This window comes from Notolabrus celidotus, chromosome 16 (assembly GCF_009762535.1).
Source record: "Notolabrus celidotus isolate fNotCel1 chromosome 16, fNotCel1.pri, whole genome shotgun sequence".
Taxonomy (NCBI): domain Eukaryota; kingdom Metazoa; phylum Chordata; class Actinopteri; order Labriformes; family Labridae; genus Notolabrus; species Notolabrus celidotus.
In genome coordinates, this window is record NC_048287.1 from 9,727,793 (window position 1) to 9,799,428 (window position 71,636).

Genomic DNA, 71,636 nt, shown 5'->3' on the forward strand with positions numbered 1-71,636 from the left:
ATGGGACTGGATCTTGTCCTGTCTTGATGTTGGGACTTTGTTAATAACATAACATAGAGTACGGTCTAGACCTGCTCTGTTTGTGAAAGCATTTGGCGTGATTTGGCACTATATAAATAAAGATTGATTAATTGACATATCAGATTCTGTATCATGTTTATTAGGTCTCAGGTGGAAATAATCCACCCAAAGGCCACATTAATCAACACTAAAAACCAACCAGCTTGGTTGCCACTCAAAGAAAAGTCACAACTTGAGATTTAGAAACTCTTTCTGCTCTCTAGAAACATAGAACATTTTTAACTTTCATCACTTGTTATGAGTTTTTGGACCTTAAAGGTAATTTACAGAGATTCTGTTTTTGGATGCTTATTCAGATTTGATGGTAAATGTTGAAGCAATGAACTCCTCAGTGCATGCTTTACAGATATATCAAGAAATCGGACTTCTCCGTAGTTAGGGAGCAGTGCCTATATGTTACCCGGATACATTGCACATGAGGAGTCTCAGCTCAGACTTCACTCCACTGCATTTCTTCAAATGTTTACTCTGACTTGGATGGTAAATATCAATATCTGAGACAGCCACATTTTTTGCTTGTGTTTTACTGCATGGAAATGTGTATTAAATCAAAGATCATGCATTTATTGCTTCAACTAACAACATTACAGGACTTTTTAGAAGGTAGGAAGAGATTATTCAATACTCTAAAACCACAAAGCTTGTAGCATGCACAGTGTAGTAGAAAACAGCTTCCACGACTGAAGTAAATAAATGAAAACATGACAAGAGCTCACTCAGGAGACTTGTATCCACGTCTATTGAGTTACATCTCCATTCATAACATTTGTCATTACTATAATTGTCCTTGTCCTAGTGTTTCTCCTCTGTGGTAAGCTACTCTCAGATGTTGCTCACAGACTATTCTACCTGATAGGCTTTGTATCCTGTTTGCACTCTGACAATCACATCAGCCAAGTTCTGATTTATTTTCTTGGTACTCGCCTTGAACCTTTCAGCTGCAATCTCGCTCTCTTTACATCTCTCCATCTCAAGTGTTGCCTCCCTGCTTGTCTCAATGGCTAATGGACTCCATATAGCACAGTGTGCCTTACATTGTGAGGGCTTTTTGATCAAGTGCATGTTTCAATGCACTATATACAACATAGAGAAAAACATAAAGGATGAATTATACTTCAATGGTAGAATTCTGTGGGTTCAACCCATCAACCATCAATGTGCAGCACTTGGAGAGCGGGCACATGCACATACCCATTTCCAACAGCTTTTATATAGAGATCCTTCCCAATGGCAGGGAGTTAAAAGGGTTACTTGTCAACATCTGCAATTCTTTAAATTCTAAACCTTCTTGTTGAACAAATTTATACATCTAGCTAGTATGTTCTCAATGAAAATTATATCTATTTATCACAGCTGTAATGTCAATGGGAAGGAAAAAGCAGCATGAAGCTCTATGAAAGCAGCATTGCCTTTGGTGTTGGCTTATTAGCAGATTTTTATTTTTTTTTAACAGCAGAATTGCTGTGATTGAAACTGGTGTTTGTGGTGGGGGGTCTTCAGACGCTGCCTTGACCTTTACACCCAATGAGTAGTGACAGTCAAATGAGCTTGCACCTAAATGTTTACTGCTTTAAAAACATATACAGTACACTATCGACAAAAGCAGAGAGACAGAGGTTTTGAAAACAGATAAGAAGGTCTGGCCTCCAACAAAACAGCAGAAGACTTGATCTATGTCTGTCAGTCAGACTGAGTTAAAAACCAGAATGCTTTGAATTGTAGAACAAATTTAGACCAAACCATGATCCTTGCAAGGATTTCCTGCCAAACAGCTCTGGGGACTCCCCTGTGAACTCCATACCATCCTATTGACTATATGAGGAAGGAGCTAATAATGATAACTTTCCTAAAAAATGTGTCTTATCTAATACAATCACTGTGGTTGTAGTACCATGCAACATAGGAGAAAGGAACATGGTCCTCAATCTAGACTTTGATTATCGCATAACTTTGCCTCTGCTACCATTGTGAGGTGAAAGTTTTCACTTATTAAGTCAAGTATCATAAAGGGATTTTTCAGTATTTTTGAAGTGAGGTTGTTTGAGTTACATGTCACTAGTCATTGTACTAGCCACAATGGCTGCCGGTGAGCATGACCTCTTCAATGAGGAACTCCACAGAGAAACAACACGCAAGCTAGGCCAGTGATTCCCAGAGTGGGGGGTCGCAAGATGCCTTCCAAAGAACAATACACATTTAGAATTATATAAATTTGCTTATTACCCAGCTTTCTTAATGATCTTTTGGTTGTGTAAGCTGCTTGATTCTGATTGGTCAAAACCCACTGACAACCCCTTGACAACGGTGATTAACTTTCACCGACATGAGGAACGCCAGAGGCAAACTGATCACAGGGGCATACTGATCACAGGGTCATACTGATCACAGGGTCATACTGATCACAGGGGTATAGTCAAGATGGACAGGCTTTGCATCAGGGTCTTGTCTCTGTATTCTATTTCCCATAACATCCTGCTAAACATACATTATGGTTATTATTATATACAATATATACAACAAATACATTTTAGATATAATCATGCAAATAAAAAACATAATAATTTTCATTCTCCTGTTAGTTCTTGCATGTGGCTGTCAGCAACAATAACCACTTGAGGACAGGAGGATCTCTTTTCTCTGGCACTGTTATATTAGGGTTGCAGACTATAAAATTATCTGCAGGCAAGGCCAAGTCTGCCTTGAAATGTAACATATTTAAAGAGACCATGAGCACTCATCGCAGTTTAGGTGTATGCTCTACTGAGACATTTTTCCGCACTTCATTTTGCCACCAGAAGTCAAATTTGTTTTTGTACTATTTGCAGGCGCAACACAGACGTGGTCTTCCGCCTGCAGCACTCTGATCAGCTGTTCTGGTCTACTGGCACCAGAGAGACAAAAATACAAACAAACTAAATAATGAATGATTCTGAGGGCGCTGATGACATGCCGTTTACTGCAGACACATGCAGACACCTTCATGAGCTGGGGTTTACAGAGGTAAAGGTGATTCAATGCAGGGGAAGAAAAAGCAGAGAAACTGCTAACAGTAGAGTAGTAGAGATCCCAAGTTACCTAGTAGTGCAGGTGTGTAAAACTGCAAGCTCATGCCCACAAACTCAGACAACTACTTGCTTTCATGAGTAAAACAGCAGTTTGAATAGGGACAGTCTGGGACACTCACCAACCAGTCCACTGACGTACTGAACGCCAAAGTTTGTTACTGACTTTCTTTAATATTCAGGAATTATTCTATGATGATACAACGCATTGTCAACACAACATATTTACATTGTCAAAATACACTGTGTTAGCTGCTGTAGTGGCAGACTGAATAAAAGTAATACAGTTTTCAAACTTCTGGTATATTTTGGGTCGGAGTCTTTAGAAAATTGAAGAAAACTGTAGCCTTACCTGCGTGTTGTTTCTCTCAATAGTTTCTCATTAAAGTGGCCGAGCAGACTGGCATCCATTGTGGCTAGCACAATAACTAGTGACATGTAATTCATACAAGCCCACTTCAAAAAATATTGAACTATCCCTTTAATGTTTTGCTCATTAGGTGGATTGGCACACAATTTCGTACATGCCTCAGTAACAAATGTAGGTTGATGACTTCATGACCCCTGACCATTACCATGAAAAAGGACATTCTTAGTTTTGAAGGAAATTTCTTAGCATGTCTTAAATTGAGCACCAATATTTACACTGTTCATTGGATGAATAAAACAACCTTGCTGATCCTCAGACATATCATCTGTACCATCAAATGTGGTTACCCTCCTTTAATTTGTATGTAGTTTATAATGTGGTCAGTTGTTGTCTTTTTGTTTGGGGAGAAAAGGAGTTAAACTGCAAACACCACAGACTAGAGGATAAATGTGCAAGCACTGTACCAGGCAAAAATCAATGTTTGCATTGATAGTAGTGATAATATGCAGATGTTTAGTTTACTTCAGTCGAACTCCAGCCTCACCTGTACCCCACCAGTACAGTGCCAGCTACATCCAGCTGCCTATTCAAAGGAAATAAAATAATTAGTAAATATTTCACAGTTGTGTAAAACATTGTGCCATGTTTCTCAACTAATCCCTTATTACTTTCTTAACAGGCAGCCTGGGTGTGAAGTAGAGCTGTCAGTGTTAAAACATGTTTCTGGATTTCATGTTCTATATTTGTCAATGAACCCAGTTGGCTGATGAATGTGATGAAACACAAAAAGCTGAGGGGCAGGAGACAAGTTTGCTTTGATGTGTCATCAATCACTCCCCCAGAAATATGTGTCACACTTGCAGTGAATTGTCAAGCATAATCAGGTCACAGCTAAAACCCACTGAGATAGTGTATAGCTCCACTGAATAATGTCAGCTCAACAAGAAATAAAGAGTGAAAGCAAAGCAAAGTAGCTTGAAGGGAGATTAACCTAATTTGAGATCAGGATACCCGCAACTTTTCAAGGTTCCTTTGACCTATGGTCATAGTTTTTACACTAACTATTGATTAGAATCAATTAGTGCACTGTCATCTGTTTATCTATCACATGCAAATGCCTCAGTGATTTATTCAGGACATTTAGTTAACTATATCAACAAGTAATCTATTACTCTTATTTTTCAGCATTTATCTGTTACTTCTACCTTACAACTTGATAATTTTGCCTGAAGACATATTTCTCAACCTCAAACCAACTAGTTTAAATTAATATTGACATTAGCATTAGCATTAACAAACTTTTAGTAACTAGCGTTTGCCTCATAACCTTTAAATTAGAGTCAAAAGTGTATTTATTCCTTCAAGATTACAATCCCAACACTAGAAATAACTTTGTCTTCATTTTTACAATTTAATTCTAACTATTTATACTTCTCTGTTCATTTCAAACAAACAACATTTATATTTAGATTAATTGTATACATTGCTTGTATATATCTTGGAGTAATTCAACAATCTCTTTTCCCTTGGCTTGAAAGCATTGCTGTGGAGGTTTCCCCTCTCTCTGCCTGTCACTTACTTTAACTATTCCTGTCCCATTAAAGTTACTATCCACAGACCTTTTTGGAGTCCCTGAGCTCCCTTGTCTCATAGGTTCTTCTGAGTTTCTGATGTAGATGGCCTGCTGCTGTAGACGTGCCAGACTCCAGCTCCTACAGCAACCTCTATCTGTCTCACTACTATCATCTCTTTCTCTCTTCATCTCACTCTATCCCTCTATCCAACCACAACATGGTCTCAGCAGATGTGTGTCTAACATGAGTCTGGTCCTGCTGGAGGTTTCTGCCTGTTAAAGGAAGTTTGTCCTTGCCACTGTAACTTGCTAAATGCTGCAAAGTGCTCTGCACATGGTGGATTAAGATGAGATTAGACTGAGTCCTGTCTGTAAAATGAGACTGGATCTTTTCCTGTTTTGATGTTGGGTCTTTATTAATAATATGACATTGAGTACAGTCTAGACCTGCTCTGTGCAAACCTAGGACCCTTGCATTGAAAGGCAGCAGCCCTGTCCACCACACCACAGGGCAACTTTGCAGTGCTTGCCTCTTTAGGTTTTTTCATTTCACAATTTTTTGTAGTAGTTTAAAAGCACAGCTCATGCACATGTGAGGAAAGTGTTTCAATTCCATCTCACATTTGAAGCCCTGAGTGGGATTTGAACCCATAACTATCAGATTGAAATGTTGCAGGCCTACCCTCAACACCACAGGGCTGCTTGGATGAACCCAATTTTGTAGGCCTTTCATTCCATCATTTGGATATTGTACTTCAAAAGCACAGTATGAGTATTATAAGCATCTCTGTGTTCAAGTTCATACTGAATTAATATTAATATTGTACTAAACTACTTACACCACAACCTTACACCACCGGCCCGTTTTTCCGTCAGCCGTTTTCTTCATCTGCTTTTTCTCCTTTTTGTGGTAATTTTCCTGGACTTCATGGCTTTTGTCCTGCTCCTCCCTGCCTCATCCTTCTTCCGTCCCTTCCACACTCTCTGCCTCAACCTTGTACGGCCCCTGCCTCAATCATGTTTGATCCCTGCCTCAAACTTCTACGTTCCCTACACTGGACATATCAGACTGTAAGACAGCAGTAATAACCATCGCTCCACCACATTGGCTACACTTACATGAGACTTTTAATTCCTCTTTAATTCAGAATTAAAATTAAATCCTCTTTAAAAAGATTAAAAATGACAATGTAAACACCTAATTCCGAATTAAAATTACCATTCCGAAATTAAACTTAAATCCGAAGTAAGTGGCTGGTTTATTCTAATTTTAAATCCGAATTTAGTAATTCCTCGATCATGTATACGTTCATTCCGCTTTAAATTAATGGCAGGCACATATTTCAGGCTAAGGTAGAGCAGCTGTTGCACTAACCGGCTTTGATTCGCCAAAGTACGGTCTTCCACCTCACTTCTCCGGTCCTCTATCTCTCGTCTCCTCCTCAGCTGACGAAAGTGAAGCAGTACGTTTGTGTCCAGCTGCTTAATCAAAACTATAATCAAAATCAAAGCGAAAGTTGTACTTATTGTGTGGTCTTCCATGTTGTATGAAATGAAAGAAGCAGGAACTGGAGTCTGTTTTTTTTCAGTAAACGGAAATACGTCACGCCTGCCCCTGTCCAATCAGAACCCCTCCCAACCCCCAGACCTTAAGCGGAATTGAATAAAGATGATTAAAAGTGTTTTCCATGTAAACCTCAATTCAGAATTCTATTTCCATGTAAAGACGAAGGAGAATACTTTAATTCCGAATTATTTCATTCTGAATAATTAATTCTGAATTAAAAAACATCATGTAACTGTGGCCATTGTGAGGGAAGTGTTTCTTTTCCATCTCACATTTGAAGCCATTAGTTGGATTTGAACCCTGAATCGTCAGACTGTAAGGCATCAGACATTTTCTGAAATGTTGTGTTTTTGAAATGTTGTTTTCTGAAATGCTGTAGTGTTTTCTGAAATGTCATCATGATTTCTCAAATGTTTTTGTGTTTTCTGAAATGTTGTGTTTTCTGAAATATGGTCGAGATTTCTGAAATGGATTTTCTGAAATGTTGCTTTCTGAAATGCCGTCATGATTTCTGAAATGTGTGTTTCCTGAATTGTTGTTGTGTTTCTGAATTGTTCTTGTGTTGTCTGAATTGTTGTGTTTTCTGAAATGCTGTTGAGTTTTTCCCTTCAGGGCCACCATCTCTCTTTATCTTGCGTTTAAAACATAATGGGTTGAAGATTGGACCTCCACAACTTGGCTCAAAGAAAGTCAAGCAGGCTAAAACTCTAAGTTAGTAACATCTATGAAAATATGTATGCACCAGGCCTGTACAAAGTAAACTGAGATTGATCTGTAATCCTGAGATGTACAGTAACCACATGGGACCTACAGTTGATGTATGATGTTTCCTCCACAGTCTGGGATTAGCTTCTGGTTTGTGATTACAGTAGGGGGGACTTTGCTAGGCCAGGATGACTGCTGGAGATGAGTCCCTAAATACTGTGAACAGATTCCAGTCCTCTTTTGTGGCAGGTTGCGGGCTGTAGCTGCTATCTTTATGGCAGATTCCTTTGAGGCAGCGGTATCTGAGAGAGACTCCAGAAAGCCAGTGCTCAATGAGCAATTTATATGTTCTCAACAAAGCTTCTTCTTTAGACCCGGAAGGCAGGTCTTAATTGTTAGACATGATATCTCCACTCCCCCTCTTCTCTTTCTTTGACTGTTTTCTACTCCCTCCTCCTACCCACCTTCCCTCCAGCTATTAGGAATTGGATTTGGAGCAGAACGATCCATTTAGTCTCTCTCCTCCTCTATCCCTCTCTCCCTACTTCCACACCTCCTCTGTAGGTTTTTCTCATCAAAGCCCAGTCTTAATCGGTCTATTTTTACCTGAAGGAATGAAAGGAAAGGATGAGGTAATGCTTTTCCTGTCCATCAGGTGGGCAGCAGTGCATGGCTTCTCTGGTGTGTATAGCTTGAGGAGCTAGCACCACCATGTGGAGTCTGTTAAGATGAAAGCAATCCAAAGGAGGAGCAGTCTGCACTGATGCTCTTACCTCTCACATGATCAAAGGGAGACACTGAATAAGTAAATAACGCTTAAAAAACAGGGCTTTTATTTTGAAAACCTTTGACTTGATTCATACAAGTACTGAAAGTGATAATGAGGCACTCACAAAGTCATGTCTAGAAAATAGAATAGAATATGTAAAAGCAGAGCTCCACCTAGTGGACAAAGACAGCAGGTGACAGCACAAGGAAAAAAAATGTCACAAGCAAGGACCTTTCAACTCTGCATTTTGTTAAGAAATAAAACATTACATGAACTTTATAGCCATACAAAATATGTAAGTTCAGTGTAAATCACCTGATATCAATGTTTTCACCTGCATGAAAAAGTCACAGACATAGAAACCTGAAGATGTGGAATATCTAAAAGTAGGATTTATGCCAAAGGCTAAAAAATCTTCATTGATTTCCTTTTACTTATAATTCATTTCTCAAAGTCAGAATATTTTATGACTTTCCCTAAAGATGACCGAAAAATAGTTTTGGAAAAGAACTAAAACATTACATTTTATCATATTAAAAATAACAAGGAAAAACATTGTATTTTGTTTAGTCTTTAGTCCACAATCAAAACAGAACTCTTCACCGGTCCAAGAGTTGGTGGTTTAGATATTCATGGCTGCTTGAAGAAATAATTTCTTTGGATGCAATGGCTTTTTGGTGCTTTACCTAGTATTTGTTTCACAGTTTAGTTTGATCATATCCAGCATCTTCATCCTTCTTAATATATATATATATAAAGTTTTATGTATCTAAGTATATTATTTGAACAGAGCAGCAGGATAGGGCAATGTGCTATAAAGTCTTTGTGCGACAAACAACACTACTTACTTTAGACACAAACTCAATAAAAACGCTAACTGCTTCCTTTTAATAGATTATCTCTTAAATATCTTGTCTTAATAGGTGGAATAAAACATAAATAAATAAGGCAAAATAGAGTTTTTTATAGATGGGTAAGAATAGAAGAAGGTAGGAAATACTCAAAAGAAGTCGGGGCTACACTTATCCCATCCCTATCCTTAGAGGTTTTTCATCGCTGTTTCCTCCTTCCTCTCCACTTGCAGTTGAAGGCAACAGAGGTAGTAGGCAACGTGCATTGGAGGATCTGTTGGGCTGAGAAAGTCACTGGATTGTCTGTGTGCATTCTTCAGACGTCTTTGTTGTGGTTCTCGCCGTTGCAGCTCTCAGGTCTACCGAAGCAAAGATGGCGTGGATGGTTTTTAAAATCAAGGAAATCCTGGACAAAGTACCGATGCTGCTCTATAAAATGACGAAGTTCACCTTGACATGGGGGAAAAAAGAGGAAGGTTACATACCAATAGATATATCAAATTTTTTTACGCACACACATACAAAATTCATAATCACATTTGCATAGTTTACAAAAAAGAAAATCAGATGGATTGTTATACATTTAAAAGAGAAATTACTATTTTGGAAAATGGAGTGGTGGGGAGAAACACATTAACAGTCTCTGAAAAAGGCAGATGGTGGATGAAAAGGATCCTGGAAAGTCGATAACAGACCGTGCTTATGCTTTTCAAAGAAGCCAAACAGAATCTCACATGTGAGAGGGAGCACAGAGGGAGCAGGGAGACACTGATAGATGCTGTCTATCATCTACAGAGAGGTACATTTCATTTTGTATATCAGAGTGTTGAAAGATTTCTAACACTTGGTCTTACCATATGTGATCTTTCCTGTATCCGTTCCATCAAGTGATAAAAAGAAACCTGAAAGCTCCACATCTTCAACTCCTAACATTATTTCCAAGATGGAGGCCAAATCTTCTTCTAGCACTTCCCCGTTCTCTTCGCTCTCATACATCTGCACAAAAACGTGTTCTTAGTTAAATGACTTCAAACTTATGTCAGACAAGATTCAGCGGTAAATGTTCTCACCCTGAAGGCTAATTTCAGCGTCTCCATCGACTTTGATGGTTGATATATGGTTGACAGAGCAATAATGTAGTGTCTCATGTCAATCAGTCCATCTCCATGCTGTGAACAAAATGATCTTAGTCAGCAGATGTAGCAATAAAACTAATGGGATTTAGCATGATAATGTAATTTGCTTGGAATTTGATTGTAATTGTTTTAGTACCCTAAAAAAAGATTTAATAGGGTCATGAATCTCAGTGCTCACCTTGTCGAAGAGGCTGTGGACTTGTGTGAGCGATTCTGTAACTGTCAGATTGACAAATTGGGCAAAGTCCTCCAAACCCAGCCTGTCTCCCTGCAGCTTTCTGGCTCTACTGGCCTGCTCCTCCAGTGATTTATAACTAGCTTTGGCTCTCAGGCTGGTGATGTAAAGTGAAACAAAGATTAGTTTACCATACAAGTGACATGGATGAAAATACAGTTTGCCACATTTCATAACATAAAACTGAAAATCTAACACATCTATCCAAAACATTTAAGATTAAAGCAGGCAAATGATATTCATACATGGACTTATTCAGGGCTTAGAGTTCTCACAGCCCGGATAACCCTGAGGCCAAAACTATGAAGGGAGTTCAACATATCCAAGATATCTTTTCCTGATCCGGCTTCACTGAACCTGAAAAAGGAGATCACGCTAAACTGTCAAACAAATCTGGTTATCAACATGATGAGTCAATCTGCCGTCAGCACATCGACATATGTTTCAAACTCAGAGCTCTGATATTAAAAAAATACCAAGAAGTTAAACACATAATCCAGACTAACATCAACACAACTGTGTTTCAAACATGAAGGAAGAACTGAGAGACAACAAACACTGAAAGTGGATGCACAAATTATGCTCATTTCTCATCATTAAGTTTGGTTAGATCTGATTATAATAACTCTGTTTATTCCCTAACAGTGATCTCTCTCTGATTGAATCTTGTGTCGTGTGTGTCAGTTTTAGACTTAATATTTCAGCTGCAGCCCTGACGGTATCAAACTGAGTGCTGTGAAGAAATAAAAATGAGAACATGATTCAAAGTGATAAGCATGCACAGTTTTATATTTAATGCAGTAAAACAACTTCTCCTGACTAACCTGTTTTAGACTCTGTTTAAGTATGATGTTAGGAAAGATAATCAATAACTGTCATCAGTATTTGTCATGTAAAATCATACAGGTAGACAAAGTGTCCTGCCCGTCTCTCCCCTCTCACGTCAGCTCACAGAGCTCCATGATTGAGCGAGCTGATTGGTCAGTGGGCGGAGTTTTCAAAATATGGCTTCACTTTTAGGAGAAGGCCATATTTACAGCCTGGTTAAAAAAAACAAAAGCCAATTTCTCTATCGAGGCGCACACTGTACAAGGGGTGATTTTCTTTTTATATAATGCTGCTGTTCAGAAGATATTAAGATTTTTGCCCATTTAAGGACATGGCTGGCTCGACTGACAGGTGGGCACCTTGTAGCTGTTAGCTCTTTAGTGAAAAAGGTAGGAATGACTATTCTTTCTAACTAACAAGATTCTCATTATTAAGAACTTTTCTATTTTCATTTACTTAAACCAGGAGTTAATGTTTTGAACCATATTTCCTTGACCCCGCGACCCCGAACGGGATAAGCAGTCAAGATGATGGATGGATGGATGGATGGAAGGATTTCTATTGATCCCTTTTGTGAATGTTTCTGCAACAGCACCTAATATGTGTCAGTGTTTTTCAATCTTCAGTGCCTCAGTATGTAAGTGTCTAAGTATGGGGGAACACCCTTCCTCCACCTAGTGGTCATTCTACTCATCTCTTACTCACCCCAAACGACACACCAGCAGATTGAACTCAAGCAGGCTGCAGAGGTTATATATTTGCAGGGGGCCCTGTGATAGGCTGATGTCCCGGTCATCAAAGGACAGGCCTGTAAGTGGCAGCCCCAGCGCTCTGTTAGGACATAGAGGACCTTAATGAGGCTCCGTGTTACAGACATTCAAATGTGCAGACAATCCAGTATTATACTAACACACACTTACTCGGCCATGACCTTTCTGACATTGTTGGCGAACAGGGAAGTGTTTTCCTTCTCTTCCTCTGATGGCGTGTAAATAGGCAGGTACTGAGGAGAGAGTCATTTGGAGGAGAATATCTTTTTAAATACAGGCTAACACTGCTCTCACATAGGAAAGGGGACTGAGGAAATTGTGACTAAAAGGAAATGAAGTTTAACTGAGACAGAGAAACTTAACAACTCACTTCTATTTCCATGGGATTATGAGGTTGGCACAAAGTGAGCCAGAGGATCTTGAACCTGGAGGATACAAGATTTAGCTTTTAAGAGACAGTAAAAAAAGACACATAACATTCATGGACTGAACATGGTAGTGGTGGATAAATTTAAAATTTCCTGCCTGCATCTTACCATATTCATTCTTAGTAGAAAAGAAGCATTTTATATACATCTTAAGCAGAGGGCAAAAGGAGATGTGTAAGTAAGGAGTGAGTATTTCATGGCCTGTAGGCATTTAAGAATGTGGGTGTATCATGAATAAAAACAAACACTCACGCTCCAGGGCCTCGCCATGTCCATGAAACAGTGTCCTGGGAAAAAAAGAAGAAAAAAACAGGAAATGGCTGGGGTTCATAAAACACCAACACAAAAGCATCTTAACAATGCTTTACCTACAATTTCTCCACCTTTCCTTGAACTGTTTTTTATTGAGTTCTCTCTTTGTGTCAGTGTGTTGTTTACAATGATTCTTACTAGTGCATTTATACTGTGTAATGACACTGTTAGGTATCTCATAGTACTGTAAGCCTCCATATTAAGCGTTTCAGCTCTGTAACATGACAACATTACTTTTAATGGTATAAAGGGGGGTCCAATGACTCAACGCAAGAGAGATCTTAGATAGGGAAATGTTGTTTGGAAACTTCGCAGTTTACAAGATCAGTGTTTCAGGATGTAACTCTAGCCAGAACAAGAGGTATATTTTTATAATTAAATAGTAAAAAGATAGTAGATTATCCTTAAAGTATGAATTAATGAATGACTTAAAGTTAAATAAAATAGCTCAAGTCACCCAGCATTACACAGAAAGGGAGGCACCAGTTATTCAAAGAAAACATCTAATAATAACAAACAGCATACAAGAATTAAAAACTGCTTCTGTCACGAGAGGGACTTGGTAACAACAGTATTCCAGGACCTTTCTGAGTCAGAGGATACCAGCGACTCACTTACAACTGCACTCCGCATTGCTTGCCATCCAGAGTCCCCTGACTCACTGAATCTGCTGTTTTACCAACTTTATTCAATTTTTAAGAAGTTACATCAGGAAATCAGAAGAGCCAAATAGAGATCTGTCTTCAAAGTAAGTGAACAGCTCACTGGTTTTTGTTGCATAATGAATTGCCTAAACTATGTCAAACAATTCATAAAATGTTAGTGCACCAGCAAAAGTCAAGTTTATTCATACAACACAGAGCCAATGAGCTGATCAGTGCACTGCAGACAGGAAAACCTGTATGTGTCAATGGGCTTTCTAATGGCAAAGTGCTGAAAAATGTCTAAGCAGAGCGTACACTCACTATGAGATTAATGTTTGGGTTAGAGTCTCTTCAAATTACCTAAATGACTTGGTCGAGTTGACTCTGTATACAGTGGTTGGCAGCCTAGCTTGCCTTCAAGTTCTCCACCTAGTATCTCAACAAAGGAGCCCAGCTGACCGGCATCCCCTGTTGTTAATACACTGACTATTGTACTTACAGAGTACCTCATACAACCCCACTTCAAAAAAACTGAACTATCCCTTTAACTTCAATCAGCTTTTTGTCAAGCATAAGTCACCCATGTTTTAGAATTCAAAAGCTTTGTATATTTGGGGCGGCTGTGGCTCCGTTGTAGAGCAGGTCGTCTGTAGATCCAGAAGTTGGGGGTTCTATCCCAGGTCCCACTGTTCATATGACAAAGTCTCCTGAACCCCAAAATTGCCACCAGTTTGTGAATGGGATCAGTTGATAGAGACGGGTGCGTATAGCAGCCTCTGTTATCAGTGTATGAATGTGAGGTGAATGGGTGATGGTCACATGTCATGTAAAAGTGCTTTGAGTGCTCAGTAGACTAGAGAAATGTGTTATGTGAACACAGCCCGTTTATATTTTTATTTGCTGCATTAAAAAATATATTTCTGGTGGGATATTTTCTGAAAACTTTCCCAACATCTGGATAAAACTGATGGAAACAGATGGGATGGAAACAGTTGTGTAGTCATAAGGAGCATGGCTGTTTAAACAGACAGCCTGCCATGTTGTCACAGCACTTTGACTAAACTCGGCACAAAGGGAAACTGGGTCACAAAAATTCAAGGTAAACCAGAAAAACGAGGTAATTAGAGTTGTTTCATGATTTCACTAATTCATGAGAGCGAGGATAAGTGCAGAAAGAAAGACATGACACCTGTGTGTGCGAGAGGAAGAGAGGCAGAGATATAAAAGAGGGGGATGAAATATCATCCTAGTAGAACATGAGGTCATTCAACACAAGAGAAACCATTACATCACAGGTGTGTGCTAGTATGTGAACATGGTGTCTTAATGGAGGCAGGTTGAGCTTCATATGTTCAAGGTTACGGCTGGTGGAGAGATTGACTTGGAAAGATTTGAAGAATGTGTTTTTACCAGTTTGTTAGGGTATCGTAGAACTACAGGCTGCACTGGGAGTCCTGGTATGAAAGCACCTAATGAAAACAAACGAGAGTCAGTAATCATTGATGCACGCAAAGAAAATTAACTGTTTTAACTAGCCTGTTTTTTTAACTACTGCATGATCATATTATTAGCAAACATAGTACTATAATGTCCTGAAAGCAGGCTTTAGTTGAAATGTCAAATGACTCCGATACAGCAGAGAGTTCAGGTGAATGACAAGCTCACAACCTCGCAGTAGCATCAAGCCCCGGCATGAAAGCTTTTCAAAGAATTTCTACAATGTGCTGCTGATAACAGACAGAGTGGCAGAAGCTACAGACAGCAATGTCCAACAGTAACCTATTTAAGCCACTCTGAGTGAAAATGGGACACAACTGAAAATCCGGTTTCAAAATGATGTTTCTTTGTAACATTTGAGCACCCTATCCACTCAACCAGGTCACAACAAGTCACGTTATTATGCATTTGAACTGTCTTGTCAACCTGACACGTGAATTCAATTTCAACAATGATTCTGTTTCTGTTCTCCACTAGCTGCTTTCATAAATAAAGACTTGTTTTAAAACTAAATACTTCACTGCATATACTAGCTGGTGCAGACTAAAACAAAAAACATTAAGAATGTTCAAGTGTAACTAACATTAAGGGCTAACCAAAGAGATACAGGAAATGCAGGCCCACAGTTTCAGATTGTTTCACAGTAAGCCTCTGCCTCTCTACAATTGCTATCTGTTTTAGAGAAACAGTCAGCGGTAAAAGAAGACGAACGACAAACCATCATTAAATATAAATAAGTGACTGACTCTTTTTTTTTTACATGGATCAATACTGGCCTCACATACTGGTCTGGCGGCTCATGACAGATAATAAAGTGATCACTGTCCCCAACCACTGAATAATAATGTGACATTGGTGAGGGGACAGACAGAGAGAGAAGTGTGATGGCTCTATTATAGCCCTTTATAAAGATGTAACAAGGGAAGTATCTGCAGAGCACATCATGCACAGGTGGCATTATGCATACAAAACACACACACACACACACACACACACAAACACACAAACACACACACACACACACACACACACACACACACACACACACTTGTTGCTTTGTTTTTGGGAGTCAATGAAGAGCTCTAACAAGAGGAGACAAAACCGGAGAGGACTGGTTACACACAACGGACAGATCAAGCTGGACAAACACACGCTTACATGTGCACATGCAAACATGCTCACAAACACAACCAAGGGAGAATGTGGCTAACTAGGAATGACAGAATTATAAACAGGAAGAAAGGGGATTAGACCGAACAGGCAGGGAACAATGGCTGAGAGGATATTCTCTCTCACACACAGTCACACACTAACACACACTAACATGCACTAACGCACATGTAAGCACAGAAAAAGTCCAACAAATGTTTGGCCCAGCAGTTATGTGTCCTGTTCAGATGATGTTGGGCCTGCAGAAAATGTATTCACATCAACATCTACACCTGGATTTTAGTTCCTGGTTTGATACTTGATTAAATAAATACAGAACACAGTGATCACACACAGCCCCTCTACTAACACACGACCAACCCATGGCTGGAAATGACCAGGAACCACAACTTTGTTAACCGCCTTAACTTAAAACTAGTGATTACAGGCTGACATAGTGATCCTATACGTTTAATTTGAAGATTAGGTTTCAAATTACATCATAATTCTGATATTCTTAGAAAAAAACTATATTGCTTGTAGATTTGAACATGTTGAGAGACAAACACAAACATACATACACATTCTGTACTTACACCTAAACAGACACAAACACACAAACAAGGCAATAGTCCACCTGTTTTTTCATGCCTAGAAGAAGTGGACTGAATACATACCAGCTTTGAACAAGATGAGACCCGACCTGTTGGTGCAGGTCCCCTCTGGGAAGATCATGATCTGAAACAAACAAGCACTTTAAGGCACAGAGTCACAAACACAAACAGACATACAGTATATTGCTCATTGTTGCCAATTTTGCCAATTTTCCTAATGAATGTAAACTTTGTTTGATGCATTGTTCTCTACAATACTGTTTGAGCTGACATTAGAGCAGCATTGGCTTTATGACTACTATGTGAATGTTACCTGAGGCCACTCGCCTCCAGATTGGGCTCTCCTCTTAATTTCTTCAACAGTTTTTCTTCTTGAGTCCTGGTCAGACCGAAACACAAAGACTGGCCTGATGTAGCTGATCAAAGCTGGGAGGACATAAAAAGGAATAGATTATTGATGCATTTCAAAACAACAAGAAAAAAACAAACATGTGTAACACTAAAACTATTGGAAAACATATGTGATCGTTTTAGGAAAATAAAGTAGCTCTGTGACATTAGGATATTTTTATAGTCAGATCTAAAGAATTGGGATGGAATACAAGTGTACAAAGGGACAGAGGTGCATGTTGAGAAGTCACAGACAAGAAGGGATCACTTTCAAATAACACTTTACTATATATTTTCACCAAAGTACACACTTGTTCTTATGACTTAAATGTCTGTTTTCATCAGGATAAAATCAGTGGTCACTGTAGTTTACATTCCACAAGGTTATCATGAGCCTTTATTCTTATAAGCCCAATTAATATTATTCAGATGATCAACCTTTAATCTGTGTCAAATGTGTTTTATGCTAAAGGAACATACTATGATTGTAATTTAAAGCATCAATGAGTTCTGAGCTAAACTTGTGTTTTACAGAGGCTAGGAAAGGTGTATTACTCACTGCCCCAGACGGGGATGCTCCTGCTCTCCAGCTTTGTGACTATGGAGCACATGGTCATGGTGACAGGGATGGCATCAAAGTAAGAGGAGTGAGGTGCCACAGTGAGAATGGGAGCTTCAGAGGGCGTCGCCTGTTGCCCTTTTACTTTGATCCAATGAAACCCCCCGCAAAACCACATAGCTCTCATGATGACACGCAGGCACACATCTATACACCTGAGAGAGGAAACAAAGACAGTTCATGTGAAATGGTACTTTAATTATGTGCCTGGCTAAATATTTTGCTGTATAGCTAGAGCTCCCTTAGTTTTCAGTCTTAGACACTCTTTCCCCCCTTTATCACTGCGACCACTCTTCAGCTAAAACGTCCCTTCCAGACTTCACACTCTTATTTACATCTTTCTGATTTATGTACAATAACCCCTCAAAAGGGGCGTTTGTTACTGTGGATAGGTTTATAAAACATTATACTCATTACATAAAATAAATATACATGGAAATCCACTATTTACAACAATAAACAGTAAACAGATAGACTGTAGCTGATAAAGAGCTTGTTAATTTAGCTCCGTTTATAATATCATTTTAACATACTTCTGTGTGATCCCATACATCTTAGTAGCCAAACAAATACTAAGCCCACACTCACCTCCTCCACCATGACTGCGGTTCAATGACAAATTCAGAGCGTCCCAGTGAAGCTGCGAAGGCGAAGGGCCATGCAAGCAGCATGAGGAAGGACACCAGCAGCAAACGCACGGGGAACACTGTAACAGACATGAGCCCAATCTGAGGATTGAAAAAGAGCAGAGAGGGAAAGATTAAATAATTAACTTTAAAGCAATAATAACAAACCAATCAGTAAAGGTATAACGAGAGCAAAACAATATATAATAGTACAACAATCAAAATAACAAGAAAAATATGATTTACAAGCACGGATTTAGTCTAATGGTTAAGTTGCGCACCCATATAGCTGGTGGCCTGGGTTCGATTCGTTTCCTGACCTATCCACTATCCCCTCCTCTATAAATAAAGGTGTAAAAGCCCAAAAAATATGATTTATGAAACAGAAAAAATAAAAACAGAAAAACAAACTTAACAATGACAACACACAAACCAAAAGGGTTGGCATGCAACAAACTTAAACAACCAGCCTATGCAAGTTGGTAATCATACGTTTATTTAAATTAAGTTAGTGTAGGCTGTCTGACCTGACAGTAAGGGCATTTCTATAGGTTGGAGCTTAACAGTGAAAGCATTGTCCTCCTTTGTTTTCAGTCTGGACCATTGGATATTTAAGAGCAACTGCCAAGAATATCTAGGTATTCACTCAAGGAAGAAGAAACGGTGTGCTCAAGGAGGTTTAAGTGGTAAACTCCAGGTAGAAGCCAGGTGTTCTTGAAGAAAGAAGTGAAAAAGGGGTAAGCCATGAGGGCTGTCTTCAGGCACACTAGCTTGAGTCAAGGAATGGTTTAAAAAGTCGTTAATGGTTAAGGGCATACAGTTTGAAATAGTAATCAGGAAAAAGAAAGTGATTACTATTTTTTCTTGTTAACCGTTTTGAAACTTTATGCTTTGAAATATTAAAGGCTTTTGAAATCATGCCTTGACTCAAGCTAGTGTGCTTGAAGATAGCCCTCATGGCTTCCCCCTTTTAAGTACCCAAGTACTCCTGATGCAAATCAATGGGTTTCAAGCTCAGGAATATAAGGACTTTGATTGTGATCAGGAAACCTTGAAGTCAATTCTGAAGTGTACAGAGTCTAGGTGAATGTACCAGAAAGGGTTTAACATAGGGCTGAGTTTAAGGCCCTGTTCGCACCTTTTATTTACACACATTCTAAGTTACAGTGTCCATCTTCCATGCTCCATTCCTTACTAAATAAGGGGCTCAATCTTGTTTTACTGTGCACAACCCACTATAAAGTATAAAACACGTGTCCATATCCTTCACACAAGTGAAAGATGTGACCCAAAAGCTGTGTGTCATATTTTGTCAAAAAGCAGTGCTTTGGCCATAAAAGTCAATTGAGTCGAGTAAATCATGTGGATCTTGTTGATTTTGCTTTTATCTGTGAACAGAGACTCAAGTCTGCTGAGGAGTTCTTACACTTCACTGACAGACTAAAGAACAGTAGAGGACCATCAGGCTTCATGGCAAAACAAACTTGTTATATAATCTCATCTCTTCAGTCTGTGGTGGTAAAGGTGGTAACCTTGACATAGTAACAGTTCACCATATTCTCCACATTTGGAGGGGTGCATGCTGAGCGTTTTCCATAAAAACCAGTACAGGTCTGAGGGATGACTCTGGCGATTGTTGCTTCTGTGATGTGTGGAGGTTATGGTTGCATGGCTAACTCGTCTTGCAGGGAAGGGTCACTGCTAATCATTATGAAGATGAGTCAAGTGATAACCTTTATCTTACAATGAAACATTTCTGTATTGATGGTAGTTGTCCTTTACAGTTTGATCATGCTTCCATCTAAAGAAGGTCACCGTAGAAGTCTGAGTTTTTAAAGTTATGTAAATCACGCTATGGCATGTAGCTTGCTGATCGTAAACCAATTTGACATTTTAGACAAACATAATGCAGTTAGTTACTATTTTGCATTCACCCTCTCACGCCACATTCGTACACTGATGGCAGAGGCTGCCATGGAAAGCTACCAATTAGTTTCTTTTTGCTAATCCCATTCACACACCAATGGCACATCACCAGTGGCAGTTTTTGGGGTTAGGACCCCCCATCTCTGACCTTCTGATTGAGAGATGACCAACACTACCACTCAGCCACAGCCGCCCCAGAAGCCACACCATCATTATTTTAAAGAGTTCCAGGGTCTCGCAGCATCAAAGAGGGAGATTGAAGTTGTTGTGGTCGCACATGGAGGTGAGGAGAAACTTGATGTTAGTTTTTCTTTCATTTTGTGTCCCCTGTAATTTTATAGAAGGATGTGGATAACTAATGTAGCAAAACAGCCACAACAGTAGGAGGATTAATTAATTAGTTATCTGTAGATTATTACATTAAGAAGATTGCTTGTGTCCTGTTTGTGGCCTACCCTTCCTCCTGATAAGCGGGCTTGTTAACTGTGAGTGATGCTTGTGTACAGTCTTTTTCCTATACAGTTAAAGTGGAAATAATCTCACTTGTAGATATCTATCCTGGGAGAAATAAGAAGCAACCAATAAACTAAGAAACTCCTGATTTCCTTGTCAACAGTGTCCAGGATTTTTTGCCCCAAGAAGGCTATAGGTAATTACATTTGGGACTTCAACCAATCTAATTAGGGAATTTAGCAACCAGGAAGACCTCAAGGGCTCCATCTACAGAGCCAGACTGGAAGAGAGTGGCAGAGTATCCTCATCCATGTTTCAGTGGAACAATGCTTTTCTTGTACTACTGAGGCCAGAGATAAGGCATTGCTGTGAGTTGAGACTGGGCTAGCCCAAAAACAGCTCGCTGCTCTTGGGTCTGAGTCACTGAAAAAGGTAACTGATCAATACCAGAGGTCTCTGGAAAGCAAATACTTTAGTGCCTCAAGGAAAGAACAAGCAGCCATCAGTCAAAAACACAAAAGTCATGCTTGGATCGTTCTTTCCTGGTCAGAAATACCTGGAACTCTTAAACATATTTCAAGTATCCACAGTGCATTCAACCATGTGCCCCCAAAGGCAGTGCCTGTTAATGTGTACAACACTTAAAACCTGGTGAATTTTCACCATCAGAGTATACATGTGCAAATGGGTGAACTGCATTGAGCTTTAAGTGTTTTACTGGTCATTTGAATGAAAGGAGCTTTAAGTGCAGACCATTTACGGTCCTTTAAGACAAAGGGTTGTCTTGCTAACATCCTGGAAAGCGGGGCACAGCACAGTAGAACAATCATTTCAAACATATGTCATTTTCAAGCTCAGCATTTTCTGGTGTAAGAATGTACCTCTATCTCTGTGCATAGCTGGTATTTTCTTGAGACATTAGAGGGTAACATTGCACTTAAAAAATAACAAGAGAGAGAGAGATCCCTGGTCCAAAGTCAATACACACGATGCTTGCTGCTTTTTAAAAGGACACCTGATTACTCTAATTGTAAAATAAGCTCACACAGGCTGGCTTGTGTTTTAATAATAATAATAATAATAATAATAATTCATAGGATTTATCACACTTTTCTGAATACTCAAAGTCGCTTGTAATGACATACAATTATACCACCTTCTGTGACATTCAACTGCTCAGGTGTTTTCAAGAAGACGAGGACACACTCGCTGCTTCCTCCTTGTTGCCTCCCTCAGGCTAGCTCAGGGAGCTCTGTTTGGCTTATGATATGCCAACATCACACCATAAGGCACCAAAAACAAAAGAGTTGGACGTGCCCTGAATGGACTTCTGACCAAATGTTTTTAAAAGGTCTGACGACTTTACATCAGCAAGACACTCTTTCAGGCTGTTGGTAAACAAAATGTGTACAAGTCCAGTAAAACCAATAGACTGTTTAAATAATGGATGCAGTATCGTTGACGTCACCCATCTGTTTCTAAAGCACTGTTTTGAAAAATATCGTCGGCGGGAGCCATATTGGAAATGCTAAACTCAAAAGAACTTCTGTCGAGCTAGTGTGAGGTAAAGAGGCGGGCTTTGAGCCTCCTATCCAACAGCTACAGTGTTCCTGTTTGTCAGTTAAGTCAGCTGTGCCTCTCATAATGGAAAACTAGTAATCTTAATATCTTTAAAATTGCCACGTTATGAAAAAAATCTACCCCCTACAGTGTGTGCCGACCAAGAAATGAGCTATCCAGACTCCACTCGTCTTTTGTACCAGGCTGTAAACATGTTTATTTCTGCTGTAAAGATCGGCTTTTTTGAATTTGTGTGTATGTAGTTTCCGGTACTTCCAGAGCCAGCCTCAACCGGATTCTCGATCAACTGCAGTTTTTAACACTTCAGCATTGGCTTCAATTCTCGCAGCCGGAGGTTGCCACCTGGTAAAAACGTACCCATGAACTCAAGTGTTTTGTCTTAAAATAAAATAATAAGGACCAATCCTTAATATAATTTGCTGTTTATCTCTTGATAATTGCCATTTTTGTTTAAATGTGTTTTGCCAGCACCCTCACCCACAAGGGCCGTGAAGCATCTCAAGAGGCTTACTCTCGAAAACTTATTGGTACAAAAATTCCTAGGTATGCTTGACAGTTTGTCATATCAGACAGAATAATTTGCATATAACTCCAGTGAGGTATGACGAAATATTGAGATGAGAAATAAGGCAAGCACCTCTGTTAACAATGTACTCGGCTTGCCTCAGGACATACTGTGTAAGTGTTGGCAGTGATCTAAAATCTATGCATGCTGGAATGCGACAACACAGAAGGTATGAGGAGTCAGCTGATTGTCCTGTCATACCTCCTCTCTTAAGGTGTAGATATAGGGTGTGTTGTGTGCTTCAATGTCACAGAGTCACAGCCTCCAGTTTAAACTCTGGTTGAGTGACATTTCAAGCCCCTTCCTCCCTTTTGTCATACCTCCTCTGCTTGATGTCTTCATCCAACACTCTCATCCTGACACCTTGATACCTTCTCAACAATCTCCAGACCTGCACAACAGCAATCTCCAGTCCTGAAGGAATTCCTCTCCCCCACTATCGTTCCACCCAGCCATCCAGCTATCGTTCTCTCACTCCCTGCGTGTATTCACTTAGATGCTTCATTTATCATGCTGCTCTCCTTTCAACTCTTTTCCTCCTTGCATTGATGTGCCGCTCTTCACCTCTCTTGGGAATTATATCTAACCCATCCTGTCCTGTCCTGTGTTTCCTGTGTGTGTGTGTCTATCTCAGGAAGGGCCCAGGTGCACTTTGCAGGGCTGTATTAATAAATAAACAGTTATGGGGGAGATTTATGATGCCATAACGCCTGCCTTGCTTCCCAACCCCCATGCCTGACGCACAGTTCACTCATCATCAGAGCCTAACGAATCCATCTGGGAGGATCCACTGACATTTTCTCAATAGGTGGTATGAAAATGAGCAGGGGCGGGGTATATGGAAGCAATCGCTACTGCTTTTTAAGAGCACAAGCCCATCCCCTACTGATGACTTGAAATTTCATGTAAATATGTGCTTTTGCAGGAATGAGTTCATGAGAATCAAAAATAGACTGACAGCAGTATTCTCAGAGCGCGATGATTAGTTACTATATTCTACCACAGAGATCCCAAAAGCCTCTTTTGTGCAGGATTGTTTTGGGTCACTCCCAATTTTTCAACAAGGAGATCACCCCACTTGCATGTCATTATATTACCTGCTCAGGGCTTTTAGTCTTTACAAGAGGTTCTTACAAAAGCTGCTACTGAATTGCATGGTGGGAATTGTAGATCCCATTGTTTTGTGACTTCCACCCATACGTGTCACAAAAAGTCAGGATAAACTGGGCTTTCTTTTCAAACTCGACACCAACTCAAGAAACGTGACTTTAGGCAATGTATCCAGTTTTGTTCATCCCGCTCTGAAAACACTACAAGCTTTCTAAATCATGTGACTCCCAGGGACCCATGAACAAACTTTAAGTTTAAAAGCAGTGGAGTGCCCTTGAATTATATAACGTTAAATAGATTTGGGACCATTCAAGCTTATCATAGAAATGCATTTTAAAATGAGCTTTCACAAGACTTTAACACTTCTAACTAAAGGCAATGAGCCCTCCAACAAATGATGATCCTACAAATTAATTTCATCATGTTCCGGTTTGTGGTCGAGATCAAGTTCCAAGTCATTAAGGTTTGTTAATTCATTATTGGACAAAAAGTGTGTTTTTATTTTAGTATTTTTTCATGTTCTTGAATATTTGGGCTTTTTTAAAAATCATTTTTATCTTTCGTTGAATCATCATGGTCGACAAGACAAAGCAATGATACAGTTCATTGTTGACTCAATCAGTGGAAGACATAAAGCAACCACATCTAAAGTAGCATCACAATAATAAAAACTATTAAGGTTTTTCTTCTTAAATATAACATTTATGCGTTTATTATTGTAAGCCAGTGCGGCTTTGTGTCTCGCTCCAGAGGGTTAAGTTCAAGGATTTTTTGAATCCTTATGTTGTATGTTAAATATTTAATGAACTCAAGTTAACCACAAAGGTCTAATTGACTCCTGATCCACACATACCGTTTTTTTTACTCATTAAAGACCTGTGAAGTCAATGGTAGGGTGTGGATTGTACACCGGGAACACTGGGACATTTTCCCGGTGGTCTGCGGGTCTATTTGGCCCGCCGTGAGCAGTAAGCATGAACAGCAAGTAAGAATGAACAGATCTCCCTGAATGCATGAATCTTCAAGTGTGACTCTTGCACCCACATATTGCAATTAGTTTATTGTGCTGTCAGTTGCCATAGTGTCCCAGCTGCTGTTGGCAAAATATGGCATCATAGCATCCCTTGCAACGCACATAGAAACTGTCTACTCACTGCTTCTCAATTGACGAAAGACAGCAATATCTCAAGGTGAAATGGAAAGGAAGAAAAGGAAAGAAGGAGAAGAGAGGGAGTGGATTAGAAAAAGGAAGGGCATTGCTGCAGAAGTAGTGAAATGCAAAACACTGAGTGACATGTTCGCCATTAAGGGACCAGGTTAGCCTCTACTCCGCATGGCAACATAACGGCCACAGTGAGCAAGTCTCTCTGAGGAGGAAGTAAATCATAGCAAAAGTTAGCCTACACAATAAGTGGTTCATGTGGACAGGGTGGACAGGAATGGAGTCAAACTACTTTCCTGAATTATTATCCCTGATAGTCTGTCTACAGATGACCCTGGTGGAGTTTAGGGACAAGCCCAGTGTTTATGAGCAGCTGAAAACAGAGTTTTATAATAAAAAAAAAACCTGAATCACTCCACTCAAGACTGCCCAAAATGTGATCAATATGAAAAAAGGGATATACCATGTCATGCATTAAGACTACGCATGCAAACATCTAAGCTCTCAAATGGAGCCCTGGATAAATGGACCTTGGATTTTCATATTAAGCCATCTAAACAAAGCTAAAGCTAGCCGTCAGCTACATTCAGATTGTTTAGTCTCAATTGGGTGGTGACTGTGAGGCAAGATTGCAAGATGGTTGAAGTAGAACATAAGAGACTGGAAAATGTGGCTGACATAAACTTGGTGGTGTGTGAAATGTAATTGAGCACTGAAGGTTATGGTTTTTAATCGGCCTTGTGAGCGCAAATAGCAGCCAACGCAGATTGCTTCTGAAATGCCATTAATCGGCCCGATTAATTGCCCAATCTCTACTAACTAACACAATTGTAGATTCTGAGATGTACAGCCTTCCAATCCAGTGAGCACCACTGATATGAAACCAGAGCATATTGGCTGTGACTTTATTATGGTAGCGCCTCATGGTGGCACTATGCCATAGTTTCCAGACTAAAATTGAAACAGAACTAGTTTACGTATTGTATGTTGTGGAATTCTTCTTTTTTATTATTTTTTTTCAGATTATATATCTTTGGAAGATATTTTTCAGACCTGACTATTAAATGCTTTTCCATGACAATGCCATTCCACATCAAACTGCCCTGTGCAAATGTGGCCCAGAGCAGTGTTGAGTGCTCCGTGCAGCCTGTGGTGAAGGCTTATTGCTTTAATTGTTTTGAATGAACCCAGGTTGTTCTCCCTGGAGGCACAGGAGGCACTAAGCATGTCCTCCTGTTAATCATCTTGTTGATGTATGGATCAAAGTTGTGTGTTAGGCAGGTGGTAAGGGTGAGCATTCAACAAACTATGAGACAAAGGAAGAATAAACTTTTGGTTGTGGATGTCTCTGAAATAACCAAACAAATCTGCCATTTCTCCTGATTTTTTAGATATTGACAGAGATTTAAGGGAAGTCTCAGGCCACTGTAGTCCAGTAAGTGCAGTTCTATCAAATGTCACAGAAAGCCTGTTTTGTCTGAAAGCTGGAGCGTTGGCAGCCATGTCTATAGAGTAAACTATTCAGCAATGTGTGACTCAGCTGGAACGAGTATTACTGTCTCTGTCACTTTCTGACCTAGCTGGTGTACGGGGTTGTTAAACACATTTGGTTGTAGTTAGTTTTCTTTGCACTGAATATACTGTTGTCAACTAAAGTCAAACACTTGTATGAAGCACTTTTTAAATTAGCTGTTGGTCATATTTGGCTTTACTAAACTTCTAACACCTTTTTTTTAATATTCCTTTCTACTAGAGATAGACCGATTAATCAGTTGGGCTGATTAATCAGGCCGATTCATGGCTTTTTGAAAGAATCAGCTTTGGTTGATGCCTCTGGGCACAAGGGATGATGTTTAATGTGAATTCTGTAAAATCTACTACATAACACAATGTATTTGTCTTTTTCAGGAATTAATCTATCTAAAACATGTTACTGGCTAAGATAACCACGCGTTTCAAATGGTTATGTGCATGGCATAATGGGTGCTATTATTTAATTGTTGTTTATCAAATGCAGTGAGGTATTTCAGCAAGACTGGCAACCTCCAGTCGTGGAAAACAATCAATTTCAGTGGTTGAATGAATTAGTATGTGTCCACAGATGTTCATCAAAAACCAGCAGAGTATATCACAAACCACTCCACTTCTTTTCCAGAGTGCACACCTTACTTTACATATTATTCAAGTCTTTTCAAATCTTCAACATCAAATCGTCCACCCGTTAGCCTTCCACTGCAGAAACGCCCTAACCTTCACTTCAACCACAACTCAATCATTAACAATGACAATAATACTTTAATTTTTTTGTATAGCACTCTTCAATACAAAATGACAAAGTGCTTCACAAACACAATAAAATCAGTCAATAGAAGGAGAGCGGCAATAAAAGAAAACAGAGAATAAAAGCAGAGGTAAAACGTTAAACATTAAAATAAATTCACAAAATAAAAGTTTTTCTATAAAGGTGTGTCTTGAGTCGTGAAATAAAATTAGGGACTGACTCTGCGGGTCTGATTTCTTCTGAGCCTAACAATGTCTAGGAAACTGATCCATTCTGATGGGGACTTTCTGAGTACACATGAAACTTAGCTCACTTTCTGTAGACCTCTATGTCCACGTAGATCTACATTTAATTGGATAGAAAGAAAAAACAAGAAAACTGAGAAGACTGACAGAGGGCACATGTGGAGCAAGTCAAGTGCTGCTTCAATGTTTATCGTGTCATTTTACTGCTGAATAGTAAATCATATTTGAAAGTTAGACAGGGGTCATATTTAAAGCTTGCCATTACCAGTAAATGTGTGTTTATAATCTGATGCATATGTCTAACATGCAAATGTAGTCAATCAAAATCCACGATCCATCCATCCATCACAGTGCAAGGCAGTGGCTGGACCTTAATGACGCCACAAGTCTCAGATAACACCTAAACTTAAGAAGTTTGGAAAGCATGGCAGTTATAAGTTGGGTCTTATAAATAACATGACAAAGGGTTTACTGTAGATCTACAGTTTTTGTGAAGTGTCTTGAGATAAAATGTTAGGGATTGGTGCTGTATAAAGAAATATTGCTAGATATATTTATTGATGAATTGATTATTCTTGATTTATATGATTCACTTCACATTCAAGAATAAGGCAGATTTTACTCATCCTAAAGCTATCTCTGTGAACAATTGGCATGTATTAAATACAGTGTGGACCCTTTTACTATCATTTGTGAAAACCATAAAGCATGTGAGAAGTATGTCCATGATCGATTCATCTGACTCTTCCTTACCTTTGGTTTTGAGTAACTTCTTCTCCCCAAAGTTTTTCCTTTTCTGTACAGTTACATAACGTTTACACACTGGCTCACAGAACCGGACACTATAATGTTTGTCAGCACTTGAATGTGTGAAGTTTAAATAGTAAACTCGCTGCACTACAACATCTCATGCGATGCGTTTAGCATAAGTTCGGACGGCGATGTTTCCACATAGAATTTGATATAGAAACGTGCATAATCACTCGTCATCTTAATTGCCTTACCTTTACTTTCTCTCTCATGGTGAATTTCAGCTCGTGGACGAAGGGGTTTCTGCCCACTCTGGAGGGGCGACTGTTTGAGGACTTCATGACTCTCGACCTGACACTGTTACAGTCTGGAACAAAGAAAGGTCGGGTGCGAAATGTATCGTCGCGTTAGCTGGGTTCGTTTTTTGCAGCGCGTATCCCCCACAATAGAGTATCTCCAGCCGTCAGTCCATCCTCCTCCAACAACAGGGAAGAGGAACGCGAGGCAGGGCGGGGAGGAGGGCGTACTACAGCAAGCTGGCGAGAGAAAACATGCGACATCCGGTGGAAATACACAATAAATCACCTGTGGCTGTGTAGTGTTAATACAATTAAGCCATTAAGATTTTACGTTACAACAGTGGTGGACAGTAACAAAGTAAATTTACATGAGTACAGTACTGAAGTACATTTTTTAAGTATCTTTACTTTACTTGAGTATTATTTTTTGGGGGGAACGTATTACTTTTACTCCACTACATTCACAATTATTGTACTTTTGACTCCAGTACATTTGTATCAGTGCTCTAGTTACTCACTACTTTAGCTTTGACGTCAGCTCATGAATTTCCTTCTCTTTTTTTAAATCTAACCCCTTAGACAGTAAAATGTGTTTGTGTAGTTCTGTTTGTCTCAGTGGTTTAGTCGTACCTGTATTGTAGTTTTTAGAGATTTCAAGTAATGGTTTCTAAATAAACATAATGTAACAGAATGTTACAAGCAAGTACTCCAGTACTTTAATCTAACAGAGCAACTTTCACTTGTATTGGAGTAATAATTGACATGGAGTATCTATACTTTGACTTAAGTAATGAAACTGTGTACTTTGTCCACCACTGCGTTATAATGACGTCACAAAATGTCATGCTATTGCCTATAACCTACCATTGCAAAATTCAGCATAAGCATAATTTATAAACCTTTGAAATTGTATAAATTTGTCATTTTTAAAAGTTTCACAAGTGTCTGAGTGGCCTTGCCTCATAACTGGTCAGTCCAGCAAAGCAGCCTCTATAATAGGTGCACTTAGTGGGGAATGTAAACCAGCAAAGCGAAGACAGCATTTTTTCATGGCTCGAGCTAAAGGTCCTATACACTGCATCAGTTACACTTTATATGATTGGTTGAAAAGTTGTATACGTGTGTTTAAGTGAAATGATTTTTCTTTATAATCTGTAAGTAGCTGTCTCATTCTTTCTTTACAACTTCTAAATCATTTCACACTACAATATTTTTTATTATTCTTAAATTCTCCTTACGTTAGATTGCAAATACAAGCTATACATTGCTATACATTTTAGTTTGAAAGTAATGATAGTCAGAAAACCGGTTGGTATGTGCAGGCACACCCACATTCTCTTGTCACACAATGTTTCACAACAAACCTTAACCAAACCTGCCTTAATAAATATTTTAATAAAACAAATCATCATTAGAAAAGTAACGTGAAACATCATCGCAAACATTGATAAACAAACAAATAATACAAGTCCATGTAGAGTCAGAAAAGCTCACCGGGGCACAGTTGCAAGTGCAGATTTTACTTAAGTAATTACAATTTGGGTCATGTTTGTAAAACAAAAAGTTCTTGTAACAAACTTTTAAAAAATAATTTAAAACCTTAAGTTAAAAGTGTCTTAAAAAAAACAGACCCACAGAGACACACCTTTAAAAAGAACTATGTGTCTGTGGAATGTGTGTTTGAGATGTGCAGGATTTGTGTGAAAGCAGGTTCAGTGTAAATTTGAAATGTAGTTATCTCTTGCATGTGAACCACCCAGAAATTCCCCAGTGTCTTTCACTGTCAGATGACAGCAGTGGTCCATTTCATAAACAGACGTTGTTTATCAAAGCTCTGACAGCTGATGTGTAATGTACCCTGAGGCTGACTGGTTCTGGGATGATTGGACAGGGACTAGGAGTTCTCCATGTAGAATATCAACTTTGGAGTTACACAGAAAGCTTTTTCTTTTATGTTTTTGTCAATAGACATATAATGCCATGACATATTGTAAAACTACTGGAGAAATACCTTCCTGCTGTGCCCTTGGGAAATAACTAAATAGAAATGTAGGGAACTTGTTGTTTCTTGCTCCTCCATCAGTAAACATTGACCTTCAAAACACTATTTGAGCAGGGTGGCAGTTGTAGGCTCAGTGTTTGTTGCCAAACATATTCACACTACTCAGGTTTCCATTGCTTCCATTTTGCACGTTACAGTCATAGCGTTGTGCATCAACTTCTTTCAGCAATGATACAATGATACTTGTGTAGCCACAGATCTCAGGATAAGGAGTGAGGGTTTGGCATGACATCAAGAATATGAGTCTGACACTTTCAACACGATTCAGTTCAGTGTTTGTCATTTTCCAAGACCCTGATCGATCATTTTCTGTATACACTCTTGGCTCACAGGGATAGGCTATGTTGACAACTTGAAATGTGCAAATTTAAGAGAATTACTCTATGTTCCTTTACTATGTGAACAATGTATTTGTAGTCAATGCTGTTAAGAGGGAAGAGAATGTTTGAAAACAGCTAGGCACATTTTTTCATCAAAGCAATTTTATTTCAGTACAGTTCTTTTAAATATTCACACTTTCAACACTCTTCTCAATAATCTTGATTTCACCCCTGTCTCTGCTTGTGTCTTGGATTTGTCTTGCAAAACACAAACAAATGTCCTCTCCGTCGAGCAAAGAAACAGTCTTTGCAGCGCCTCTTCAGGGCAGACTTTGTTTTCATTCCTCCAGAGGGCTGGACCCAGGGAAGATGCCGGCAGTCCCTCAACAGGGATGATCCAAACTGACCAGAGGTGCAGGATGAGGGGTGCTGGAGGGAGCTGATTCTCACTGATGACAGGAGCAGAGCACGGGGAGCCGTGGTGAGGGAGTAGAGACTTCTGTAAACACTTGCTGCGGGTGATGGTAAGGTCAGGTTTAACCGGCTCATGTTGACCACATGACGAGATACTGAGGCAGCAAGGTGCTTCAAGAGGAGGGGCGTCATGGTACCTGAGCTGCAGAGTGGGACAAATAGAGATAATGTCATTCAAGTAGAGTAACAAAGATAGATGAGTAAATACATTAAAGACCCAAAACTAGCTCATTCTGCCAGAAGTTTTTTTTTTTGTTTTGATGTAGGTATCGCCAAACGGGTTCCACAAAGCAGCATTACTTTTTTTTGTATCTTATTAAAAACAATCAAATGATTATTCCACACCTAATACTGCTAAGAAAGTTGCAGAAATAACAAAAACTCATGCAGAATACGCTGGTGAAAATAAACTAGATCAATCATTCCACAAATATTTTTCATTTGTCAATACACATCTGAGGTATGTACTGTACAGCAAACGGCTCAGCCATCCCAAGAATGATTACATCACACTTCATTTACATTGTTACCTTGCAACAATTCTGAAGTAGCAACTTCATGCAAAGGTATAGGCATGTGGTATGGCCTTGCAAGTGACATACTTGAAGTGTAACAGACCCCATTGAATCAATGTGTAGGGAAATTATTTTAAAGTTTTTAATCCAATGAAGTGAATGAATGAACTACAGCAGCTTCTGGAGTCAGTTTTATTTTACTCCAAACAGACACCCGGATGTGATGTAGCATCAGTCATGTCGTTTAAGCTAATGTTTAGCATTAATCAATATGGATCTAAATGCTAGTCTTGTCAATGGAGGAATAAAGTATTTCTGATTCTGATTCTGAGCTGCGTTAGCTAACCATATCTCATACTGTGTTCATGCCACTGGTTGTTATTTCATAATAACGCAGTGAAGCTATAGATGCTATAGAGGAAACAAGTAGATATAAAATATGTCTGTGTAAGTGTCTTTGTAATGCTTTGTATCTTTCTGAGTTTCAGACATTTATAATGACGATCTGTTTATCACGTGGATCATTTAGCTTTTTTACACGGTAATCAGAGACTACAGTTTGAAGTTTAGTCCTTATTCTTAACTGATAAATAGTCTAAAAATAATCTTCATGCGTTGAACAAAGTTTCATTTGACTTTGTCACGTAACTACCCTCTACACTGCAGCTCATGTAGTTCACCGTGTACGTATGTATCTGGTGGATGAGGTACTTAACAATACAGGGATGGAAATGATGGGAAATGTGTATTTTGTAATAATGAATGTGAAATTGTTTCTCATCTATTTGTTCAATGTTTAAAATATTCTAGTTGCATATTAAGTATATCTTCAAGACAGTAACTGATTTAAGCACTAAGATATAATTAAGATACGATTATGATATGGTGTATTAATTAATGTTTAACATGAAAAAAATATTATGACTGACAATGACCACTTTTCTTCTAGATCTGCGCCCATGTGTCTTGTAACACATATAACAACTATTAACTTTCTCTGCAGCTATTTTCGGACAAAGTTGTGAATGAATGTTCTGAAAAATGTAACCTGCAGGAGGCACTTTCAAGCAGCTGCACATGTAAATACTAAACGCTTGTAAAGGATCACTGTGGGACATGCCATGGAGACCAGCAGGACAGAGTTCACTTGCTAATGCTAGCACGAGGTCTAAGAAATCTGGCTCATATAAGTCCCTGACCTAACTAATGCATGACACGAAACCAGAAAATTGGGAACAAACCGTCAGCACTCCCACGATACTGTAAAACGGAGAATATGTCCTTGAATTTCGGGGTTCAGTCTCCACAGCAGAGCCGCGGCTGACAACTTGCTGCAAGGACACAAATACTTCCGGTACGCGTTCAGAGCAGTCGCGTGCGTTCAGAGCAGTCGCGTGCCCTCAGTGTCGAGTGCCCTCAGTAAAGCCTTTCAGGTAGTTTTCTATCCATTTTATACAATCTATGTTTCTGTCTATGTTTCTATCACGGTGTGAAAATAAATGTTACCCTCTGTGCCGTTCGCAGAGCCTACCTCCACATATTTTGTCGACTTTTCACTATGATGTAATGCTTAAGTCCGAAGACTTATCTCGAAAGCTCGCCAGGACTGATGCTCATTATCACTATCAGGAACCTGATAGACAAAACTCAGGGATGACATAGTGCACGTATAAGCGTCCCCCGCAAGGCAGCCTGGGAAAAACAGGCTGTTGTAAACATGGCGGCCATGGCGGGTAGGCTTCTGTCCTTCAGTAAAAATGCTAAGGTGCTTGCTTCACCTTTGAAGCTTGCTGCTTTACCGGTCCACCGGTACAGCTTGGACGTCTCTAGTACCGGCGAAGCAATCACTCACACCGGCCAGGTAAGCTACAGAGCGACTTTCAGGTGCTGTCATTGTGATACTCCTGTATTCCTAAAGGTAGCTTAGCTTTCTGGGGTAGCTAGGAGGTATAGTAAGTCCATTATCGGACAACCCTCAGCATTACTCGTCCCCTTTACGTTATCATTGAATCTTTAAATTGCAGTCATTGATTGTAACACTGGTGGTCCCCTGCTTTGGAAGGATAGTTGATGCATCTGCACATGACTGAATCCATAACTCATATTTTAGTTATTGTGTACGACTTCTGCTGTCTGCGTTGAAATAACATCTGCTTTTTTCACTCAGGTGTTTGATGAAAACGATCCCAGAAGAGCCAGATTCGTTGGTAGACAGAAAGAGGTAAGACGTGGCTGAAATCAAGTCTGTTAAACTCAGATATCTGCTCATTTTAATGTATTTAGTGAAGTATACAGCACAACTTGGTTTGCTGTTCCTGGTATCATGTGCGCAAAGATGAAACGGGTTGTGTGCGTCACTTGTGTTGTGGGACACTGGTTCACAAAGTGGGAGTCGCGAGATGCCTTATAAATAAAATTACAATAATTTAAAATTGAATATTTTATCCATTATTGTAAAAATCAGTACAATGTAAATAAAAAACATCAATTTTACTTTGTTGCCATCTGAGCCCATGGGGGAATTATGCTATTTCTCGCCTATATTAAATACAAAGAAATATGCAGGATATGGGATTGGCCGTTTAGTTCTTACATGCAGCTGTGAGCAATATTTAATCACCTTAGGACAACATGGGCCCCTAGTTTCTGGCACTGTTATTTTGGGGGTCCCGGACTAAAACGTTTGGGAACTCCTGTTGTGGCAGCCTGCTTTTTGATCTTTACATTCACACAGTTTTGTATTGATAAAAATAATCCCACACGCATTAGTCAAGTGATGCAAGATAAACCTAATCCAGTCCAAACATGTACACATCTAATTTATTTAAGTGAAGCACACAGTCTAATGGTGAAAACAATCATTTTAGTAACTAATTGGTGAGCCACAGGCATCCTGCACAGTGATTTCCAGCTTCTTCACTCTGGACGACGGTTTTTAGTCCCAAGGTGCAGGACACAGCGTCACAAGAAAAGCTTTGTTCCTGCTGCTATTACTGAGCTGAACAAACAATAGCTTTTATTTTCTTACACAGTGAGCCTCCAATTTTATGACTTGAGCCCAGATTGTCTTATTTATTCATGTGATTCTATCGTTTTTATTGGTTGACTGTTTTCTGATATGCTTTTTAAATGGAACCTTGAGCACTTTTATCATTTTATCATTTTATCATGTCTATTCATTTTACCATTTTTAGTGTTAGATTAGTTTTAGGATTTTTTTTGTATGTTTTGCACATTAAGTAGATTGTTCTGTCTGAAGTCTATCTTGTAATTTTGTATTGACCTAACATCTCACTGGCTGCAAAACAAGTTTACCTACGGGTACAAATAAAGTAACCTGAACCTGAACCTAATAATGCTTTGTTTGTGTCAGGTGAATAAAAACTTTGCCATCAAATTGGTGTCAGAGGAGCCAGTGACTGACATTGAGGCCAGAGTGGTGTCCTGCGATGGTGGTGGAGGGGCCCTGGGCCATCCCAAAGTCTACATCAACCTGGTGAGAGCCTTTACACACTCGTATATTCAAACAATTGGAAAAGCTCGATCTTGACAATATCTGATAAGTACAACCCCTTCAGTTTGATGTGCTGACTGAAGGGATTTCAGTCTGTTAATCAGTGTACATCGGGTTCAATGTGTTCATCTGGTTTTGGAGGAGGATATTTAAATGCATGAAATACTTATTCAGAGCAGCTTCACTCAGAGGTGTCTAAAGACAGAAAATGTCAGCAACTTAAAAGACAACTGGACTTCTGATTTGCTGATTTCAGAAAAGTGTGTGCTGCAGAATACTGACAGGCTACTTTAACCTGCTAATGTAAACTCTTTGGGCAAAGTAGAATTGTTAATTTAAGATTAAGGTAATAATGTTCTTTTATTAATCAATCTTCAATCTAAGTTGTGCAAACATATTAATACTGCACTCTGACAACATCATCTGTGATGTAATTGAAATATTAAATGAAATGAGTATTCCTTTAATCACCTCAGCAGCAGATTGTTTACCATTTTCTCTTTCTTTTTCTCTTCCAGGATAAAGACACAAAAGTTGGCACATGTGGCTACTGTGGATTACAGTTCAGGCAGAAGCACCATCACTGAATTGTTTCCTTAATCTTTGCTTCTCTGTATAAATTGCATATTGGTAAATAAATTATATGCTGTCTGTCCATCAGAGAGTCTATCTTTTTAAGCATGCCTCCTGTATTCAATGACACTTTACTTTATAACAGGTTATACTTTTTAACGTTGATGAGCTAAACCACAAAGCACGATTAAAAATGCACTTTTTGACGGTTTACAGAATAAAGCATTATTTATTTCTGAAGCTGTTTCATCTGAAGTCTGACACATGACCAGGGTTTTCCGGAGACATGGCGCCTTTTCATCTGACACCTCACTCTAATATGTACCCCATAGTGTACGGTATCTGTACACTGGACATAACCGTGGGCGGCACAAACTGAAACAACGTTTCTTTCCAATAACAATACAATTTAAAACAAGCGTTACAAAAACGTATCAATATAATACAAATAATTTTGCACAAAACAATAACAAATACTCTCTCTTCTTCACCTTTCTTCCAACAGGTGAATTCAAGCACCAGCAGCTATGTAAAGAATAACAAAATGCATTTTGCTCTGTTTATTCCCTCCTGAGCTGCTGTAGAAACATGATGGCGGTTCGTGATGGCAGCCTCCATCAGGAGACCCGCTCCTTCTGTAAATCTACTTGCCTATTCTAAGTTTATAAAAAGAGAACTATGGTCTTATATATGTGATTATATACACATTTTAATATAGTTTGGACCTTTGATCAAAGCCCACCTTATTTAATTATGTACAAAATATGCAAATGAAGAGATGCTCAGGGAACCAGACCCCCAAGTCTGTAGGGTGGCCACGTCTGACTTAAATAGCTGGATGCAGTTTCCTCCTCTTACAGGCAGAGGTCAGCAGTGTCCTACAGATGAATCTCCTCTGGTACAAAGAAGAGATGCTATTAGAGCTGTAGTCGGGCCTTAAAAGTTAGACCCGACCCGACCCGAGCCCGACAGAATTCAGCCCGAACCCGAATGACCTAGATTTTTTTAAAGCCCGAACCCGTTTACAGCCCGACTGCCCCGACATTATTCATTACTGATCTGGCTAATTTTGCGAGTTTTGGGTAGGTCTGTTGATCTTCCACCAGCCAAAAACATCAGTTTCATCTTCCATTACAGTCGTTTTAATGTAGCAAGATACCTCGTCATCTTCCCAGTCAGCTCGCTGTACATTTACCACTCCTCAAAAGTCGCTCTTTTTGCCGGAGGATGAGCGCGCTCGTCTCTTGAGAGCTCTGGGTCTCAAGTCTCCACATCTCGTCGTGCACCTGCATCACCGTGCACAGCTTGCAGAAGAGTGCGGGCATGAGCATGTAGAGCCTCCCTGTCTGAGTGTGACAACATTCTAAGCTGGTTACATTTTGGCCAGAGGAATGATGCGATCTTATAGAGGTCCTGTATTATCACTTTACGCGCGAGCCAGTGCTCGTGCCATTGACGCACGACTGCTTGCTGAGGGGAGTCAAGATTCACCTGACCGCTCATTTACCGCGCAAGCCCGAGCCCGACCCGAGTCCGTTTAAAATGATAGAAGTTATGTCGGGTTCGGACAAATATCTTCAGCTCTAGATGCTATACAAAGAAATGGGAATATTTTAGAATCCTGTTTTTCACAAAGTACAAACCAAAGGGTTACATTTTTACAAGGAAAAAAATTGATAAACTTGCATTTGGTCTGAACAATAACCCGTTGAAGGTTGTACTGAGGTAGTGAAATATGTCGTTTGTTATTTTAATGCACTGGACTTTTTTCTCACCTGCTTGATCAAATACACACAAGAAGCTGCCTCTGATAGCAGTGCTTTGAACTTGATCAAGAAGCAGAAAGATTATCGCCTGTCTCAACTATGTGCTGTTGCAGCTCTGAGAAGACCTTAGCATTCCTTGTGCATTGGGGCCACAATCTGCAGTGTAGTCTTGCTCTGCCTAGCCAGGAAGTCATCAGGAGGGAGCCAGCATGATAAGACACAGTAGCGCGGAACAATACATGTTTGAAGAAGATCATATATATATTTCATCAGACTTATTCTCAACAGACCTATGCAAGCCAAATTGGCCTGCGCTTGGCTCAGGCTCCAGACAGCACTAGCCTGTTCTGTCCCCAGTGATGCAGCTAGTGGAGCTGCATTTTCCACACCATAGAGTTCAGGTTGGGAAGAGTAGTCAGGCTGATATAATTGGCCCTGGTGACTCCTGGAAGTGAGGCTTATGCTGTAGTTAACCTTATCTATAGTCAGACCACTTTGGATGATTGAAGGGGAGAGAGGTGCATTGTTAAATTGAGGCTGTCGAGCCGGGTCGGTGTCAGAGAGCTGACTGGTCGGTCTTGCGGTTGGTAAGACTGAGTGGTTCAGAGGTGGTGGTTGGTTGAGTTGGAGGCACTGCCGGAGGCAACATCTTCAGATGAAACTGAGCATATGAATCATGCTGAATTAAACAGTGCTGTGTTTCTGTGCTGGATTAAACTGCGCTGTTTAATAATTCACTTCCATTAAATGCATCAGCCAGCATAATAGAATATTCTTTAACATCTTAGACTGTATGTTAAGTATCTCCAGATCCCAAAGTTGGATCCAGACAATTTGCAGATTGACTTATTCATGGTTTCAACTTTTAACCATCAAATCACTGCTTGGTTCCACAGCTACATCCACTTATTCTATACTCCTGGCATAATATTAGCTCTAAACTTCAAATACAACTCTAAAGCATAATATGACCCTACCTTTGGGTCAGAGTCTTCAGGAAAAATAAAATCTATCCTCACTACAAGGCCACTCAATATATAATGGAGTTAAATGCCAATGAATACTCATCATAGCTTGTCCAAAACAATCATTTACTTTACATAAAACATCCACCTTGTTGCTGTAATTGCCCTATTAAAATATTTCTCTTTGAAGATGTGTCACATCACACACCCTCAGGCTCATTATGGAACTCCCTGCAGCCAATTATCTGAACCTCCATGTCTGGGAGCTACTGTGACCAACAGGAGCTCATAGGCTGATCTGGGAGCAGCCTGTTCTCCGCAGTCCATACTTACTGTATGAGAGGCAAAACAGGAAACTGACCTTTGGTCATTGTCTCGAGGCAGCTCCACTCAGCTCCACTTTAGAGTCAGGTGACAGAGCTTCTGACCTTTACCATGGAAATAATGACTTGTTCTTGTGCCAGGAGCTCAGAGGGTTACCACAGGGAGCGAGACACCTCTGGCGACATGTGACAGTTTTTGGAGGAGAGAGAGTTTGCACTCAGCACTTTGATAGCTCCGGAAACCAAAGTGTGTGTGACAAGACACAAGAGACTTAGAACTTTGTGGATATCTATGCCAGTGTGTGTGAGTGTGAGTGTGTGTGTGTCTGTTAGAGTGTGCGACAGAGACACAGACAGTGTTGAAAGGAAATAGGTGTCAGACAGGGTGCAGAGAGGAGCAATTTGAAGTTGTCAATACTTCCTGTGCAGACATTCCATTCAAAATTTCGGAGGGATATAAAAATGGTTACTTCTCTGAGTTGATAAAAGTCCTATTTCTATCGCACCCATGTCAATTTCCCCTGAAGTCCTCAGAGCTATAAAACTTCCAGGTGCTGTGACCAGTAAACAATGGCTCTAACATTCCCCAACATGTACAGAAACAGTCTGAGGCTGAATAATACTATAAGGCCAAGAGAGAAGGCCTTCGTGTTAGACTGATGGTTGAGTGTCTTTCTGTGTGTTGAGAGCAGAAGAGGTGAGGTGAAACGAGAATCAGATGGAGTTAGAGGGAGATTGTGAGGTGAAAAAAAACAATATATGGTAACCCTCACAAAAAAGGAAATAACAGAGAGAAAAAACGGTCATGCAGGACATTATTTAGCAGTGGTTATTTTCTTGTAATGTTTAGGTTGGCTTGATTAACTTAAAGTCACTATGATCAGTATATGGATAAAAGTATCAATTGTTATACAATATTTTGTATCATACAGGTCATTGTTTTGCTATTCTTCACTGCAAGTACATTTTACTGTTTTTGTTCCACTCACAAGTCATCATGGTGGCAGCACACAGTTGTTATGAAACAGAACACACACACACACACACACACACACACACACACACACACACACACACACACACACACACACACACACACACACACACACACACACACACACACACACACACACACACACACACCGAGACAGGGAGAGAGAGAGAGTTAAATACAGTCATTATTGGACTTCACAATTCTGACTTGCCCTTGCTAAGTGGCTAGAAATGTAGCTCTATCTGAATAAATATTACTTCCTGTCTGCTGAATGTAAACTGTTCACTAGATTATATTTTAAAAATAGTTTAGGCCTACTATTATTTGAGAATATAAAATGATTAACATGACAACTACAAATACTTTTAAAATCAAGAAATTGTACAAAATATCCTTTAAGATCAGAGGGATTATCAGAAAAAGTAAGTGATGAAAAAAAGTGTAGAGCAAAGGACTCAAGACAACTCTCCATACAGACTGAAGAAATGTGAACATGAAATTATGCTTTTTTTTAAAATTACATCACCTTTCATTTAAAGCAATAATTGTAAGTATAAATGTTATTTATGTAATGTTATAAATGAAGCATTTTACCTCTTACCCAAAGAGACAAGTCATGTCTCAAACAGCTTAAGCTGATAACAAGTATAGGCTTATATCTCTTAACCCCACTCAGCATTAGGTCAGCCTCTTATCTGAGTGCCATTCTATACACTTCATGACACCTCCACCTGCTCTCTGGAAGTCAAATCCATCTCAAGATGTGATGAAATGAAACAAATCTGTGTCATTACCAACACATGAATCTTGGATAGAGCAGGAGATGAATGTGAACAAAATGTGATATATATTTATTTGCAACCAGCCACAGTAGATCCTGCCAGACAGCAAGTGCAAGAAAGAGAACTTTACAGAAATAAGAAGTCAGATGTCATTATTTATCATCTCAGAGCTTACTTATTTATGAGGCAGAAACAGAATGAAATTCTCGGTTGAATTCATCCTGAATTATTTAATCTGAAATGGTTAATTCCATACAAAGCCTGGGCAGATCCCTCCTCTGTTATAATAAATACTTTATTACTCTTCCTAAATCGAAAACAGGAAGAGAAAGATGGGGTTGGAAAAAAAACTTCTGTTTCTTTATTGCTCTTTGTTTCAGAAAACGTTGAGTTTAGTGTTTTTGCTGCTAATTTTGTTAAGTTTGCCTGAATAATTGACAGGAATGTATTTTTCATAAAACATAGAAGTCTAATGAAAGCAGTCGCAGTCCTCTGTTTAATTCAGTGATTGTTTAAGTTTCGGTTTGATTAAAAAGTCACTGAACTAGACAAACATGCAACACTCAAAATACTTAGAGGTTTTATGAAGCATTTTACGTGTGTTAGATTTTTTTAGCAGTCCCAGGTTGACAGAGTCAAAAGCTGCCTAATGAAAAGGGACGCATCACTGATTGCAGCTATATCTGGAGCCGAGGTGGAAGTGGCATCGATTTAACAATTTAGCAGCACCCTCCTCTGTGTGTTTCCATTAGTCACGGCTGAATACCACCCACTTCCCCCCTTTCACTCCCTCAAAACACACATGCACACAAACACTTAGACACACACACATGCACCAGCTTTGGTGTATTTCACTATTCCTGAACAGATTATATCATCTTAACTGATAGGGGGTTTGTGGTTGCAGCACAGTGGACAGCTATGCAAGGACACACTCAGAGAAATTACCATGCTATGAATGTTATATCTTTTATTTGTGTGGCTCAGTGCAAGTGCAGACTATAGTGCATGGGTACAATATTGTATATTTTTCATATGTGGAACCATACAGCCTTGCTGAAGGAATACATGTAGTGACACTCTTTAGCTGTAAAACAATTGATCAATAACAGGGCCCATGAAAGTTTGAAAGTTGAGTGTAAGGACAATCCAGGTACCAAATCTTGTATTGTTGATTAACTGTTTGCTAAATACCTACCCCCAAACTACCACTGTTCAATTATTGCTTAGCCAAAAGGTCTGCCAAACTGCGGATTTCTCAAATAATGCCGTCTTTAGAGTTTAGAGGTTGGTGATATTTCCAATTTTTCCAAATAGATATGGCTGTAATTACAGACTCCAGCATACTAACTAACTAACTAACTAACTAACTAACCAACTAACCAACTAACCAACTAACCAACTAACCAACTAACCAACTAACTAACTAACTAACTAACTAACATCAGTCTGCTGAAAGTTTCCATTTTCTACAGTGGGAAAACCAATAATAAAGACAAAGAAGGTAGAGAAAAGGATGATTAAAAGTTAAAGACAAAAAAACTGGGGGCTATGACGGATAAATCTACAAAATTAAAGATGGCTCATGAAGTTAATAACTAATATAATTTGATATGGGAAAAGGTGGTGTTGAAGAATTGATAATCAGAATAGAAAATGGCAAACTGACAGTGGCAAGGCAGAAGAACTTAATTAGTTGTTGTTGCCCAGTTCACCATGCTATACATTGTCATTAGTTGGAATGCTGAGTTTACTATGAGTAACAACAGCCACATTAGCTCTCTTTAATAAATGATCACTTTAATACCAGCTAAATTAACTCATAAGGGCCACAGAGTTAAGACATACAGCTCAAACTCTAAGTAAAGACTACTTTTAATGTTAAAAAATCTCATTTTTAAATTAAAATTAATCTGAAATTAATAATTTCTTAAGAAAGCTGCAAGCTAATAATTGGGATAATGTATAGTGAGTGGGCTGTTATAGCAGAGAAACCTGTTCCGGGTAAGACAAGACCCCTCCACTTTGTGTCTGGGTCTTGCTCACCCTGTCTTGATTCCAATCGTTCATAACAACCTGCTCAGTAACAATACGTTACTACTTTTATGTGCAGTCCAGATTAACAACTGGCCAATTCACTCCACATTATTCTGTTGGGTTGTTTTTATGTCCTTGTCTTTCTGGATGAGGTTTAATCTCAGGATGTTGAGAGAGCGAGAGATTCGACATAATTCATCAGTCATTTCTCATCATTAAAGCCTTGATGTCCCCTAAACTGATCATCAAAGTCTCGGTGAATACTAACCTGCTTCTTCTTGCCTGGGACACGAAGTTCTAGTATGAGTCTTTTTACACAACACTAGGTGTTTCAGCATCAAATGCACATTTAAGACCTCATCTCAACTGGAAAAAAAGCAATTTCTTAGTTACATGGTAACTAAATTAGCAAGCTAGCTGGAGCTTGTAAATTCTGCCACACACAGAGACCATAGCAGCAGGAAAAATAGACAATTATTGGCCAGAAACAAGAACTCTGTTTTTGTCTAATCTACCATTTTTTACTGTAAAATTAATGTTAGGATTGGAAGATGGACAGACATATTAGCCAATATTAACAAACGGGGGTTGGCTCTTAATGAACGGTCAACTGGCAAAGCCACAACACAAAATATAGACTTTCTGTCCCAAGTCCAGTAGTCTCTTATATGTTCCTCTAAGTATGTGTTGGACTACAAAGGCATAGCCCTAACAACTTCAAAGGATTGTCCAGGTGTTGTGCTGTCAGAATCATGTAAACCTTTCCACACGTCAGCTGGTTTGGACTGATGGAAAGAAGGACCATGGAAAACTCCATCCACCCATTCTTTGAGTGACGCTACTGGTGATTCCTGTTGCCTGTCTGCCTTGGTTAGTGCAATGTTTGATGGATACCCAGCACCAGAGGACCCGATGATGGTCGATGACAACATACAGGCGGGATATTCTGGATGCATCCTGCCATCCAAAGACACAGCAGTGTGAGCAATTGACCAGATTTTGGGCTTGGTGTCCGTACTTCGAGGGTCTGGATTAGGATAAAGGGCATTTTTTTGCTGCTGGACCGGTGTGAGTTCAGGGCAGTCTGGAGACAATCCCTCTTTTCTGAGCAGCATGTCAGGGTTGTGTGTGAAGTGCCCATGTGGGGGGTCTGTGTTTGGGTTTGCATTCTTGTCCTTAGGTAGAAACTGTGTCTTCCGTTCACAGTCAGAACCGTCTGATTCCAGCAGATCAAAGTCCTCCAGGTCACTCTGCATGTCTGCACAATGTTGATCTGCAGTAAATGAAAAAGATCACACTATGTCTGTTATGCTAATCATACTCAGAGCAAACATGAAAACAAGCACAAAGTAATGACAGAATTAAATGAGACCCTGCTTACCAGGAAGGTCTTTGTCCATTTTTAGAGGCTTCTCAGCTTCGTCACTGTCATCATCACAGCCTCGGTCATCAGAACTTTTACAAGCCCGCGGTGACCAAGTCACCTTGTTCTCCTTCTTCAGCCTCCTGCGTGCATTGGCAAACCAAGTGGACACCTGAGGAAGAAGAAGAATAGAGCTCAGAAATGAACATGAAACTGAACATTCAGGGTGAGGTAATACATAATATTAGAGAGACAAAAAGACAAAGGAAGGACAGGGAAAATTATTCAAGGAAGAATGGAAGATGGAAAAAATCTATGGAGGTGTGAGAGGCAGTTTTAAATAAGACATCACAACGAGTAATTAATCTTCTACAGAAACTCACTAAGGGGAAAAAGACAAAGACTACACTTGACGTCCTGAAATCTTACCTGTGTAAGGGTCATCCTGGTAATGATAGCAAGCATTATCTTCTCTCCCTTTGTGGGATAGGGATTCTTCTGGTGTTCCTGCAGCCAAGCTTTAAGTGTGCTTGTGGTTTCTCGGGTAGCGTTTTTACGACGGGAAGCACCATCAGAGCAAGAATACCTGAGCAGAAAGGTCACAATTGGAGTAAAATGTTGCCATATCATACAAAATAAGTCACTCATGCTAAAGCCCTTATTTAAAAGAGATTTAATTTGAATTAATGTATATTTGATGTCTGAGAGGCTAAGAAACAAAAAACAACCTATAAACAGTGACACATACTAAAACCCATACAGATAGTATTAGCCAAATGGAGTGCATTGGTATGCACTGATGCCAAGACACAAATGCATATGAGGTCCAAAATGGCGAATAAATGATGTTAAACTGAAACAGTTTTCATATAAAAATATGGTTTAATATGAGGGCTATACACTCACTCAGTCAATATTCATACATACCCATATCTGTCATAGGGATACTGTTCGAAAGTGTGTTCATAAGGATAGTAGGCAGAGGTCTGAGATGTTCCATGCACAGATGCAGCTCCGTCCTTAGGATCTGATGCTCCCTGAAAAACGGCAAAGAACTGATCAGTGTTTGCTTTGTTATGATCCTTAAGAAATTATTATGTAATGCAATGTACTCAGCACTAAAACCTTAACTTCATATTATCTATTTTCTTTGTTTTTTAAATCTGGATTGTGTATCATCAAAATTCTAATTCTGCAGAATAATACTGATACTGTAACATGCGCAGTTACCTTTATATCATAGTGCTACTTGGTGCTACTTTGTTTGTCTTTGTGTGTACTTTTCTTTTCCCTCGCGTTCCTACAGATATTAGCAGCTATGTGCTTAATTAAGCGTTTTGGTTAAGGTGAGGTGATTACAATGATGAACTTTAACTATAACTTGAAACTCACTCTGGTATAAAGAGCGGTGGCGTCGCTTGCGCAGGTATTGTAGTAACTTTGGTTCTTTGCATATGGGCTGCTGTAGACTCCTATGCCGGTGCTTGAGTTGAGCTGATGGCCCGGGTGTGACGGAGGTGTTCCCGGCTCCAGATAACTGGGCAGAGAGCTGGAGGCCATCAAAAACTTTGGAGATTAAAAGGCAAGAAAGTGCGACATGAACATTATGTCTCATGACATCATCAGTTGAAAAAAAAAAGAAAAAGGTTTGAGAGATATTTTCGACCACATTGTTAAACTCATTGTAAAAATTAGACCTGGAGACTTTTGCAGTGTGAACTACTTCTTGATAGCCATTATCAAGAAGTAGTTCACACTGCAAAAGTCTCCAGGTCTAATTTTTTGTACAAGAGTGATAAAGGTTGGTGCTCAGATGCCAGTTTGTTTTGTAAGAATAGAATAAATGAACATAGATCAATTATCTGGCGCCCTGCTGCTCACTTATCATGGCATATTTCTGAAGAAAACACGTGACATTGACTTTTACATTTGAAAGTGGAGCTCTGCTTCTTATCGTCTACAGAAACTTTGAAGATAAAAACACTAAAAAAAACACTGACTGTACCTGCGGCGTGGTGGGGTAGGAGTATCCCAGCTGGGTGTAAGCCATGGCTCAAATGAGATCAAAGAAACGGAAGCAGGAGCGCAGACACGGGAGACTTCCAACAGCATCCGTGCCGAACTTCTTCCACCGACAGTAGGTTACTTCAAAGTTTTTCTACAAGTCAACTTTACTTATTCTTTTATTTGACATAATCTGCGACCTAATCCAAATAGAGGCACGGCATCTTCCGCAGCCCTTTCATGACACGCGCAACAATCAATAATCTTCAAAAGTGATTCCACGCATCCCATACAGCTCCGCCTCGTTAACCTGCTTCAGCTGAGACTGTCCCTGCTGTCTAAAAATCCAAAGTGAGTTTATGTGTGCCCGATCAAACCGCGCATCTCCTTGTGATGCGCTCTTTGGTTTTAAGGTGCGTCTGTCTGACGTCAGCTCGGACTCTCAGTGTGCGTCTCCCGCTATTCAGATCAAGACCAAGAAACTCACCCAATAATTCCCTCCCAGTTTCCTCTTCTCTTCTCTCAGCTCCACCCAAGCGCAAGTGCAACTCCCCCACCCACCCCCGACACTCCCCAGGGGCGTAATATAAATGTGATCAATTTTCCTTTCTAAAGACACACACACACACGCACGCACACACACACACACGCACACACACACACACACACACACACACACACACACACACACACACACACACACACACACACACACACAAACTGCTATGGCCAGAGGGGGATCGAGAACGTGATGCCTTGGCACCCCATTGACACAAGATGATTGATGACTACAACCTGATATTAGCATAATCGTTTTGCCCTGTAGTTTAGATAACTTGTCACCGCGGAGAAATCTCCCTGTCATCCACACATTCATGAGTGGGGAGATTTCAGGTCTCCTCCAAGCAAATTAATCAAAGAATAAACACTCCGCATTCCCTTGAGTAAGCACCTTTACCAACTGAATAGCTTGTCATGTTTTTAATGAAGTCTTTACTCGTCCATGCATGTTGAAATACTTTTCTTCTTTTCTTAGTCCACCTTTGGATCTTTTTATAGTTTATAGGGGCCGCTGAAGACTATAGAGCAAGGGTAGTAAGATGAGTTTCTGATCTTTAAAAAAGTTAAATAGTATATGATTGTATAAAAATGGCAGAAGTGATTTTTAAGTGCTGAAAGTAAGAGAAATCAGAGGAGCCAGGGACACATTTATTGGGAGACATGATAATTTTTTTTCATCTTTGATTGTCTTTATTAACATATTGTTTAATGTTTCTTGTTGTTACTTGTCACAACGTTTCTTATTCATGAAGTTAATCTAACAAACATAGTTCCACTATTTACAGTTAGATGGTTGAGACAAGAAGCTTTTAAGTTTGTTTTATGATTTTTTTCTAAGTGTGGTAAAATTCATTACCACTGAATGGACTTTGTTAACAATGTAAGAAGACTTAAACACACTTGAACCAGAAATAATTTACAAGCAGACTTTACATGAATTGCTGTGGGACAACAAAATCCCTTTACATAATGGTGGAAAAAGACAGAAAAAAAGTTTTAAAAGCACATACCTTTTTTTTGTTTATATACATACAGCAGACTTTACAAAGCTTTAACAGCAAGTCCTGACAAACAAAATTAAAACAAGTCTACAAAGGCAACAACTGTATCGAAAAACATTGAGTGGTTACCCAATTAAATGTTTTTGGTTAACATTTTAAAAACATGTTCATATTTGTCTGCTTCCTCATATTAAGAAATATATAAAAAAAACGTGTCTTGTAAAACTAGAAATAGGGGAGACCAGGTGTGGTTGTAACATGTGGAGGGAGATTTGTAACAACACAATCTACACTAATCAGGGAAAACAAAAGATGCTTTTTAACCAGAAGTAGCAGGATTGTTTTAGTTCGAGGAACTTCTCTTCAAGGAACTAAATGATTCTGTTGGCCCATTGTCGTCTGAGTTTCCACTGCAGCCTGAAGACCGCCAGACCAGTGGTAGGCAGTAAGAAAAAGACGAAGGCTATGCAAATGACTTTATGAAAAGGGACAGACAGGCTGCCATCATCATATGCAACACCACTGTCTGTTAGTATGGAGCAGATTTAGCTTGTGCAGTTATTGATCATGCTTCATCACATTGCAAATTGGTTTGTTGAATCAACAAAAGACAAGTGCTAATGACAAAGTGGATTCAAAATGCCCGAAACACTTGACTGAAAGCAAGACAGATTTTAAAGGCCATGGTAGAGATTGACCCCTGTTTAGCCGATTTGTGTATTCTGACATTGTAATAAAAAACTAAACTCCTTCTGTGTTTCTATGTTTACTAAACTTAATTCCTACAAACACATTCAGCTGAAAGTCGTTAGTTTACAGGGTCACTCTTCACACTGTAACACCGGGAGCTGACTGAGACATATTCCCACTATTCAGCATTGCAGGCCCTGCCCCCCAAAGTTACTGGACATTTCGAAAGTACCATCCTGCGAGCAGGGACTTTACAAGGGGTAGTAGATCAACTACCCTGTAACCAGACCCTTGTTCCTGCTATTGAATCACAGAGTTCCTCAAAAATGTCTCTAGTTCCTTGGGAAAGTTCCTGCTGTTAAGATTCCCTATAGGTCACAGGCTGGGAACAGGTGCATCTAGTTTCTAGAGAAACAAATGACTGATTTTCAGGTAAGACAGTCATTTTTTGATAAAGACTATACTTTGTTTAATACTTGTACTATAACAGATACAATCATATGAATGAGTGGATTACAATTTAGTTTCTCAGGAAAATTGTGATGATTTCTTTCCTTCCTCAAACCACTTGGCTAATACAGCCAGCTAAACAATAGGTTGATGGTGCATTATGAGTGTTTAGTCTGACCCTGTCATAATTCCAATGTTGTGTTCTCACCAAACACGAAAAAATCGTACTATTGGCCCACATACAAATGCGAGAATGTTTTGTGTTTACCCACTTAAGTCGTGTGAATGACTCACTCAATTTGCATGACAAAATCGTATGTACGTGCGTGACCGAGACGCAGATTTTTCGCGAGAGGGGTGGGTACCCTTCAATTAACACTAGCAAATTCATTTGTGTGTATTGCACCTTTTGAACCACCCACTTCCTGTCATGCGGCCATACCAAAACTCACGTCTTCTCACATCTTTACATTGACTTTACATGTAATTCATCGCATTACACGTTGAAGGTGGATTTTTTTTTTACCTACACTTCAGTCAGTCAGTCAGTAGGGCGAGCTCTAAGTATTTTTTGTTTCAGTTTTTGTGAACTTTCATTTGGTCCATTTTGATACAGTTTATGGATGTATCAGACGGCACATACTTACTTACAACCACAATTCCATATAAGTTGAGATGCTGGGTAAAATGTTGATAAAAAACAGAATTAGATGGTTTGCAAATCATATATATCCAATCTGTCACTAAAAAATGTGTTTTTTTTTAATGAAAACTATAGTCTCATTTGGTATTTGAAGCCAGCAACAAATTTCAAAATAGTTGGTACATGTGTGCTGACGATTGTGTTGCATCACCTCGTCTTCTCACAACACTCTGTAAATGTTTGGGAACCCAGGAGACAATCGTCTCTCCTTTGTCAAAGTTTTTTGGTCATGATGTACTCAATATATTAAATAGGTGACAGGTCAGCATTGCAGGCAGGCCAGTTTAGCACCCGGATTCTTCTAATACGGAGCCATGCTGTTGTAATGTGTGCAAAATGTGGATTGGCATTGTCTTGCTGAAATACGCTTGGTCTTCCCTGAAAAAGGCATTATCTCGATGGCAGCATATGTTGCTCAAAAACCTGTACATCTATGTTAAGCATTAATGGAGCCTTCCCAGGTAGGCAAGCATTCCATGGGCACTTATGTATCCCCATACCATCACTGATACTGTCTTTTAAACTGTGTGCTCATAACAAGAAGATGGCCCCTCTCCTCTATAGAGTGAAGAATGCAGCGTCCATGATTTCCAAAAAGAATGTAGAATTTTGATTCATCAGACATGGGACACCGCCTCAGTCCATCCTTAATAGGGTTGGGCCAAGAGAATTCTCTGGCGTTTCTGGATCCTGTTTATATATGGATTCCTATTTGTATGGAACAGTTTTAATCTACATCTGTGGATGTGGCGACAAACTGTGTTGACTGAAATTGTTTTTAAAGGTGATTTTCAGCTCATGCTGGGATTTGTGCCGCCTGAGGACCCAAAGTTCACGGCCATCCAGTATTGGTTTATGGCTTCGTCCCTGTTTTACAGAGATTTATTTTGATGATATTTTGTACTCTAGTTGATGAAATCCCCAAATTCTATACAATTTTATGCTCAGGAACATTATTCTGGAATTACTCTCTCAAACATTGTGAAGCTCTTCCAATCTGTACTTTTGAGAGACTGTCTTTTTTGTTACCCAGTCATGTAACTAACCTGTTTCAAATTAAAGGGATAGTTCAGTATTTTGAATTGGGGTTGTGTGAGTTACATGTCACATTAGTGTACTAGTCACAATTGATGCCAGTCAGCTCTGCCCCTTTATTGAGAAACTACCAGGAGAACCTGCACGCAAGCTAGGCTACATTTTTCTGCAGAAGGAGAAATGAGAAAATGTATTTTGTAGAGTAGCATAGAATACAGTTGAGTCAAGTCGAGTTGAGTAATGTGGTGTAATCATGTAATTTGTATGTAGTTCTTCCTGTATAATGGAAGACATGATGCAGAGAGTTGAATCAGGTTGAGTCGAGTAGAGTTAAGTACTGTGGTCTAGTCAGTAGTGTAGTATGTATGTAGTACTTCCTGTATATTGAAAGACATGAGGCAGATAATTCTAGATGAGTAATAAAATAGTGTAATTAAAAGAAATAACTGACAGAAAAATAAAGGATAACAAACTTAGTGTGCTAGACATCAAGCATGTCTGTGGACACGAGGGGAAGCCTAAAGGGACAAAGTTGGGGAGCAGAGGAAATCGTTAATAGACAGGGGGACTGGAATGGAGCAAGGGGATGAGGAGAGGTAAAAGGACAAAATATTCCCAGTGCACCTAGAGTAGGGTTAGAACAACAGAGCTGCATCACCAGAAAGCATCTCAAGCCCCACCAGGAAGGGAGCATCTGTGTACCAGCACTTGATTGACATTCCATTTGTACCGGATGGTGCTCATATACTGAACATGGATTCACAGTCTCCCCTCATCTGTGATCAAAGCTTGGAAATGCAGTTATCTTCCAACACTGATGATGCACAACTCCACACGTAACACATATCACTCACAAAGAATGGCAACTCATTTAGTCACTGACCACGAACAAGAAAGTATATAATCCTGTTTCACAAGTTTATGTGTGAGGTATGGATGAAACAGCAGACATGAGTCAGGGTTTAACTTCCAAGCTTTTGTAACTTTTCTCCTGCGTAAAAAGCAGAATATAAAGCATGCTCATGGAGGTGGATAGATGTTATTTCCTCTTTTTGAATATTCAATAGACTACTTATATATTAATATATGGTGTGTTTATAAATTTATGGCATTCCTCCAGTATATATTTCTTAAGGCTCTGAGTTCGTTAGACCGTGATTATATCTTTCTGATCTTGCTCCCCTAACATCAATCATTCATTCAAGATGCTCCTCAAGAAAAAAAAGAAAGGAAACACATTCTTATCCTCTCCTTCCTGCATCCAGCTGGAGCTTCTGTGCACAAGGTGGAGAGAGGGGTTAACGATAAAAGCGTGTTAATGTAGGAGAGGAGGAGCAGAAAGTGTTTGTAAGAGAGGGCCAAACAACTCCAATCACAAGTTCTTTCAATCACATTGCACAACATTTGAATATTTTCTGCCTCAGAGTTTGAAATCTATGCAATTTTAATCACTGTTTAACATGTAGATGTTTTTTGAGCCTTCATCTTGGTTTTAGCTGTTTCATCTTTAAGAAATATCTCAGTAGGTGGTGAAGACAGAGGGCTTCAAAAAAAAACCTCAGAGAGCACATTTCTTTTTTTCCTTTACTTTGTCTTTCTCTCAGTATTGAGCCACAGCCATGATCCCGTTAGTTTAGCTGAGTAATCTAAGAATGGAAGAAGTGGAAACAGTTTCCTCCAAAAGATACATTGCCTGCAAGCACCTTCCAGAGCTAACTCGTTTTAACACTTGTTTAATCTCCAAAGAGCTGGAAAAATCACTGTTAGTGATCTGAAGATCTGTCAAGGTCTCTGACGAGCTGATTTTATTAATGCTAGTACTGGATCTTTATGTAACTGCTTATGAAAGTATCCTTGCTCAACTCATGCCATTATGGCTGATGCCCATATGAGCGCTAATGTGCCAAAAACGGCTACTTAAGGTTATAAAACAAGTTAATCCTCAGAGCTCTTCTTGTAAAATGCCCAACCATGCAGCAGCAAGCTATTTCATTGTTCAAATAGCGTCATTTCCCAATTATGACAGCTGAATGGCAGGAAAATTAATATAACTTGTCTGTTGAAATCATAATATAGTCAAAATTTCTATATATGTGTCTCCACCTAACACGACACTACCTTCTGCTAGGCATCACCTCACCTAATCTGAGGCCCCATATACCACATCTGGGCTTAATGTGTGTATGACTTACAGGATTTTTAACTTTGCAAACAGACCAACCCTAAAGTCTATGTTTCAGCTTTTCAGGGAGTAAAATTCAAGTATTCACAAGTAATTATCTGTGTCTGTGATCACTAGCTTGCTTGTTAGCTTGTTCAGTGTTTCTCATACATTTATGTAGTTGTGGCCTCTGCATGGTAAACAGGATTTCTGTTGGCTTTCCCAAATCTTCATCTTTATGTAACCCTGTTCTTACGTCCGCCACTCCCTATTGGCAAGCAACAAGATTTCTTCATTCAGCAACCTCTTTTCTTCAGAGTTATGAGTTAACAACAGAAGTGGATACCATTTAAAGATCCCCATATTGGAGGAAACACTGTCATGTTCTATAAGGTAATTTAAATGAAAACTGTATACATTTGGTGATTCAGTTTGCTTAGCCTTGCCCCTACAAACATGGCCACTTCTGACTCCAGGGAACCAAAATGAAGGAAGCCGTAGTGCTGAACATGAGGCTGACAAGCCAATGGATGACATCCTATAGGGGCTGATGTGGCTCCGAGTTAGAGCGGGTTATCGCCTATACGATGATTTAAGTTTCCATATGGGTCCACATAGTGAAGTTTCCTTTGGCAAAACAAGGAACCTTAAGTTCTGTTGTGTGATGATTACGCTGGCCTTTTGATTGTGTGTGAGAGGCTGAATGTTGAAGCTCTTTTAGTGGTGTGAGGACTGGAAGAGCACTATATTTAGCATTTGGTTTTGTCCATTTTGTATAGGCTCTCAGTTGGCAGTATGTTCAAAACTACTGCCCTTTCTCAACAAAACCCCTACAACCTCTCCCTAAACACGTCTACTACTTCTGGCCCTCTTGAATGGAGGGTTAGCCACATTAAGTGGAATCCCAAAAACACTTTGGGGAGGGGATTGGGAGAGGGTTGTGGCATTGATACCACTGATGTTGGTTTGAAGATGCTCCATACAAATTAGTTAATACGTTTAATGTGAAAATACCAAGCTGCAAGCTTCGGTCTTAAAATATGAAGCCCATGTGGAAGTGCTAAAAACTGCAGTTCATCGAGTGTCTGCTTGAGGTTGGCTTCAGAAACACCCAAAACCACATACACACCCATTCAAAAAGATGATCTTTGCAGTAATAATAAAGGGCATAAAGGACAGGCGGGCATCCTGTAGTAGTTAGCAAAGAGGTTAAAGGCCCTCATCTTTACCTCAAATTAGCTCGACAGACGTTAGGTTGCATTCAATATTTCTAATATTGAACCTGCAAACAATAGGCTTCAAAACAGCCCTTCAGAAACAGATGGGTGACATCACGGATACTATGTCCATTATTTGTACAGTCTATGGACAATGCCAGGAACGCAAACTGCTCAAACTGAGACTTGACCATACAGACCTTAAAAACGCGAAGGTCACTTTCAATATCCTGGTAATCACTAGCCCAGTTAGAAAGTATCAGCCTCTACATTCTGTAAATAATATACTGTAATTTCTGGACAGATTAAAAAGACAGACATGGCATAATTACTATGGAGTTTTACCCCTTTCCCTGTCATTTGTCCTAAGATGAGCTAATCAGAACTTGTGGTGGCCAAATATTTGCTAAGCAGAAATGAAAGTGATATCAATCTTCTCAACTCCTGACAAGAAAGTTATAGAAGTGTTTAAATGGTCCTACTAAAACTAAACAAACTGACAACAACAAAAGATGTGTTAATTTCCTATCGGATCTCAGTCCTGAAACTTTTTTGAAACAACCTATGGTGCTCTTTAAGTGACGCAAAACGTAGAAGAGAACAATCATTTCCATGCATGACTTACACTCTTCTACCTGCAGACTTAAAGTCACTTTTTGAAGCCTCTGCTCTGTGAGAAAAAGGAGGGATACTCAAAGTGAGAGGACAAAGGAGGACAAGCAATGAATGGATCACAAGGAAAAAATAGGCCCTTCCTTTTACCGCAAGACATGGCTTACAGTGGCTGCCTCTTGTTAAGCACAACTTTGCATCAACTGAGTACAAGTGCAAACCAGGCTCGGTCTGATCCACAAACAAGGCTGCCAACACCGAGTGCCTGTCTGACCACTGAGCAGCAGCCATCCACTGCTCCTCTGCTCCGCTCTAATAAGAGCCTCATGGAAGATCTGGAGCTGCTTAACTCTGAGTGGGTTACTATAAATGCCCTGGCCTTCCTCATCAATGATGTAGGATACGAGAACAGAAACAAGCTTACCCTCTTAGCTGCTGTGCAGAGTGTGTATGAAAGAGGTGGACGAAGACAGACAGAGGCAGAGAGGGAGACAGGTTTAGGCTACTGGCAGCTCTTAAGAGTGTGTACAGTTTGCGTTGAGCCCTGAGAGGCCAGCCGTATTCCTCCCCATCACTTCCACTTCATTACTCCGGGAGCGGACATACATAATTCAGCTCTTCAAGCCTCAGTCCACAGGGACCGATAGAGCCTTTAACAAACACTTTAACCTATCTTAACTCCCTCACTGATCCTCTATCCTCCTGTTACCAAATCTTTGTATTTGTCCATCATCCTGCTTTGTTTTTTTATATATCTTTTCCTTTTTATTCTAAAAATGTCCTGAGGAATTGTGGTGACTTTTTACATTACCAATCAGTTACTTTGCCTTTCAACATTAATGACCATAGCTTGGGTAAAAAACCATAGCCTACCTATGACATTGTGAGGTACTTTCCATCTTTTTGCCCAACTGATGGGGGAATACAGTTTAAGTGGGTATTGTGTGATGTTGTTTTCTTGTGAAAAAAGCTGCTTGCTGCAGCTCAAAACGACCCTGTGAGAGAATAAATGTGAATCAGAACACCGAGGTCCCAGTTTGGACATCTGGAATTAGGCTGAAATTATCTGTAAAGCCAGAGAAGGCTTGAGTGTGGACTCCTCAGCACAATGGTCTACTTGAACTCAGTCATATTTTCATATCTCCATTTGAAGCGATGCATCGATTATAGATGCTTTAAATATTTGATAATTATGCTTGTTTGTTTTCTCTCCTCTCCTCTCCTCTCCTCTCCTCTCCTCTCCTCTCCTCTCCTCTCCTCTCCTCTCCTCTCCTCTCCTCTCCTCTCCTCTCCTCTTGCCAAATTGAAGCCCAATATGTACAATTATTGAAGTATCTCATATTTAGTTTGCCAATAATTTAACTTGCACAACAGTAAAAGTGGCAGAATATAGGCATGACCATGAAGCACTTCTTATACAAAAGAGGAAAAATGTTGCATGTTTTATCTTACTGTCGGTCAGCTCTGCAGAAAGTCTTTTGGTACATACAATGTATTACAATGCTCAAAAAAAATATTTGTATTGTTTGTAAAGTAAAATCTAGTTTGTGTGCCTTTAATTTGTAAAAAATTGTTTTATCTTCTGGATAAAAGAGTAGTTAAGTAAAAGATCCGAGTTCTTATAAATAGTCAACATAAAGCAGCATAAAGAGTTGTGTATTTTGAGCTCTTTCAGTGGGCTGGCAGAGCATAACAGTTAAGTTATAGTTACATGTTTGCTCTGAAGTTAATAGTTTTGGTTAAAAGAGGAAGACATTTTTACAGGTAAAACCCTCAGTAAGCCACCTGAAGTTACAAAGTGACGATTCAGTGACCTAGTTGAACCTCAGAACACTACAATATTGTCCAATCTTTATTTTTAGTTCGGGATAAACCATAAAACGTCAGTCAGAGCTCAATTTCCCCCCAGTGTTTCACATGACTGCTGTTGTTCCGCTGCTTAGACCTCAGGTGCCATCCTCTGGTGATTTAGGGAACTACAACTTTACTATGTTGGCCATAATGTGTGTGTGTGTGTGTGTGTGTGTGTGTGTGTGTGTGTGTGTGTGTGTGTGTGTGTGTGTGTGTGTATGTGTGTGTGTGTGTGTGTGTGTGTGTGTGTGTGTGCGTCTGTTGAGGTTAGACTGTTAGCCTGAGGGTGCTGCAGTGGGCTCAACTTGCAGTTGTTATTGACCAGGGTGAAAAGGTCACTCTTATTTTTTGCATAAGATCAATGTCAGGGCAGTTCTGCCTTCCTGCATGCACGTGGGTTCAGTCCAACTCTCTGACTGGACCTTGCATTTACCCCCCAGCAGCATCCACCAATTCTCACCACTTTTTTTTTTTTTTTCGCTACTCCTATATTAGTATTTTTCACCGTTTTTCGGTATCTCCTTAATCAAAACATAGATTGATTACCATCCTGTATAAATCCAACATGTTTTTCCTCCTTGCACCACACAGAAGATAGTACAAAAACAGACTGAAGGCCTTCACTGTTGCATCAGTTATTATTAACTAGTGATCATCTGTTTGACACTTTCTCAGTAAACGCCTCTGAGTGTCTGATCTTCTGATTCCACAGTCAGAGATGCCCTTACTGTGTGCCATGACTTATCCCATATCATCACACGCTATTTCACAAAGCATTAATACACGTCAAACCTTCAAAAGCTCATGCCATGCATTTGACAGTGAATTCCATGTGATAGAAGTGGATTAAGTCCTTCTTTCTGAGCAGTGACGTTCCCCTGAGAAGAGCCAGGCAATAATTTCCTCAGATTGCTCCTGTGGGAGTGAGGCTGCTGGTTTTCTGTGTCCACTCCAATCACAGCGCTAATGGAGAGGCGGGTAAGCATCTGTGACAGTGGGAAACCAGATCTCTGCTCCCCCACTGTGTGTGCGTCCGTCCCTGCATGTGTGTCCCTTGCAGATAAACAGTTGGCAGGTTTCCCCTGCCCAATTGCACATGCACGAACACACACACACACACATGCAACTAATGGGGGGACGCAAGCTGGACAGGGTTAATATACTCCATTAAGCTCTATTACCCTAAACGACTTGGGCAGATGAATGAGGATACACATTACTCTGAAACTGTGCGAGTGAGCGCGTGTGTGTGTGTGTGTGTGTGTGTGTGTGTGTGTGTGGCTGTGTGTGAATGTACATGCATGGATCTCATGTGTAATTACACTGTGAAGATATGTGACCCATGAGTCATCTCATTATAAATCCATTGAAAGACAGCACAGTGTTTTTTCCCCCTCTGGATTACAGTACACCGACATATTCTTTATCATAACTTGTAACTTTATCTACTTTTATCGAGGGCAAAAAAAGCCTCACCATTTGTTTTTTTAGTGTGTTGACTTATTTTCAACCTGATCCTTATGAAACACATTTAATGCAAGACCGTTTAACAATCAGTCAAAAAATGTTGCTAGACTGTACAGCTCGAGTTGCTCTACTTTGTGTCCTTTGTAAGATACCACATCTTTTCTACAAAACAAATGTATTAATCATTTAATTTAAAAACAAACAAACAAACAAAATAAATAAGATAAATACACATGTAAATAAATAGATAAATGAAATTGAAAAATAGATAAATAAATAAATACATAAATAAATGAATAAATGAATAAATGTATAAATGAATAAATAAATAGAATTTAAAATTAAATGAATAAATAAATAAAGTTTAAAATAAAAAAAAATGCATTGGCAGAGTTGTTTTAATAATTTGCAGACAAGACAACTAACCCTAAAGCCAAGCCAATGTTAAGATGGTTACATCTGTACAATAACAGTACAGATGTCAAGCAGGTAATATAAGTACAAAGATTACTTATTTCTTAGAGTGTGCTTTCAAGTCATTATTCTCTGGTTAACACTTGACCCAAAGTACATTTAAGGAAGTTGTAATTTTATTACATTTATGAAATCTAGACCTGGTAATGGCACCTTATGGAGGGATGAGTGATCATCAAAGCTATTAAATTTGTTCTGTAAAGGACTGTGAATTAATTTGCTAAATTTCATGGGAATTCATGAATCAGCTATTGAGGTGCAAAAATTTACTCCAGTATTGACTGGCCTGACAATAATACCCCTGGGTGCAGTCAAATATTTTTTACCTGCTACAAAAGGATGAGAAAAATCTGGAACCAAAAAGCTGTATCCTTCATGCAACACAGTGGATCTCTGTCTTTTATCTTCTTGTATGTTGATGATGATGTTGTTGTTGTCTGTCTCCATCCATCTCTCTCTCTCTCTCTTTACAATCCTAACACAGTGGCAGCAGATGGCTGTTCTGCATGAGTCTGGTCCTGCTCGAGGTTTCTGCCTGTTAAGGGTAGTTTCTCTTCACCACTGTAACTTGTTAATGCTGTAACGTGCTCTGCTTATGGTGGCGTAAGATGAGATATGATTGAATTTTAAAATGAGATACATTTTGATTTTATCTTGTCTTTATGTTGGGTCTTTGTACTTAATACAGACAAAGAGTATCACCTAGACCTGTCTTCAGATGACATTTGTTGTGAAATGGCACTTTTTAATAAAAGATGTATTCATTCATTATTCGTTTTTTTCTAACGAAGAATGCCACTTGCCAAGTATGACAGTAAGTCTCTTCTTGCACTCCTTGCACACACTCACTCCCACTTTCCTTCCTTTTACCATTTGCCTTCATCTACTCAGCTGTTCCCACTTCTTGTCAGCCTACTTTTCCCATTACTTAAAGCTCTACTTACATATTGGATATTTCCTTTGTTCATAAATGGGTGCCACCATTGTTGTTTTTGCCTTCTGCCAAATTTGAGTATTTTGCACCCTAAACCTGCATCCCTGCATGTTACCTAGTACCTGCTACCTGTTAGCCTGCCTGCCAGTGCACCTGTACCCACGGGTAAGCCATTTCCAAAATCTGTTCATGTGCTGCGGTTTTATAATAATAATAATAATATTCTAGGATGATGCCCATGGGGATGTGCATATTGTCACTGTGCCAAGATTTTCAAAGGTTTAGTAATACACGAGTGAACAGTGAAAGCAGAAAGTTTGTTTTGTGTTGGTATGTTTTTTCTGTGCAGAATGATTGACTTTCATCTTGTGTAAAACTGGATCAACAAAAAAACCCATCTCTCACTGGATATGGAATTACAGGAAACATATAAAATCTTACTTTGATTTATCTGGCTTTATGTGGTCTGCATTTGGGTTACATTTCCAAACTCTCCTGCACACATACGTAGTAAAAAAAGAGACTAATATTGTTCTTTACATGCCAAAGATGTCTGAATATTCCTATGAATATATTATGTTACTTGAATTAGCTTATTCCCAGCAATTTTTAGAAGATATTGGAAAAACTCAATCACAAATTACAGAAATAGCAAATATATGAATATGAATTTATTTTACTCTGCATTGTCCATTACACCAGTGTGTTTCTGAAAAGATGCTGAACAAAGACACAGCGAGTCCTCAGCCCCCTCAGGTCTCTCACAGCAGTACACTATGCTAAGTTGCTACTCTATAACAAACCAGTGGATAAACATTGTTTCAAAATGGCTGAAAGGAGGCAGCGATGCGAACACTCAACCACGAACCCTCCCTCTGTCCTAATCTGCTTCTTTCCTCAGATTATTTCGATGAATGGGCAGACAACAAGAGAAAAGACTTATCACTCCCACCCTTTCATAGTATTTGTTGTGTGTATTTTCCTTGTATATTAAATTTGTCTCCTATAAAAGGCGCTGACAATGTTTGCTATTTGTACGGTAGCTGCAGCTGCAGCACCACAATAAATGCTGGCTAAGAAGCAGCACTTTGCAAACTCAGAATAGTGAGCTTGTTGAATTACTCATGAGTTTTGATACTTTGCTTTTGTGTAAACGCTTAATTCCACTAATCCCTGGAGGAACAGTGAATGGCGTAAATTCCCTATGATATCTTCTGTAGGCTAAACATTTGCTCACTTACGTACACATTGCGTACGGAAAATAATTCTTTTGACAACATTGCAATAGATTTAACCCAGTGCCCTGCTTATCCTGCAATGACATGTATTAGCTACATTGCGCTGGGAGGTACATTTCCATTTCAAATTACAGCCTGGCAGCGAACATGTGCACACACATCTGAACGTTCTCTTTTTCTGGCAGCCTGTTCTTTAGCTCCTGAAGTAAATGACTAATTAAAGTTGGTTGTTTTGCTTCTTAATTTATATTTTTGAATTGCAGACGATTCTGTAAGAATTCCCAAATTATTAACTTGCATGTTCATTATTTCTTTTCCAGCGCCTTTTACTGGATGTCAGCCTTTTTCTTCTCCTTGCCCCTCAAGGTCAACCTCTGTAAAGCCTATTTGGTGATCAAACACTGCCCCTCCCTAACCCTCTTTTTCTCCTTTTCTCCACACACACCTCTCTTGCCCTCTTTCTCTTCCCTTGCCCCTTTCTCTGCCTAATCATCTCTCTTTCTTTCTCCTCCCCTGCCCACATCTCTTTCTGTCCGGCTGGCCCTCTCAGCAGGCCTATAGAGCCCTAACTTGTCTACATTTACCCCCTGTGTTGGCTGACCAATGGGGCCGTTGCACAGAGAGATCCTCCTCTAGCGCCCCACCATTCTCCCCGAGTCAGCTCATGCTCTCTGTTTTCTCAACCTTTGACCCCAGGCCATGGCAACAGGGGCAGGAATGTCAGGAGTGATTGGCAGGATAAAGAGCCCTGCCTCTCTCTTCTGCACAAGCGGATTTGAGACACTTTCAGCATCGAACAATGGTGGATTTGGGCTTGATTGGATCACTGATGAGTTGATGACTGTCAAAAGAGCAAGTCGTCTTTACATAAGCCTGATTATCTCTGTGTGGCGGGGAAGCAGAGAGGGAGGAGAGGAGGACAGCGGGATGGGTGAGTGTGTGTGTGTGTGTTCGGAGGGGGGGCACTGGCAGGGAGCTCACCCCCATGCAGAGTGCCTGGAAAGGGAATAGATCTATGCACGAGGGCCAGGCTTTGGAGCCCGGGCCTCTCTCATCCAGTGGGGGCCTTTAACAAATCCATTCAGGCAACCATGGGCCCTCATACATGTGGCTATAATCACAGGAGGATGGCTAAAGGTGGGAGTGTGAGGGGGATGACACATGGAGGCAATCATTGTTCACTCCCTGACCATCCCATCAAGACAGACAGAGAAGCAGAAAGAAAGAGAACGAGGGAGAGATAGTGGGAGAGTGAGGTGCTGACAGAAAAGAGCAGTGGGACAGGAGAATCAAAGACAAATCCCTTCCATAATCTACTTCTTTAATAGGGATTAGAGCTCACCAAAGGGTCCATATCAGAATACCAAAGTGCCAATAAAGACTCTTTTCACACTGAGAGCTTGAGGGGCTGATACAACTCTATACACTCCACAGAAAGAGTGTTATTCAGAAGTATTAGCGGCGGTTACTTTCCACACTTATGGCTTTTTTATAGTGTGTACTAGTTCTGTTTTTGAAAAGTTTATGGGCAGTTGGGTGACAAACAACCAACATGAAGCATAAACTTGAAACTCTGAAGAAGTTTGCCGCAGCATCCGCCAGAAAACACTAATCATATTTTGGATCTGTTCACTTTTTCCACTCCTTTCATAACAAAACATGTTTTGGGCACACTGTGTTACTGATAAAACAGCCATTTGATGTCATTTTCAGCCCCATCATGCTAAGCTCACTGTTATCCAACTTTGAAAGAATAACATATTGTTTGGGTACTTGGAAGAACAGTAGCGTGATCTGGCTGGGATGAAGTGTAGAAAAACTGAAGTGTGTATATGAGAAAGAGCGGCTAATATTCTCCTCAGCGGTGCTGATGGCAGTCTGTCAGAGTTGGCAGAGGAAGTGAAAATGGCCTCAAGTGTCTGGCTTCCCTCCATGCTGTTCTCACATCAATGACAGCTCTCACTGCATCATCTCTCTTCCTCTTTCTCTCTCTCATTTGCTCCCTTTAGACTGAAGTTAAGTGCTGTCTATCTCTTGTTTTCTGAAGCTTCTTCTGTTTGTGGAAAGATGTTTGGGCGGATGAATGGATGAGTTGAAAAATAAAACTTTAAGAAAGGAGAAACCTGCGGCATTTAGAGCACCACAAAAATAGGATTTGTGCCCACACCTCATTTGGACGTGTCAGGTTTAGAGTTAGAGTTCAACATTTTGTTTATACTACACTATATTTGTTATGTCGAGAATTTGATGAAAAGGTTGACACCACTACATCTTAATGTGAAGCTGAAGCTGCAACCATATCTATGCTAACCTTCACACAATGAGTGAACAATTTGGGAACTAACATCCATCTGGAAGCACTTTTAAAAACTAGTAATTTCACAATATTCTTGTCATGAATCCATACAAAGAGCAGCAGTAAATATTATACATTAGGTTAGTAAAACAGATACTATCCTCTAAATCTCAGTAAGAAAGCAAAATAGCAGGATGCCTGTGGGCGAACTGTTGAAGTGTGCACCCCATGTACTGAGGCTTTTATCCTGTTTGTAGCAATCCCTGGTTCGGCACCCAGCCTTGACCCTTTTCTGCATGTCTTTAACCAGTCTCAACTCCCTACATTTCCTGTCTCTCCTCAGCTTTCCAATCCAATAAAGGAAAACATATTCCATAAATAACTTGAAAAAAAGAAAGCAAAACAACAATATCCAAACCATCAGACTATTCCTTAGAGGTTACTTTATGTAAAGAATACTGTGCCAAGGTTGGACTTCGTGTTTATAATCAGCAGGAGGAAATATGCATTATATATTTCCTGAAATATAGTTAATTGATGAATACTATTTTGAACTGATTAAGGATGAACCAGATGGAATATTCAACCAGTAAGATAATGAATATGTTGCACGACAGTATACTGTTATTTAAAGGGCTTCTCAATGTCACTAATATTTTGTGAACGAACAAACTTATTTTCAGCGTATGATACTTTCCAAAATATTCCACCAAATTTGTACTCTTCATTATTTACTCTATTTCAAGATGAAGACTGTCCTTAGCATTTCAGAAGGTCTCTGGTTTATCTGATACAATTGAGAAGTCCTTTGTTTTCATGAGGGAGCAACAATAGGTAAAGATAACATTACTGAGTTGTTATGAGTTTGTTTGTTTTTTTTAATTAAAATGGCAAGTCGTCAATGTGTGCATTCCTTCACTTCTCCCATAAAGAAATGGATGTTTTCTAACGTGGGATCCATTAAGAACATTACTGCTGTACTTTATCTGATAGTGAGGTGGCAGCATTGAGTTTTTCTCCAGGTCCACAAACCTGGAGCCTCTGATTCTGATAGTGCATGTCAAATCTACTCACATAAACATTTGGTACTTTACTCTTAAGTGTTCACTTATCCTTCTTTCTTTAGCCAAAAAATACTTCTCTAAAGCACTGGTACCCTCTCATTTTATTGGTTATTTACCGGTGAAGTTATTCAGTGACACAAAGTAGCTATTCAACATAAAGCCACATGCTCCACTGTGTTGTGCCTTTAAGAACCAATTACCCTTAACTAATCTGACCGGATTTTGCCCTTATTCTACATCTGTATAGCCTAAAATACTTCAAATATTCTGACGTTGGCATCACCTGACTACCTGGAAGTTAAAAAGCCATAAAATATGTTATCTGAATGTCATTCAAGCAACAAATGAGCAGATGAACAGCAGCCTTTAAAAATTTCTTAGCAGATTTTGTGAGGCAAAATTTGCTTTAAATGATTTGCAAGTATAAATTGTATAAATAGACATATGGCTGTTTAGTCCCCTTAAAACCAGTGGACCCAAATGATCAGCATGCATGTCCCACTAATCCAAGCCTGTACACACAGAACCACAGCTCTGAGACACACTCACTGTTACTGCAGCTCCAAGACCCCCCACCATCCTCCCTTTCTACCCTCTTTTGGCCTGTTAACGTCAAGGATGGCTCAGAGTGACACACAACACCCCCCCACCACCACCACCACCCACCCGCCCCCCACCTCCCTCTGAGCTGCCGCCCCCATACTGGCTGTTGGCCTTTCCTGGCGTCTGATCCATATTTCAGAGGCGGCAGTTGTGGCACTGAGGAGGCATAATCCAACATTAAAGCAAGAGGGCCTGGGCTGAAAGCACAGGCACAGGTTCATAAGGTCCTGGAAATCTTCAATTTCAATTTCTGCAGCATTTGCAGTGGCTTCCAAGGTGCTGGCATAAGTCTCAGAGTTTTGGCTGGAGAGCAGACTTCAATAAGGGCGAGACTTTGCTTGCTAAAAAGAGCTGACACTGTATGGTTCAGCTGGCAGGGACAGTTTAAAACTAACTGGATAGAGTGGAGAATGGGTCAATTAAAAGGTGGGTACGCTGTGATCGTCCACTTACAGGTGGGAATAAATAATGTAGAACATATTTGTTCTATTTATTCTTATAAAGATATATTTTTTAATTCCCATGTCTTTGTTAATTCACATTTAATATCATGAGGGTGGAAATTTAAAATGATTATTTGTGAAAATTGATTATAATGTTCACATTAAGTATGTTCTCTGTCAAATAAAGTAATAAGTAGTTATTTAACTAGCAACATTAAGTTTGATCTATTCAAAATAAATAACTGTCTAAAACTGAAAGTCGAGCTTTGGCTTAAAGAAGTTGAAGTCACATTAATGTTTCTTTTGGAGCCCTTTTTCCTTTTTTGTTTTGTTTGTTTTCATAATTTTCTTTGGACACGACTTCAGAGATTTAAATAAGGTTCACGGAAACTGTCTCCAATAATAAATGACTATAAGGACATTTATTTAGTTCCCCAAAAATATATTCTTTAAGACAAATTCATATCCTGTATTTACAATTTTCAAGGTATCCATTCACAACAGAAGATGAGAAGAAAAACAGAGGACATAAAAGAGAGATACGAGCAAATCTGTGACAAAAACAACAATCTCTTCAGTTTGTAGAAGCTAAACAGTAATACTATGACAGGGTTAACTGTCAGAAAATAGCTTTCATTAAAATGTTCTTCGTTAAATAAAGTTATTTCTTTCTTCTTTTTCTCTTCTGCTTTGTCCTCTCAGGATGTCGTTGTCAAAACTCGCTGTGGTGCTGTCCCGTGATGACTTCTAAAGTGATTGAATAGAACAAATATAACACAGGTTAGAGGTGAAATTATAAAGATATATGAGCGGGATAAATTTCCTCACATGGGATGGGGGGAAGGTTATTTGCTTTTTCAGTCTGTAAATACTCGGTCGCTTATTAATTATGCCTAAATGTATTCATGAAAAATTAAAACAATTCCCCCGTCCCCCGTTTTTGTTCTAAGATATTCAAGATCAATGTTGAACTCTATTTATGCAAATTGAACACACAATAGGTAAAGTGTTTTACGTCTTTTCACCCTCCACTTCATCCCTGACGTTGTTATCAGCGTTTCTTTGACATACATTAGCTGCATCAGCTGAGAGAGGGCGTGAATAAATGGAGGCAGATTATTTAAATGACTTAGGTGGCGATAACTCAGCGGCGTTGGGGGGCCCGCAGGATATATTAGACTGCTGCCTGACGAGGCGTTAAAGTGGAGACTCAATCACATGATTTATGTGCTGAGTTCTGCATCCTGCCCAGTCAGGTGTAACAGTGTTTATCTCTGCTCTAAGCTTCATTTAGCCGGAGACACTTTGAAAGAGGTTGATAATGTCATGATGCCAAATTGATTTCAAATATGTGAGGTTACCTGTCAGTGATCAGCTGGAATGGGGACTTCAAGGAATCAGGCCTGTGGTCGCTCTCTTCTTCCGTAAAAAGAGAAATACAGCGAAATAAATAACAATATATTTGATTTTTTTCCCCCTTGTTCAAACTGGCACTTGTATTTTGAACTTGTACAATCCCGTAGATTCATATTTGTAGGGCAACTTCCCGAGGAATATTTCTTGCACAAACAAATTTCAAAGAGTTGTTCAAGTAAAATCAGACTATACCATCAATTTTTGGACTGAAGCTTCCCGACGACTCCACATCACTGTCGTCCTCCGTCCCCGATGTTCCAGGGCCCGCCGCCGCCGATCGTGCGTCATGACGCGCCACCGGTACTGTGCCGTGTAGAGGCAGGTGTCCGGCCGGCGCCCCACCAAGGAGCGACCTCATGTTCAAAAGAGAGTTGGCACTAAGAAAGGCCGCGTTGGCCCAGTTATGCAGCTTGCCAATCTGGCATGTATATATCCCATGACCCGGGAGCAAGGCCGGATGGCCAGCGGAGGCCAAAGCAGGATGGTGCGCATGAGCCGGTGGGGAGGGTTTGTGGGAGCTGTCGGGGGCCGTGGCGGTCTCAGCCAGGGACCAGATTTTGGGTTTGCTCTGTGGTGGTCTCTGGCACTCCTGTCTGTTGGGAGAATGATCCACTGCGAGTTTGACAACTGGCGATCTGTTAAGAGAAATAGCAGCCTCCACTCCTCGCAGGCCCTCCACAGAAAGCGTCCTGCTGCTGTCCGAGCTCTTCGGCTCCGCGGCCTGTTCTCTGACTGCCAGGCCCTCCTCCCCCTCTCCCTTCCCAGAGTCCTGATCCCCTCCGCGCTGCTCCTCCGTTCTTTCAATATCGACAGTTTCTAAATCAATTTCCTCGTCTTCCTCTTCATCGTCGCTTCCGTTTTTGCCGCCCTCATCTTCGTTGTCGCTGCTGAAGATTCGGCCGTCCCGGTCCTCCGCGCTGCGGCCCCACGTTACCTTGTTCTCCTTCTTTAGGCGTCTGCGGGCGTTTGCAAACCACGTCGACACCTGTAGAATAGAAACGTAATTTTCATTTATGAGGAACTTTATTCGTTTCAATGGATGCCCAGAGGAAATATTAACTGATTCAATCCTTGAAACTAAATCTCATTGTTCTCCCACATTTCTCTTTAACAGTTTGCAAGTTGTAAATATCTGGTGGCTTTCCGTTGTCTGTTTTTAAGTTAAACTTTATTTTAGCATCAGTCACACTTCATGATTATTATATTAAGCACATTAACAGACAGTTGAGTCAACTACTCTATGAAGAAATATGGCATTGCACACACACACCTGTGTGAGTGTCATCCGGGTGATTATAGCGAGCATGATCTTCTCTCCTTTGGTGGGGTAGGGGTTCTTCTGATGCTCCTGCAGCCAGGCCTTCAGGGTACTGGTGGTCTCCCGAGTGGCTGTCTTGGCCCTCGACGGGTCTCCGTACGGGTACTGGCCGTACGGGTAGAAGCCTTGAGCTGCGTGAACAGGTAGAGCGGTCGGGTGGGAGCCCGAGCTGTCCTTCAGCTCGTACTGGGAGCCCTGAAATATTATTGGAGGGAGGTGACAACTTGTTGAGCGAGTGGTCTTGAAAACAATTTCTTAAAGTTCAGAGAAGGCGTTGAATGAGCATTGGAATCATTTCTATCACTTATCATTATTATTCTTTTTTTAAGTTTTGATATTTTGTCAGTGTCTCATCAAATACGCTTTTTCTGGGAAACCCAATATTCTCAATATCCCTGTCAGTAAAAATAGACCCAAACAATTATCTTGATATCTTTAGTTGTCTTTTCAAAATAAATTACAATAATCATACTTAAGTTTCGATTTGAATAACAAAACCCAATAAATAAAAACAATTAATGCTATGTTATTAATTGTTCAGTGTGTTTTCTCATTAATAAACGATCATCTGAAACACAACAGCTTCTTCTTTCTTTTTAAATGTAGCCTATAAATACTACTGAAACAAATATAACTGGCATAAAAATGCCAGTGAAATATGCAATAATCAATAGCGATTGTCCCCCTCTTATTCAATAAAAAGATTCATAATTCAAAAACAAAACAAAAATGATAAAACTACATTTAATTCAGAGAGCGGCGGTTTCTCTTCTGTGTGATGATTTAGGATTTTGCCATCCTGAATCAAATTTATTAAGTATTTGAACACAAATCTCATGATCTGTCCATAAGCGATTTAAACTTCATGATGTATTAATTAACCACAAAGGCTAAAAGTAGATCACAGAAAAGATTGGCTAATAACATGTTTATCACTTTAAACTTATGATAAATACATGAGTGTGCACGAAAGAGGAGCTCAGCCCGTCAAGGTGCGGCGATTATCTATCATTAACACCTGAGATGCACCAGTCCTCAGTGAACAAGTATCAACTCTCACCATCTGGGAAATGAGGGCGAGGTCTGTGGCTCCGCTGTACGGCAGAAAGGCACTGTAGTTCTGAGGCGCCCATGGGCTCCCGTACATCCCCAGCATGGAGCCGACAGCCGCGGCTGTAGCGGACGAACTCACGCCGCCCTCTGCGACTCCTTCCCGAGCAGAGGCCGGCCGCTCGCCCCCGTACACCTCATGAGAGGCAGTGAGAAACTGGGGGTACCCCAGCTGAGGGAAAGACATGTCCGGAGAACGCGTGTAGTAAATCTCTGTCAAAGTCAAAGCCACACAACAGCAAGAGGAGGCAGGAAAAAAGAGTAAGTAGGAATCCCCAGAAGTAAGAGGATGAAGGGGGTGTCTAAATCACCAGAGTCCCCCCTCTACAAACTGTCAAGCTTCTCCACTTCCACCGACCCGGAGTTGTATCAAAACCGGAGTTTGGCACCTCGAGTGTGGAGTGATGCGTGCGTCTGGCCGCAGGAGCTTCTGGATGTGGAGCTGACTGACTGATTGGCAGCCTACTTAAGCACCAAGCTCCTCCTATGCCCGGGGCAGGCGATTAGTGCATTGGTTAGCCTAGGTCGTGTGTGTGTGTGTGTGTGTGTGTGTGTGTGTGTGTGTGTGTGTGTGTGTGTGTGTGTGTGTGTGTTTTGTTGCGTGTGATCCAATTTCTATAGTCTTCATTGTGTCTATACAGCAATCCTGCGAAGTGTAGCAAGTGTGTGCTTGGCATGGGTGTGCAGGAGTATTCAGATGTGGTCAGTTTCACTTAATTAACACATGCACCATCACCCTTGGTGAATTTATTTTATTTTCTCTCTGTCATATTTTGCTGTGTAACGGTTCATAATTTGCGCTGCAATAATAAAATAAGTGATCCTGATATCATTTATAATATATTGAGTGAGAACATAGTCGTTATAAAACGCAAATATGTTCCAACAATTGTTGGTATTTGACCATATCTAACTGGAATATCTTAGGTGTCATTTTCCCTCCATGCTTTGACAGCTGATCCTGCGGGTTTGCCGGGACATTCTGTTTAGCAGATGGGCCGGGAGGTATCGATATGGTCAGCCAGATCCGAGAGGAATGCCCGTGATTATCGACGGAAGTCAGTGGAGCATATTTTCAGAGCGAAGATAAAGGAGGCTGAAGGTAATGACAGAGATAGACGAGGATAAGAGATAGCAGAGATATGGAGCACAGAGGAGCTGTGGTGTGGAAAATGACAGATGTTGGTTGAGAAGAATGGACTACTGTACTCTGTTGGGCCCAGGTAGAGAGACTTACTGATAAGTGGCAACAAAAAAAGCAGGCGAAGTCATGAATTAAATCTAAATTATGCCAGAAAACTATTCTGACGTGAAAAGTGGAATTAAAACGATGCAAATTAATCTTCACGAATTGACAGGCTTATTTATTAACAAACAAAACCTCCTTTGAACACACAAACATATCTTCTGAAACATACACTCTTTCCATCAACAAACACACACACACACACACACACACACACACACACACACACACACACACACACACACACACACACACACACACACATTGGCACACAACAAACACGCACCCGCACACACACGTGCGTACACATGCACTCACACACTTCACGTGTGCGCGCACACGCACATTCAAGCAGTGCTAATGAGGTTGAGCACCCTGCGCCTTGCTCAGTGGCCCTTTGGCCCTCCTGGGTTCCCTCAGAGGTTAGCTGTGTAATTACTCCATCCCCATAAATACAGATTCATCATTTCACACTGGAGCCCCTGATGAGCTTGGCTGAGCTGAGAGAGAGAGAGAGGGAGGGAGGATGGGGGGGTGGAGGAGAGGGAGGGAGGAGGATCTAATGATTTAATTACAGTGCTTAAAGCCCACTCTGGCTAAGTGATGGTCCTCGCTGTCTCTTTCTCCGTTCTCTTCCCTCCTCAGCGCTGGCACCTAGGGCTTTACTCATGAATCTCAAAGCTGTTTTCCTAAACACATATTATGACGAGCACTGCCGCCACCACTGCTGCTGCTGTGTGTGTATGTGTGTGTGTGAGACAGAGAGAGAGAGGATGCTTAATCTCCATGGCATTTTAAATGGCATTCATGGAGAGCGACTCTATCCTCATTGCCAAGGTAAATGGAGCCAAGGGACTCTCTATTTCAGCTCGATAAAAGAGCAATGTTAAAGACTCTCACTATTTCTCCCTCTCTCCCTCTCCATCCTCTCTCCCCCTCCCTCTGTCTCCTTTCTCACTTAAAATTAATGTTTTCTCATGACAGGGGAGGGAAACGAGACATATCCACCATCTAATAGGATAATATAGCCCCATTCACCACCATCACTACCTCCACCCCGCCTTCTTCTCTTCCACCCTCTCTCTCTCTCTGTCTCCCTCTCTCTCTGCCTTTGTAGCTGCCTGATTTCCATAGTGTCTCTGTGGAGAGGCAGTTAATGAATTCCTCTGAGCTGGAGAAAGGGGGAGAATGGTTTGGCGGTTTAGAGAGAAAGAGGCAGGGATAGGGGGAGGAAGGCTTTGAGCTATGCCATTCAACTTCACAGCCTCGGCCTGCTTGTGCTTTCTGTGTGTGTGTGTGTGTGTGTGTGTGTGTGTGTGTGTGTGTGTGTGTGTGTGTGTGTGTGTGTGTGTGTGTGTGTATGTGTCTTTTAACATGAACCTGCTAAGACTACCAAATATTTAGACTGCCCTCAGACCTCTTTTTTATGGCGACGGTGGATTGAGGGATCTCAGGA

General features: G+C 40.1%; 5 protein-coding genes across 6 annotated transcripts; 1 reads left to right on the plus strand and 4 right to left on the minus strand.

Annotated features, from left to right (window-relative positions):
* Nucleotides 1-8,168: 8,168 nt before the first annotated feature.
* On the minus strand, nt 8,169-28,840 carry lpcat1 (lysophosphatidylcholine acyltransferase 1). Its single transcript, XM_034705585.1, has 14 exons — nt 28,554-28,840; nt 18,189-18,328; nt 17,541-17,755; nt 16,905-17,017; nt 16,655-16,715; nt 14,742-14,800; nt 12,628-12,662; nt 12,318-12,372; nt 12,098-12,180; nt 11,883-12,008; nt 10,293-10,446; nt 10,049-10,147; nt 9,833-9,974; nt 8,169-9,428 (listed from the first exon to the last, which is right to left on the minus strand). Exons 1-14 carry the CDS (start codon nt 28,638-28,640, stop codon nt 9,295-9,297), a joined length of 1,503 nt encoding a protein of 500 aa, XP_034561476.1. The 5' UTR covers nt 28,641-28,840; the 3' UTR covers nt 8,169-9,294.
* Nucleotides 28,841-31,120: 2,280 nt separating this feature from the next.
* Nucleotides 31,121-33,630, minus strand: mrpl36 (mitochondrial ribosomal protein L36). The gene is made up of 2 exons (XM_034705216.1): nt 33,501-33,630; nt 31,121-31,596 (listed from the first exon to the last, which is right to left on the minus strand). The coding sequence occupies exons 1-2, from the start codon at nt 33,506-33,508 to the stop codon at nt 31,206-31,208; spliced, it is 399 nt and encodes a 132-aa protein (XP_034561107.1). The 5' UTR covers nt 33,509-33,630; the 3' UTR covers nt 31,121-31,205.
* ndufs6 (NADH:ubiquinone oxidoreductase subunit S6) lies at nt 33,550-36,161 on the plus strand. The gene is made up of 4 exons (XM_034705217.1): nt 33,550-33,830; nt 34,137-34,190; nt 35,343-35,465; nt 36,002-36,161. Exons 1-4 carry the CDS (start codon nt 33,687-33,689, stop codon nt 36,068-36,070), a joined length of 390 nt encoding a protein of 129 aa, XP_034561108.1. The 5' UTR covers nt 33,550-33,686; the 3' UTR covers nt 36,071-36,161.
* A 5,675-nt stretch (nt 36,162-41,836) lies between these two features.
* On the minus strand, nt 41,837-46,739 carry irx4b (iroquois homeobox 4b). Its single transcript, XM_034705140.1, has 6 exons — nt 46,292-46,739; nt 45,679-45,852; nt 45,214-45,323; nt 44,716-44,872; nt 44,305-44,458; nt 41,837-44,196 (listed from the first exon to the last, which is right to left on the minus strand). Exons 1-6 carry the CDS (start codon nt 46,334-46,336, stop codon nt 43,616-43,618), a joined length of 1,221 nt encoding a protein of 406 aa, XP_034561031.1. The 5' UTR covers nt 46,337-46,739; the 3' UTR covers nt 41,837-43,615.
* Nucleotides 46,740-65,515: 18,776 nt separating this feature from the next.
* Nucleotides 65,516-69,373, minus strand: irx1b (iroquois homeobox 1b). 2 transcript variants are annotated; one of them, XM_034705050.1, is made up of 5 exons: nt 68,885-69,373; nt 67,777-68,019; nt 66,699-67,491; nt 66,452-66,506; nt 65,516-65,837 (listed from the first exon to the last, which is right to left on the minus strand). In XM_034705050.1, the coding sequence occupies exons 1-5, from the start codon at nt 69,119-69,121 to the stop codon at nt 65,789-65,791; spliced, it is 1,377 nt and encodes a 458-aa protein (XP_034560941.1). In that variant the 5' UTR covers nt 69,122-69,373; the 3' UTR covers nt 65,516-65,788. The 2 variants fall into 2 exon arrangements, with proteins under 2 accessions (XP_034560941.1, XP_034560940.1); XM_034705049.1 differs by having other exon boundaries at nt 66,452-66,509.
* Between the last annotated feature and the right edge of the window lie 2,263 nt (nt 69,374-71,636).

Bases quoted from the DNA above. Each gene is read 5' to 3' on its own strand.
- ndufs6 (XM_034705217.1), top strand. From the start codon at position 33,687: ATGGCGGCCATGGCGGGTAGGCTTCTGTCCTTCAGTAAAAATGCTAAG. The intron at 33,831-34,136 runs GTAAGCTACAGA...TTTTTCACTCAG, and splicing joins CAATCACTCACACCGGCCAG to GTGTTTGATGAAAACGATCC. The intron at 34,191-35,342 runs GTAAGACGTGGC...TGTTTGTGTCAG, and splicing joins TCGTTGGTAGACAGAAAGAG to GTGAATAAAAACTTTGCCAT.
- irx4b (XM_034705140.1), bottom strand. From the start codon at position 46,336: ATGGCTTACACCCAGCTGGGATACTCCTACCCCACCACGCCGCAG. The intron at 45,853-46,291 runs GTACAGTCAGTG...TAATCTCCAAAG, and splicing joins CCTACCCCACCACGCCGCAG to TTTTTGATGGCCTCCAGCTC. The intron at 44,459-44,715 runs GTAAGATTTCAG...CTTCTTCCTCAG, and splicing joins CCAGGATGACCCTTACACAG to GTGTCCACTTGGTTTGCCAA.
- lpcat1 (XM_034705585.1), bottom strand. From the start codon at position 28,640: ATGAAGTCCTCAAACAGTCGCCCCTCCAGAGTGGGCAGAAACCCCTTC. The intron at 17,756-18,188 runs GTGAGTGTGGGC...TTCCTCTCTCAG, and splicing joins CCGCAGTCATGGTGGAGGAG to GTGTATAGATGTGTGCCTGC. The intron at 9,975-10,048 runs GTGAGAACATTT...GTTTTTGTGCAG, and splicing joins CGCTGAAATTAGCCTTCAGG to ATGTATGAGAGCGAAGAGAA.
- irx1b (XM_034705049.1), bottom strand. From the start codon at position 69,121: ATGTCTTTCCCTCAGCTGGGGTACCCCCAGTTTCTCACTGCCTCTCAT. The intron at 68,020-68,884 runs GTGAGAGTTGAT...ATAATATTTCAG, and splicing joins TCGCCCTCATTTCCCAGATG to GGCTCCCAGTACGAGCTGAA. The intron at 66,510-66,698 runs GTATAGTCTGAT...TTTTTACGGAAG, and splicing joins CTTCAGTCCAAAAATTGATG to AAGAGAGCGACCACAGGCCT.